General features: G+C 37.8%; 2 protein-coding genes across 2 annotated transcripts in view; one reads left to right on the top strand and one right to left on the bottom strand.

Annotated features, from left to right (window-relative positions):
* Positions 1–13,323: 13,323 nt before the first annotated feature.
* Positions 13,324–46,978, top strand: LOC124170232 (zinc finger protein 883-like). The gene is made up of 3 exons (XM_046548940.1): positions 13,324–14,250; positions 14,367–14,504; positions 43,731–46,978. The coding sequence occupies exon 3, from the start codon at positions 43,859–43,861 to the stop codon at positions 45,317–45,319; it is 1,461 nt and encodes a 486-aa protein (XP_046404896.1). The 5' UTR covers positions 13,324–14,250; positions 14,367–14,504; positions 43,731–43,858; the 3' UTR covers positions 45,320–46,978.
* A 20,165-nt stretch (positions 46,979–67,143) lies between these two features.
* LOC124170227 (zinc finger protein 2-like) overlaps positions 67,144–72,089 on the bottom strand; it is a 13,368-nt gene continuing 8,422 nt past the window's right edge. Inside the window, exons 3-4 of the mRNA XM_046548934.1 lie at positions 72,051–72,089; positions 67,144–69,553 (exon numbers count right to left, since the gene is read on the bottom strand). The exon at positions 72,051–72,089 is cut by the window's right edge and continues 34 nt beyond it. Coding sequence (XP_046404890.1) covers positions 67,758–69,553; positions 72,051–72,089 — 1,835 coding nt within the window. The 3' untranslated portion in view covers positions 67,144–67,757. The remainder of the gene's footprint in view (positions 69,554–72,050) is intronic.

Below are 72,089 nucleotides of genomic sequence, written 5' to 3'. Positions count from 1 at the left end.
ATCAAACATTTTGAAAGATGAATTAAACTTACTCAGACAAGATTTAACAGAAGGCCATTCTGAGTTAACAAAAAAGAGAAATCTGTAGATAAACTCCTTATAGAACAAAGCTTGCATAGGTTCAATGTGAAAATATGAAGGTTCATTTACTCTACATGGACAACTGATAAGTGGGGATGGGAAAATTTCGCCATCATGAATTTTGTGGATTTAGACACAAAGTGTCCTGGTAGAGGTAAGACATTACAAATTACCTCAAAGTAACTGAGGATAAGACTTTTGAACTCAGGAAATGTCACAAATTGTGTCCCAAAATACGAATTTTTATTTTTTTGGAGAAAATTTTGAAACTATAATTTCAAACATAGGAACAAGCATTACATTACACAGAATGATTTCAATTCGATTAAAATTAACACAAGTGCGAGTATTCCTTAGGTATGTGGACGAGTGCAGTTCCTAAGAGCATAACTAACGTTACGATACAATCCCGGGAGGATGGCATCGCGTGTTTTCGATTTGCTGCAATACGAGGCAGTGGCAAAATATATGGCTATCTCCCATCCCTACTCTAGAGGGAAAAACCGTATATTTGCTCTCTGAGTTGAACAATAGAAGAGCAATTTATGCAATTTTTTCTTATCAACATCACCAATGGAATATTATATTGGTAGAGGAATCTGAAGCATGCCCCTAGAACTGTTGTCACTCCGTGAGCATTAAAATCAGATTTCAGTGGTAAATCCAGAGTAGAACCATCCGCTAGACCGGCGCTAGCCTGATGAATGTAACCATGGACTGCACGTGCCTGAATATCTGCTGTTTGGATCTCTACCTTTTAGCTATGTCTGTCAAATAACTGATTTTTCAGCGGCAATTGTTAAATATTGCTGCTGGTGTCTCAGACATTCTAGTTATTTTGACGAGTTATTGTAATGCAGAATGAAAAATTAAGCAAAAGGGACAGGGCTTTTCAGTATCAAAAGGATGGATTATACTGTATCGATAAAAGTATGGTAATGTTCCAATTCTGCAATTGTCAGGTAGCTTGGGAATGGAAAGACTTGATTGAAAAACATTGGAAATCTTCGAAGCATCTAACTGCTGCAAAATTTGGTAAGTATGGATATTCTTTAAAGTTAAAAACATCAATCTCTATCTGCATCAACTGCTGCCATGAAAAACCAAACTGATCATCATTTTGGAAAGTGGGTAGTATGAAACCTTCTCAAAGCTGACATTCTTATCTACAGATTGGAAAATGAGCACATGAAGTCATTTTTTAATGACAGGAATAGAAGGATCAACAACTTTCCTATTTCCACATGGTTATTTATTGAGACCGACCATGGTTTTGTTGCAGCGTAAAATTATCAAGGTTGCTGAAACGAAACCATGGTTGGTCTCAAAGAATTACCATGTGAAAATAGCAAAATTCTTGATCCTTCTATTCCTGCGATTATGGATTTCCAGAAAGTTACACCCGCTACTGTTAATCATTTTTGAATGAATTCGTTGAGGGCAAGTATACGAGAACAGCAGCTTTTTGTAAATTAACCCATTTACGGCCAACGTTGCGAAAACGCAACATTATTGAGATATGCAAAAACAAATTTTTCAATTGAATTTTATCCATGTATAATTCGCTTTTTTCGATAAAAATAAGTTTAAACTGATTTTTAATGAGATTATAATGACATTTAATAAGTATTTCGATATTTATAAAAATACTCAAAATGTGTCAATTTTCGAGTCTCCTGTTAACCAAGATAAATAATTTTTCTTAACAGTAACTACTCCCTTTATTAAGTTTTTATTCGTCTATGTGGACGTAGAAATTTCAATTAATAGATATTAAATCATATATTTCGTCAGGGAGTCAACATTAAGCAAAAATCAGATCCGGAAAATAATGTTGTGTCTTCGCAACGTTGGCGGAATCCGGTATCTCTATGAAGCTATGCAACCCGCATTACCACATATTTCCGTCTCATAGGATATTGCCGGTTTTACTGTCAGATATAATCCTACGACTTTTTATGCCTCGTATTTGACAGATATCGTCATATTTGATACTTAAAATTCTTAGATATTATATTTCCATTTAGATGCTGCATTATTTTACCTAAATCCAGATGGGCTTGAAAGAAACGAGTCAAAGTGAATACTTTTACTGCAGATAACGTGTTTTCCAGTTTTTAATTGACATTTTTATCACAAAAGATTAAATAACAACAAATAACGACTATTTATGAATTACATGAAAGCATTTCGGGTGCAATGGAACACAAAACTTTGTACATTCAAGCCGAATTAGTCCTTCCTTACTTCACGATTCAGCGATATCACCGAATTCCACAACAAGATTTTGGGTGAAAGAAGACGATAAGGCGTAGATTTGGTTCGGAAATGACTGAAACAAAACATTTAGATTAATAAAAAGTAATCTACACTTTACAGACAATTCCTGTTTGGACAAAAATGACAGTTTTGTAAATTATGACCTCAATTTGACTACTTGAATTAAAAATTATTACAATTCGGAATATTTGCACATAAATTTTGAAATATTGAGCAAATGGTACCTTAATTTGGTCACTACTGTGCATAAATGTTCTTTTAAAACAAGCCTTTTAGATTTTGCTTTTAACTTTGGGGCTTATGTTATTAAGACGGTTTTAGGGTTCAACCAGGCGATAGAAAATTACTTCCATCGAAATTTAGGCTTGGAAGCAAGTGTTATTCTGGAATTTCTCAAGGTTATCCCTAATCCCTCGAATCATCGTATGTTTTTCGATAACTTCTTTTCATCTTGAAGACTATTTATAGTTTTGAAAGAAAAACGATTATTTGTCACTGGAGCCATCAATGAAAATACAACGTAGGAATGCCTGATAGAATATAATAAAACCATCGACGTGAAACCGAGAGGAACATGAAAACAGCATTTGATAAAGCCGAAGATCTTAGTATTGTTGGATGGAATGATAACTAGATTGTCCCTGTAGACAGCAATACAAGTTTTTCGCTTCCATTGGGCACAGGGAAAAGTTTCAGCAGAAAAAAGAAAATACTATTTCACATGCAATTATATGTGAATAAAAGAAAACTATTCGTGTTATTGGGGAGTATAGTAAATACATGGGAGGTGTGGACCGACTTGATAATGCAAATTACCGAACTAGAATTTAGGGGAAAAAAGATCCTAGCTTATCAATTTACTGGACAGCGTTTGCACTAACGCCAGGAGATTGTACAGGTTCTGCAACGGAAATAAATTTCACTGGTAGACTTCAAATCGTATCTAGCAGGGACGCATCTAAAAAGTGAAGTGAATCAGTCAGTAGATGACGTACCCCTATACAATTCGCGTCCTTAAACATAGAAAAAGTTAGGCCATGTAATTCATCGCGGATTCGTGAAGCATGAAAGGACGAATTTGGCCAAAGAGTTAAAAAAATCAGTAGTTGCCGAAACAGTGTAAAAGCCAAACCATGTATGAATGTAGGAAATTTTATGTTCCATTGAACCCAAAATGCTTGAGTATTTCATAACAAGCCATTAATAGTTGTGATTCAATCTGCAATGATAAAATTAAAGTCAATGAAAAAATTTGAAATACATGCTCTTCTGAGAAAATTTTTTCGCTGTGACTTATTTCTTTCAAAACGTAGAGCAATTCTATTTTATAGTGGATTTAGGCCAAATAACTATAACATCTCATTGGAAACATAATATCTAACGATTTTATTTATCCAATATGACGATATTTGTCATACACGTGTCATAAAAAGGTATTGGATTATATCCGACAGTAAAAACAGCACATACCTGTGAGACGGCAATGTATTGTAATGCGGGTTGCATAACTGCATTCATGTACCGGATTCCGCCAACGTTGCGAAAACCCAACATTTTTTTTACCATAAGCAAATTTTTTTGAAGGCCCATATTTTCAATTTACCTTATTTAGCATGTTATTAGGTAAAATGATAAGAAAAAATTATATATTTTCAAGTATTTCTTTACTCGGCCGGTAACGGGTTAAGTCAAAGCATTCTAATCTTTTCCATAGTCATAGGAAAACTAACATTTTATTTACCGCTGTGAATAATTTAACCTCGCTACTGGTGCTGGAGAAATTACCTACATTTGCCAACTTAGGGACAAATATATTCCTGATCTAAAATACAACACGAAGACTCAACTGAAGGACAAGTAGGTGATAGTTTTTTGTGATAAAACATTGGAAAAGAGAGAAGAAAATGTTTTTGTGATCTTGCAAAAAATTGTTGAACTTCTTGATAGTGCATTGGCCATTGTAGTTGGTAATGTGTGTACTTGGAAACTGCTAATTCAAAAACATGTTCAAGAGCAATTTTAGACACACTGAAGAAATATGAAATACCACTCGATAATGTAACAGCATTAGTGTCCGACTCTGCTCGCTACATGACAAAATGTTTTCATGCGATGGAGGATTTGTTGTCAGACAAATGTTCTGATAATTCAGTGCTGGGCCCATAAACTTAATTTAGTACTGCATACTCTTAGGAAACATCTGCATATTTTGCATCGAGCAGTATCCAAAGTGAAGATGGCATTCCTTAACACACGAAAAAGGAAGCACCTTTATAGAAAACATATTTGAATACAGCCTACCCATAACCAGCAAGTGCCACTATTTCCTCAGCCACTTTTAACCAGGTGGAGCTCCATGTATGAATCAGTGGCATATCTTGCAACACAAGCAAAGGATATTGTAGGGTTTATGTTCAGTGAGGACACAACAAGTGACAATGCTCGAGTTGATTTTCTCAGTAGTATTCCAGAAGAAGACTCGTAAGCTATCCGAATACAGGCTATGTCCATCACAGTATATGGCAAACACATAGTTGAAATGATCACATTTCTAGAAGGACACTCACAGCCAGCTGCAAATATTCTAGATGGGCAGCTTAGGGGAATTCAGCACGCACTTGAACTCGTTGCATGAGGGAGTTATGGGAGCAATGTTATTAAACTGCAAGAGGATTGTGGAAGGAGAGTCAGTAGGGGCAAAATGAGTGCAGTCCTGTCCAGTGCAGCTTGCCATGCTGTAACCAAGCTACTGGAGTTACAGGCTAATGATCCCACCTCACAGTTTTGTAAGTATATCAATGTATTTGACCCAGCTTATATAGTACAAATGATTATCACTGAAGAACTTGAGCAGAAAATTAAGAGAATAAGTTTGTGCTCCAAACTGGATGATATTGATGTAATGTGATGCTACAAAGAACTGAAATCTTTTGTGACGAATCCTGTAACTGGAAAGCTAAAGGTAGATGTTACAGCAGTATTTCTAGGGATGTCACTAACATTTCCAACATTTAGTGAAGCTAGAAGTAACTTAACTTAAGCTGTGTTGAAATCGATTTGGATTTCTTGAGTAAATGTCGACTGTGAACGGTTCTTTTCTACATACACAAGAGTGTTGGGTGATAGGCGTCATCATTTAGCTCAAGAGAAACCAGAACTTTTTATTGAAGTATACTTTGAATTTTGAAACAAACAAATTCTAGTAGATCATGTAGTGTAAGTATGCAAAATGTTGAGTGGCATTGACTCTCAGTTATCCTGGTGGCTTGATTTGACTCTACAATGTTACTTATGTTGTTCTAGATCCAGTGGAATTTGTAAAAGAAGTAATTTAGATTGAAATTTACATACTGGAAACAATTAATGCTTACTAACCACACTAAACAGCATGCAATTTTTATACATGTCACATTCCCCATTTCACTACCGACAGGTATTATAGCTTACTTTTCAACTTAGATCGACTTTCCCGGTTCCGCCACTGAGGTGATTGTCTGCAGTCATAACACAGCTATAAGGGAAGTGTCTCATAACCGAGATATATTTGGTTAAACTGTGGTACTGACCCTTTTCTAGGTTTGAAATAAAAACTTATATAAGTATACATTGGAACTTGTAATTTTTTGAGAAAACACCAAAATGTCTACTTGAAAGAACCGAATTTCCAATTTCAAAGTAGTGCTTTTCTCCCACTCAAACCAACAAAAAATTCCTATCCCTCCTTATAAGCGGTGTTTTCTTGAGGTATTTTTACATCCTTGAACTAAATAAAAATTTGCAATACAATTTAAGTAGAACATAATTAGTTTTCCCGGATATAACTGAACCATTTACAACTTATTTGCTCAAAAGGTATAAGACAGTGCTTTTAAACGTATGAAGTTGTTACAGGTGGAAAAGGAATATATTCATGATAAAATATAAAAAGCAAATGATAACGTCACCACTTTAAGGTATGAATCAACTACTTACCATGGCTTCAATAATATGCGATTTTCATGTTTCATAACCTTACAAACAGACTTATATGCTAAGCTACACAAAGCAGAGTAACCAGTTCATTGAAAAGCCACAGAAAGTCTAGCAACCAGTGATGGATGAAGCAAGAAAGAAATAGACCTTGGAATAGTAAAGGCACAGGGAGCATTCTACAAAACAGAATGATCTACTCACAGCTGAGAATACAAATACAGACGTAAGGAAACAATGCATCAGATGCTAAGTACGGAACATATTTATAAATGGTTGCTTCAAAATTTACAGCTGCAGAACAGTAAAGAGATAATCGTGAGTTTAAACTTCCACGCAATATTGCTTTGATGATCTCTATTTTCAAAGCAACGGACCTCTTTCATTTTCTCTTCAAGGTTAATGGTTTTTCTTGATAACTTATTGATTTTTCTACACCCATTCCTATTTTTGGCCATTGTTCTCTTGGTTTTCCCTCTGTATGGCTCTATCAAAACCACCTACTACTGCACTGTATTCCTGTGACACAAAGGGCCTACCACTGCTGGGAGGGAATGATGCCAATGTGTTTGAAACTAAAGCAGACCCTTTATGTGCTGATACTATTCATACACAACTCGGCCACTACTCCATTTCTCCCGCGTGAATACCGATGACCACGAAGGCTTTAGCATAGATCCTCTACCTGGAAGTTAATCGCCTGATAATCTATGATGGCAAAAATTACATCTCATACCGTATTGCTTAAAAACAACTCATTTACACTAGCTCCACGTATAATTAATGATCTAAATTAACTATTGTCATTCTGTTAAGGAGAGGAGATAAATTACTTCGGTAGGCCGACTATCTAGACCCAATGACAAGTAATGCTTTTGTCCATTGCACAGCAATGGATTTCAATTAATATTTAAACAAAGAAGATTTGAGGCAAGCAATAACATTAAAATGCGTAAAATGATAGCACTTTTATGTGTAATGAGCGCAAGTTCATGTGTTATCATGAGAGTGATAAAGTTTTTTGATTATGCTACACTGCATTTCGATGTTTCCCCAAGGAACGAACTTGCACTACATCAAAATTGTGCTATAGGAGGCATGGGTGTACATCCATCTGAACCACAAATTTTCTATGGCAGTGGCAAAATACCAATGGAAATACAATTACAACATTACAAATACATTTTCCTTGTACTTTTTGGACACATCGTGTGGAAAAAATGAAGAAAACCATGGCATGGGGAAAAAGCCGACCTTGTGCAACCTGCATCACATGTCTATCCTGCTGTGCAGTTGACAGGAGGGGGAAAAACATAAGCTGCACAGGGGGATGATTTTGAGTTTTACATGGTCAGCATTGAAAGTGTAAACATCACTAAAAATTGATATCTTTTGGCTATCAACCTCCATCGCCGATGTCCAACACTCAAATCAAAAATGATAAAGAAGGTCTAACATGTCCCTCGTCCCCACAGTGAATTACTCTTCACATTCATCATAAAATCCAAATATGCAACAATTTGATTCCCCTGAACATCAATCTCTCATAAGGAATGCGAGTTATGTAGTTGAATCTGGCTAGCAGCTATATCATGATGTCACGGTCAATCTGTTTCACTGTACCTAAGTCAATAGTTCTCAGTTTAACTCTCAATTCCTACTATCCCCCCTTACGCTCCATGGTAAACTGAAGTGAAACTGTGTTTGTATGATCACATAACAAATGACTGCTTAGTGCCGAGATGACAGAGAGCTTACTTGCTCAGTGAGCAAAGTTGAGCAGCCAGTTTGGAAAAATACACCAAATGAGTTCATTACATTTAATTAAAATGATTCAAACATGAAAGCATTTCTGTAGTTGTTCATGACTGAACAGGCAAGGCAACATGCAATACGTTTCTGCTGAGAGGCATAAATTAATGATGCATGAAGGAATGACACTGTGTCATAGAAAAGTTAAATTACACTTGGCAAAAGTACACTCACCAGGTCATCAGTGGCCAATGCATCTGAGGCATCACTTGAGATTCCAGCTGGATGTGACGTGTCGAGAACAGGAGAGTTCCCTTCACTCAGAGGGTCTTCACTCTCATCTTTCACATGAAACTAGAAGAGAATAATGGGCATCACTCAATAAAGGCCAAACAATAATAACCTCGTTTGATAATGAAAACTCCTCTTTTAATTGAGACCACTCCAGCTGGCCAAAATACTCATGAGATTCTTGCGACTCACAGAAAAAACTCTAGAACATTTATGTCCAAATAGGGAGGGGAGAGCTATGCCACCAACATCACATGGTTATAATGAGAGTATTGGCCACTTACAGTAAGGGCACAGCAGTGGGAACGATACATCGAGGTTCCACTGTATATTGAATTGTCTTCATCAATTCCTCACCTAGGTTTATAAAAAGGATCCACAATAGTTTATGATGGTTCCTCAGTTGAAATAATGGAGGATGATGGCTTGAACAAATTGAGGGCAATCAAGAGACAGCCTTGTTAGAGCCATCACTAATGGCTTGAACAGAGATTTGACAAGGGTATCTAAAATTACACTCCACGGGATAAGAGACATTTCTGTCAACAGATTATCTATGCTGTACAACTGCTATTGACTTGCATGAAAAAACATTTGCATGGTTCCACTTCCTGCCTCATGTGTCACTACTAGAAAGAACATCTGAAGATTGCATTATGCCACTGACTTCCCACAAAATACTTAAAGTTATAACAGACACACCCCCATTCCTCATACAACCGAGAAATTTGTAAAACTGAAGGTGATTAGACTTAGTTTTCACTTTGAGTGAGATTATAACTTACCAACTTATCGTCCCTGGGCAATAAGCAGTCTGGCACAGGAATGTACACTTCAGTCATTTGGGCTGAGCATGCGAACTCTGAAGTGTTTTCAATGACATCTTGAATGCAGTCCTCAGTCTCCACACAAGGCTCCGACTCATCATCTGACCCTCCACCTTCAAAACTCTGAGGAAAAAGTAACAGGGATAAACCTTTATCTCTTAAAAACAAAAACATGGGATACTCAAAGCATTACGGAGAAGAATGTTACACGTATTGCCTCTGCTATTATATAAAAATAGCTTGGTCTCCGCATGCCTGTTTATCAAATACGGAAAATCTACAGCGCAAACTGAAAAAAAAATTAAAAGGAAGATCCCTGACATTCCAAGTTCTCACAGGGTCCTTTATAAAAATCTTGGGGACAATTGAAGCTGCCCCTTCACAGCAAAATACACGACAGAGAATGGAGATTATTCAGATGTATCATTTTTCCATTTTTTCAAATCATGAGAAATCAAATGAGAGACTAAGATTAATTTTTTTTGCAGTTAATCAAGTTTCTTATTCTTGCACTCAATTTGCTTCTGCAACTATCATTTTTGTAGTAGTAGCTGTTAAAAGGCCAAAATAACTATTTATTCTTTTCTCAACAGTAGAACCATGGAAAAAACAAGTGGAGCATGTTTTCAATGTATTTGTTATGTTCTCTTACCTCTTGTTAATACTCAAAAATAAATTCTGGAAGAGAATACAGGGTGTGATATTTATGCAGAAAGAAAACAGACCTCAAAATCATCTTCTCTTCCAAAACTATTTCATGAAATGGTTTTTTAAATTACCCTGTTATTAATATTCTTAAAACATGTAAAACCAATCACACAGCAATTATGTTTTTATAAGTACAAATGCAAATAATTTTAAAAAGGGCACTAAGAGAAATGGTTCTAGCCAAATATGCTGTGATTTAAATAATCAAAGTTGATGCAAATATAAAAATTATATTCCAATATTGGAAAATAGTAAACTAAATAAAAATAAACTTAACAAATACAGAAAAGATATACCAAATCAAAATTCCTAATTTTCTTTCTAATTTTACATTTTTGATGAAAACGTTTTATGGGTTAATCTTTCCGCACTAAAATTAATTTCTAATGCTTTGCCAATATTGCCTTCATTGTAACCACCATCTTTTCATACAAGATGACTCGAAAATAAACAATCAATTTCCGAAACTTCGCAAAGATATTTTTAGTTATACATAACCATAGCCTCATGAGATCATGGTTAAAGGTAAGAAAGAGGCCCCGAGCTAAAGAAAGATAATATGTTTACGTGCACATGTGACTTTATTTGACAACGCATTGACAAACCAATTTATGGGTCTCTGACACTTCAATCTTTAGCAGCAATTCGTCAGGGATTTTTTGTTCACTTTAACATGCTCCGATTACCTAATCATATACTTAAAAAGGTAGCGTGGTATAGCACAGTGGGTAGATTGCCTTTTTGAGTTGATAAATATTGAATTTGAATGCTTTACTTTCCTAGTAGTTTAGCACACACTTAATTTTACCAGAAGACAAAATGTCTTCAATCGTCGCAACTGTAACACCAACTGCAACATTAATAGGACCTTGCCTAGGATTGACGGGTAGGGAAAAACCATTTACGAGAAATTGGACTTGTTACACTTTTCCGTAAACCGTTTCGCAAAATGCATCTTTGTTGATTCCTACTGCTGTCGACATAAACCAAAGATTTTCACCTCTAGCACTGTAATACTTTTACTACACCAGTCTTCAAATAAGAAATTACGATAAGTACTCACCTTGAAGCAACTTGTCGGCAAACTTTTTCTCAGAATGGCGTTTGATTCTAAACAAATCTTTTTGAAAACACTGAATTCCGTAAGTTTCTTCAAACACAGTGGACACATGGTAGTGGGCAGTCCATATCCCACAGCAACCTGAGATGTTAATAAACAAGTTACACATCAATAGAGTTTGGGATTAAAACATAAAATGGAGTAAGCACCATTGTAAAGAAAATCGATTAAATTTAATGTGCTACTTACTTGTAAACCAACTAAATCGTGTAAGGCATCCTTCACAGTTATTTTGCATGCTACATTCGAAGTGAATATGCTGTAATAACAATTATGCTTCTCCCTACAAAGTCTGCAAAGGTCTATTTCTGGATTCCCATCTGAAGATTCAGTGAAAATCCCGATGGTGCGACTCATGTTGTCGATTTAAAATCTCATTCACTCTTTCAATCAGGTTTATCGTCAAAGAAATCATCTACTCAGCATTGACATAGATCACATAATCTAACAAGGAAACTACATTCACTAAGATGATGAGTGAAAATGAAATACATTAGAAAGCTCAACGAAAGGAACACAAAAGCCAACACATGATGAATCGATGGAAAGATATATCACGACTCAAGAGCATGGATTGAGAAAATTTTAAACAATTTATCACACGACTGTAAATTCTTCGGACAAACATCCACGACAAGATTAATCCACAATGTTAACTTGTTATTATATGACTATACAATCAACCTCAGTATAGAACCGATGTTTTCTAGTTGCCATTTTATCCGCCAAGAGCGCACCTATAGAGCAGGCCAAACATCCGTGTTTGAAGAGTAATTTATTTCTATTTCAAAAAATAAAGGACCATTTCATTATAAATTCGTCAAATTTTCGATTGATTGTAGTGTAAAAATGTTAGGTTAAAAGTTAATCAATGACTTGGCAAGAAACGAAGTTTAAGCCCAACTTCGGCGTCCACAGGTCACAGTACATCTACAGCCTTTAAATATGAGAAAGAGTTCAAAATTCTTAAATGTAGAATTAAAAAGGTTTTAGAATATTTTTTTCAAATAATGTAATTAACTAGCATAAAATATCACTTATTGTTGGAAATATTTCATTTCTCGTTTTTAGGCCTGCTACTTACGCAATCCCCTAGCGGTGTAAAATGCAAATGAAGTCCGGTAGGTAAACTAAATCTTGCTACCATGGTCAGAGTTAGGAAGTCTACGAGCATGGTGTCCGTGTAAAATATTTGCTGTCTTTTCTGTCGAAAAGCGATTTATTTTTTAGGTCCAATGTAAATGTGAGCTTTTTGTGCACTTTTCCTTGATTATTCTGAAGTTTTTGCGCTGGCGTAAGTCATAGAAATGAACGTAATGTATTAGAAATTTGCAAATAACTGAGTGCTGTGTGGATGGTTTGTTTGAGGAGTGAACTGGTTTTACAGATAGAATGAGTTATTGCTGTGAAAACATGAGTATTATCACTGGGAATTTATCTGAGTCTTCAGAAAGGAATGCTGAGGGTACTCCGTGCAGACTTTGCATGAAGAAAAATGATTATTGTTTCAACATATTCTTTTCAATTGCAGGAAGCCAGATAACTGGAAAGGATGCCTAAGGCGATTTTGTTGACTTACAAGTAAGTGAGGGTTAAGATTTCACTGATCTCCGTAGTTATTGTTTTATTCCGTTTTATGGGCATGTTTTCCACAGAAAGTCTGATCTCTTGCATATGTTTCATTCCTTTCGTAGGTTGCTGTTGGAGATGACCTGCCTGCCAGCCCACTGTGCTTGAAAAGGCTCATCGAATTCAATGATTTCATAAATATTTGTCAGAAATCGGTCGGAATACTGAGAAACTTTTCGTGTAGAAAGTACCTCAGGGTGAGTGCATCTTATTTTTTTTCATTGGAAGCCTCGTATAACTTTCAAATAATGTGAACTCATTCACGTAACCAGATATTAACTTGTTCGTGTTAACTTAACGTTTAGCCCGGCCTTAATAGTTTAAAGTTCATATAGACTGGAATGAAATTTTTAATAAATGTTTGTACTTGTGGTTTCAACAGATTATAGCAATAACTTGAAAATGTAATTAATTGTGTATACGATAACGAAGTATACGACGGGCAATGTATTTGTTTGCACGGCACATTAACACGTACGGGTTAATGTTTAAATGTATGAACACGAGAATGAACGCCAAAATACACCGTGTAACCACCCAACTTGTGCGAATGCATGCACAGAAAAGAGAACTTGTTCTACTTTGGTTCATGCATTCGTAAATTTACCGTTCTGGTCCACAAAAATCATTCATGAAAACGTGCATTAACTCATACCTGTTAATGCATCGTGTAAACAGGCCTAAATGCTTAGTGACTTCATCAATTTATTACATGAAAAAATAACTGAAAAGCACTTCTTATTAAAGAACAAAACTTAATGTAGCATTAAATTTGTTAGTTAACAATATTGAATGTTATGACAGGACCTCGCCAATGATCGACGGAGCTGTGAAAAAAGTCCAATTTCCCTCATAGTGTTTCCGAATCCTGACGAGGCATTAATTAACTCGCAGTTGGTACCTGAATGGTGACGACCGAAGTCGCTTTTTATTTTGGTATAACTAAGTGTTTACAATTCATTCAGTCATAAAAGTGATACATTTGAATTTACCAATGACCAACTCATAACACACATAAATGAACGTGAAGAATTTTGAGGAATATGTTCTCGATGTATTTTTTTGCCTCTTACCTACTCTTTGATTTTAGAACAGAATAATTCAGCTGCAAAAAATATCGGCAATACACGAATTTTGGGCAAATGACGATCGGAGCGCACAAAGACAATCGTCCTTATGTAGGGTTCTAGTCAATAAGCTTGAAATTCTTTTAAAATATTTGCTGTTTATCCTGCTGCTATGTGATTTCTTTTTGAGGTCCTATTTAAATGTGAGCTTATTACACCCTTTTCTTTGATAAGTCTAATGTTTTTGCATTGGTGTACGTCATGGAAATGATCTTAATGTATTAGGAATTTTGAAATCACTGAGTGATACGTGGATGATTTGTTGGAGTGAACTGATTTAAAGAATGAATGAGTTATTGCAGTGAATGCACGAGTATGATTTCTCGGAGTCTTCAGGAAATCATTCCGAGAGTACCCCGTGCAGACTCTGCATGAAGAAATACGATTATTATTACCATGTATTTACCTCAATTGTTTCAAGCGAGATAACTGTCGAGGATGCCTTATATGATAAAGTCGAATTAAAGTAAGTGACGGGTTACATTTTATTTATGTCCTTAGTTCTTTTTTCATTGCGTTGTATGAACTTATTTTCTACGATAGGTCCAAAGTCTATGGCATATGTTTTCATTGATTCCTTAGGTTGCTGTGGGAGATGGCCTGCCTGGCTCTTTATGTCCACTGTGCTTGGAAAAGCTCATCGAATTCAATGACTTCAGAAATGTTTGTCATAAATCGGACGCAGAACTAAGAAAATGTTCGTGTATAAATTACTTAAGGGTGAGTGCATCTTATTTTTCATTGGAATTCTAGTGTAACTTACAAATAATGTGAAATCATTCAAGTAAGTAGATATTAACTTGTTCATGTTAGTTTACCGTGTAGGCAAGCCTTAATAGTTTCGCGTTCATATCGACGAGATTGAAAACTTTAGTAAGATGTTTGTATTTGTGGGTTCAACAGATTAAGATAATAACGTGAAAAAGTAACTTAATCATGTATTTGACGGAGCCTCAATGGGCAAGGTATTAAGATATATGTCTGCATCAAATTAGTACATGCAAAATTTATTAAAAAGCATAGGATGCAAAATTTGCTATCAGGATTTTTGTTTAGGAAAAAAAAAAGTTAATGGGGCATTGAATTAGTTCATTAGCAATATTAAATGATATTAAAGGACCTCGCCTATGATCGACGGAATAGTGAAATAAGTCCGATTTCCCATGTAGTGCTTCCGATTTTGGTTATTCAGTGGTGAGGACTGCAGACGTTTTAGTTGAAAGAACGAGGCAAACGTCGAGCGGAACACACACGTCTTTATTGCTCGGACGACAGACAAGAATAGAGAACAAGGCTTGATGTGCACAGCAGTACACGAGAGAATGATACATGATAAATGAACAACGAAATGCCACTGGAGTGTAAACTCAACACTCCCTCTCACTATAGGGACATTGGCAGTGAATTAAATAACAATTTATGCAAAACAAGAAATCAAGACAGTCCCAAACAGTTTTTAGTTTTGAATGTTTAACCTTGCATAGACTTTTAGTCATAATATCTGCCACCATTAGATCAGTTTGTAGGTACTCCACATTCACTATATTTTTCTCAATTAATTCCCTAGTGAAATAATATCGAACATCAATATGTTCTGTCCTTGCATGAAACACTGGGTTTTGGCACAATTTGATAGCACTTTGATTGTCACAATAAATTTTTACAGTTTCCACGACATCTTACTACTCCGACATTAGGTATCTAAGGTATACAGCTTCTCGAGATCCCTCGGAGAGCGCTACATACTCGGATTCAGTGCTTGAAAGAGCAACACATTTCTGCTTTTGGCTTCTCCAGGTGATGGCAGCTCCAGCAAATTTATATACAAAACCAGTGCATGACCTTCGATCATTATGATTACCAGCCCAATCAGCATCGACATAGCCAGCAATGCTTTTGCCTGTTGGCTTAAACACAAGTTTTTCATTTGAAGTTTGCTTTAAATATTTTTGTACTCTCAAAGCACTCCTCCAGTGCTCACTGGAAAAACAAATGTTAAATTGACTTAAATAATTTACAGAAAAAGATATATCAGGACGTGTACAAACAGATACATACATTAATGAGCCAATTAAACATTGATAAGGTACATCAGGTTTAGGTAACATTGGGTCATTCTTTTTCAAATTAACATTTACTTCAAGTGGAGTGTTTATTGGTTTAGCATCTTGCATCCCGAATCTGTTTAACAATTCCTAAATGTAATGGCTTTGATCCAAAGAGATGCTACCATCAAATTTATTCTGAGAAATTCTCATGCCAATGCATATTTTTGCTCTGCCCAAATCCTGCATTTTAAATTTCTTCATTAATTATTCTTTAATGACATCTGTTTCCTTTTTATCATTGTGAAACAATAACAAATCATCAACATATAATGCAACAATTAAAATACTAGTACCATCTTTCTTAAAATAAACACAAGCTTCGTGCCTAGACTGAACAAAACCTAGCTCAATCAGAACATTATGAATAGTTTCATTCCATACCCTGGAAGATTGCTTCCGACCATACAAAGCTTTGTGCAAGTGTGCCACACTATTTGTGGATTCATTGCATTTCACACCATCAGTCAATTCCATGTATACAGTTTCATTTAACTTCCCGTTGAAAAAAGCAGTTTTGACATCAAGATGATCTATCTGCAAAGATAATTCTACTGCTCTCCCAATTAATAGTCTCAATGTTTCAACACGAACTACAGGTGCATAAGTTTCCTCATAATTGATACCTTGCATAAACCCCTTCGCAACTAATCGAGCTTTATATCGATCAGGGTTCACATTTATTCCCTTCTTCAATTTGAAAACCCATTTACAAGGTACTACCTTTACTCCCTCTGATCTAGGAACAATAGACCATGCACCATTTTCAGCTAGGGACTTTAAATCATCTTGCATGGCCGCATGCCATTTGTCTCCATCTGGTCTAGAGAGGGCTTCTCTTGAGGACAGTGGATCAGTTAACAGATTCAAATCCTGAACATTGTAAGTAACAAAATCAGGGAAGACCTTTGATTTTCTCTCTCTCAAGGGATACCTCCTTTCAGAAAGTGTGTCTCCCTCTGAAGACATTTCAGCTCCCATTTCCCCTTTAGTATTATGGTGTAACAATTCCATTACGGGCACAAAATTAGAGTTATCAGACACATCATCACTTTGTTCATTATTTTCGTCAAAGATAACGTCTCTGGCAACAATAACGTCATTATTGCTATTCATCAGCCTGTAGCAGCCAGAGATATCAGCATAACCTACAAATCTATATTGCTCACTCTTTACATCCCATTTCTTTCTCTTAACATCTAGTATATGAACCATTGCCTTACACCCAAATACTAAAATTTTGAATGTTTGGCCTTCTACCAGACCATAGCTCTTCAGGAGTAATATTAGTGAGGGCAGCATGAGGGGACCTATTCTTTATGAAGACTGCAGTATTGCAAGCTTCTGCCCACAAATACTTGGGACATTCAGTATCATGTAGCATGGTTCTTGCAATTTCACAAATTGATCTATTAGCACGCTCAGCAACTCCATTAAGTTCAGGTGAATAGGGAACTGTGAGAACATGCATGATTCCATTTGAAGTCAAGAAATCTTTTAAATTCTTATTGACATATTCACCTCCATTGTCAGATGGCAATGTCTTTATTTTTCGACCAGTTTCTGTTTCAACTCTGGCCTTAAATTTTATAAAAACTTGAGTGACTTCATCTTTGCTTTTCAAAAAATAAGCAAATATTTTGCGTGAATAGTCATCAATGAACGTTAGCATAAATCGAGCACCATTAACTGATTTTACCTCCATTGGTCCGCAAACATCGCTATGAATCAATTCCAAAAGAGCACTTGATCTGCTACCTTGAGAATGAAAGGGTTTCCTTGCCTGTTTCCCTTTACAACAGCTTATACATGGAATCTGGATACCACTCGTAAAATCATAGCCATCCACTATCTTGGACAACTGCTTCATTCTTTCTGGACTCATGTGACCAAGTCTCCTGTGCCACAACTTAGCTGAAGCATTACCTTTAACAGATTCTACATGGTTAACATTAAAATTTTTCATAGGAAGCTTTTCATTTAATTTGTATAAACCCTCCACTAGTGAATCAGTTCCACTGACTCTGCCACATATAGATACATTGTTTTTATGATAGATATCACATCCCTTTTCAGAAAATACAAGAATTAAGACTTTCTTAGCCATTTGGGATATTGACAATAAATTAGCTGAGAGACCAGGCACCAGCAACACATTATTAACTGTAATAGCACCATCATCAATATGAGCATTTGACATACCAATTCCCTTACAATCTAAGGTATTATCATTTGCAACACTTACAGTTAATCCTTCTCTGGGAATAAATTTCTTCAGAAGATGTCGTTGGTTTGACATATGTTCAGTACAACCAGAGTCCAAATACCAACCGATTTTTCTTGATGATACGCCCATCGCTGTCTGGAAAGCTGAAACCTTCTCTTTATAGTCCCGGGAAGGCTGGCTCCTCACGATGGTACGGCATTCGGAACCCTTGTTCCCAAATCTTTGGCACTTGTTGCACTTGTATTTCCTGGAATTCGTTGTTCTCCTCTGCATCTGCGCGGGCTCGGATCGGCTGTACTGATGCTTCCCGTGGTTCTTAACTGCTAAGGCTGCTGCCTCCGCCTTATTTTCTCCTCGCCTAGCATCCTCTGCCAATAGCCTTGACTTGACGAATGCTGATAACAGGGTCTTCCCGCAGTTGTCAAGGGCCGTTGAAAGAGCATCATACGACTCACCAAGACCGTTAATGAGCACGTAGGCAATTAGCTCATCGTCAGTGTCGTAGTTCATATCTGACAACTTATGAACCACCGACATGACACCACCAACATACGCCTCCATATCTGGGTAGTCTTGGAGCTTTAACATGCATAATTTCTTCAGAAGAAGTCTCTTACCACTCGCGTCAGAAGGTGCAAAAGTATTTCGAAGCGAATCCCTTGCTTCTTTGGTGGTTTTTGCCTTCCTCGTGTACGAATACAGCTCTGGACATATCATAAGTACTATTTTTGACAGAGATTTCTTATCAAGTTTCGCGGAATAGTCTTTCTCTGGTATTTTAACCCCGGCAACATAATCCTACAATTCTTCATGCACAAGGTACATCTCCATTGAAGAGGCCCACGAGTTATAGTCATTCATGCCCGATAATTTTTCAATTGCTGGCGCAGTATTAGTAGCCATATTATGAAAAATGCGGATTAGAATGCAAGCTTCACTCAAAGAAACCAATGACTACGGAATAAACGCAAGTTTGGCCTATAACGATCACTAATGCAGTTTGAGGCTGTCTGGGCTCATAACCTGTTGAAAGAACGAGGCAAACGTCGAGCGGAACACACACGTCTTTATTGCTCGTACGACAGACAAGAACGGAGAAAAAGGCTTGAAGTGCACAGCAGTACACGAGAGAATGATACATGACAAATGAACAACGAAATGCCACTGGAGTGTAAACTCAACAGTTTTTTCTTTTCGTACAACTATGTGTTTAAAATATAATCCTAGCATAAAATTATTGGGTAATTGGAATTCAACTATGACCTACGAATTATGGAAATCAATAGATACGAATAATTTTTTGGGATTTGTTTTTGATATCTTTTTCTTGCTTTAAACCTCCTGCTTGGATTTAAATTTGAACTCTTGAAGTTTAGGTGATTTACAGAATCATATTTGCGGACGTTTTCAAAGTTCATTTGCCAGTTTAAAGTTGTATTAAATTTTAAGAGATGAGAGAAATGCATAAGTAGACAAGTACTAAAAGGTAAATTAGCTACTCAAAAAGCATCGAATAAAATACTTAAACAAAAAGATTAAAATTTCTAAAGCATACTAAGAAAAATGATTTAACACACCATGGCTATTTAGTGTACTTGTCCGTTGTTATGTTAAAATATTATATATTTGGTTTTTTTATATTTGTATGATATTTGAGTGATTTGATAACAATATTATATGCTAAAATTGTCAGAGGTTTATAAATTTTTTATGTGCTTGATTATAAAAACCTTTATTCAAATTATTTTATGGTAAATATTTTATTTTACATAATAGGGTAGTTTCATTCAATAAACACAACGAAAGGCATTGATTGCGATTCGTTACCCACCATTAGTGTATTCATAATACACAAATTATTTGATTTTTCAAATACCGGTTTAGACGAATGGCAAGGGTCAAATTTTATCCTCAATTGAAAAAGGCCAGATTGGCGCCCAGCCGATTCCAATCCAGGTGATATCACAGGGACCTAGTTTCTACACGAGAGGATAGGAGTTATTCATCGCCTGAGGTTACCAATGCATGCATCAGGCACAGAGCTCAGGGAAATATATCTTAATAATTACCTATTAAAACTGGCTAAGGTTGAAAAGTTTTCTTCTTTTGATAAGGTATTAATAAACCTTTTTTAAGCCAAGCGCTACCAGCCAGCAAGGTACTCAGCTACTCGCTAGCATCCTACATCCTATCAGCACTCAGAGCCTCGATCAGGGTCACCTCACAAGGCGAGAGAGGGAACCAGAAATGCGTCGCACGACTATTTCCCATCATTCCTACTTATGCGTCGTGTTTTTGCGCGCTTGAAATTTTTCACTTCTCATTTAATCGCGAAAAATAGATATCGTCATTTAAAAATCTAAAAGCGTGTAAAACGTACTCCAGGAGTAATAATCTTTCGATTTAGGCATTAAAAAAATAGGAAACCACCCTATTAAGGTGTGGTAAGTGCTGAGGTTACCAATGCATGCAAGAGGCACAGAGCTCAGGGAAACATGTCTTAACAATCACCTATTAAAACTGGCTGTGGTAGCCTGTTCACTGACCCTAGATAGCATACATCAACTTTAAACTACTTCAGGATATTTTTCTAGGCTTGTTAAAATTCTCAGAATTGTTGTAAAGTGTATGCATTAATAACCAAAAAGAGTTTTGGATTTACATTCCTCTCTCTGTAAAGTGGTAATTTTATAATTTATATCTTAAAGCCTTCTTAAGGGATCAAACTTTCCCCGTGCTTGGGGTAAGTGAGTTCCACGGCCGATGTGCAATATATTTCAACATTACATGGAACATGGGCTAAGTGCGATTTGCCCAGATATTCAGCTTTACATTGCTTTTGAAGGTACCAACTTATATTCAACCATTCTTGAAAAATTCAATTACCACTTCCAATACCTTATCCAGGGTATAGGAGTTTTTGTCTATTATTTGAAAGAACTTGATTGATTATTGCAATAATCATACCAACCATAATTACATTATATTTTTATCTACGAATAACTTATAGTGCATTTACTATAAACAATATATCTACAGTTTGAATAAATCAGAACAACAATAAATCAATTATATTCATATCAGGATTGATTTCAATAGCAGGAATTCCTCTAATTGTGGTAATTAATTTATATTAAGATCTTATCTTAAGTAAACAAGTAGCCTTCAAAGCCTCAATTAAAAGTAATAATCTGTTAGGTCTTAGTTTATATAAACAACTTTAGAATTGCAGTCTAATATCATTTCTCTCGACTATAAACCCAATGACTTCAAATAGCTTCCCCAAGGTATTGGAAGTGACTTTTTTGCATCTTCTGGTTAATTAGATGTTACACGAAGGAATTTTAGTGACATTGGTTTTACTAATGATGGTGGCAGTATTCGAATTGCATACATTAATTTACGTGTGTGTTACAAATAGCTTATGTGTAGAAGCTGAATAGTTAATGATAAAAATAGCATCAATTTTTTTTTAATGGAAGATATCTATGTATAAATTAGGACTCGCTGCGCTCCGCGCGCTCGTTAAGGGGCTCCGCCCCTTAAAAACCCCGGTTCCGGCTTCGCCGTCAACATTTGTGGTTGTTCGACGACTTTCGAAGTTCGAATAATCTCACCTCAGCTAGGGGCCGGCTTCGCCGGCCAGGGGGTGGGGAGTCGCCCCACTCATTCCTCGGAACGGCTTCGCCGTTCCTCGCTGAAGGGCGGCTTTGCCGCCCCGGGGTTGAGTGTGCCCCCCCGGGGCTCTCCCGCTTAATACTCGGAACGTCTTCGAAGTTTCTCGTCTGGGGTCGCCAAGGCCGCCCAGAGGGCGAGGGCATTTCGGAACTGTTTTACCGTTATTCGTTTGAGGGGCGGGTTCGCCGCCCAGAGAGGGGGGGAGTCCACAGCGGCTGCGCCACTTGAACATCGGGGCGGCTTCGCCGCCCGAGGGTTACTGAAGCTCCCCCTCGCATATGCCAGTTACTCCTCGGAACGGCTTCGCCGTTCCTCGTTGTGGGGCGGCTTCGCCGCCTTGGGGTTGAGGAGCCCCCCTGCAGCTGCTCCGCTTTGTGCTCATTAATGCTCTTCTCCACCGAGAGGGGGCCCAGGGGGATTCGGGGGTTTTAATGTGTTATGCATGCGGTCACCAATCGTCCACAGTGATCACGTAGCGATGATTGTAAAGGGTAGTGCAATGCGGAGTAATAGTGGCGGCAAGTACCCATAGAAGAAGACTTAATGGCAAGTTTTTCATTTTTTTGCGGGGGGTCCCAACGGAATACCGGGGGTTTTATATTTGAGTTAAGCCAGTGGTCACAAATCGTTCTCATAAATTCGGTGCCGGTAAGTCTTAGGGGTCCAAAACAGTGGTCTGACGATTCTTTTACATGGAGAGGCGATTTATTAGAAATATTTTGAGAGTTTCACGGGTTTATCGGGGGTTTTAATAGGTGGTAGGGGCAACGGTTAAATTGTGACGAAAACTACTCCGAAAGGCGACTTTGAAATATTTTTATTTTTTTCGGCTGTTCCAGGAGGTTCCAGGGGTTTTCTGGTCTTTTTTCCCGTATGGTTTACAGTGGCTCGCCCTCACCAAATATTCCGGATCTAGAGCTCAGAGGGGACGGGTAGTGCTGCGTAATGCTCGCGAGAAGTTCCCAAATAGGAGACTTAATGGCACATTTTACATTTGGGGGAATTTCAGGGGGATACCGGGGGTTTATATGTGTACTCCCTGCGGTCACCATCCGTTCACATAAATTCCGTTGGGGGCATAGGAATAGTCACGAAAAGATCCATAAAGGTAGACTTATGTGAAAAAATTTATTCTTTGGGGGTGTATGTGGGTTTACCGGGGGTTTATAGGTTGTTACTGCCAGGGGTCATCAATCGACCACATCAATTCCGTAGCGATGACTGGTAAAGCTTGGGAAAGCGGCGAAATTGTGACGAAAAATACCCGAAAAGGCTACTTATATGCAAATTTTAAATTTTTAGGGGGTTTTGGGGGGTTTAAAAATGACGATATTATATGGTCATATTCGTTTACTGTCATATCTAACGGAAGTGTGCCCTATGACATCCATATTTCGAAAGTAGTGCAATAAAAAGCAAACCAAACCCCGAAAAAAGTTGGTAGTGCCCGCCATTTTTATTTTTTCGCGGTTAAATTCATAACACCATTCATTAAATGCTTATGTTTTCTAAAAGATAATGAATAGTTGCATGTAACTACAAAGTTTGAAAGAAATCGGTCAGGTTAAAATTGAAAAAATCCTGTGTTAATCTTTCGGAAATCCTTATTTTCGGTGATTTTCGGATTATTTTAATTTTTTTCTGAGTAACCAAGGCCGACGAAAGAAAATTGTTACCTACATTTCGTAGACGATGTTATTAGCATATATAATAATCATTTTCGTTATCTTACACCTTAAATTAAGTCGAGGGGAGCGGAAGGTATGAAATATTTTTCGAAAAGCCAATTTTTGGACGCCATTTTGGCTGGCAATTTCTTAAAAATAAACTAATAACATTACATTATTACGTGACCACGTTTATAAGCTTTCAAGAAATGCATTAAACATCCAAGTGGCACGCACGGTTCGCGCGCAGTATAATTAAAACCGAAAGACGGTCCCCGGAAAAAGCGCGATTTCGGCCATTTTGTCGTCCTAGCGACGACACGTGGCGGAAACTTCCGGTTTTCGGATTTTTCCTCCGAATCATTTCGGGTTCCCCGCACGCGTGCCAAATTTCAGCTCTGCAGCACTTCTAGAAGTGGTCGGGAATTTGTATCCATGAGTGAGTCAGTCACCACAAGGGCTGTATATAGATAGGATAAAGAAGGAAAGAAAATCCTGGATACGGCCTTGCTTATGCCCCCCCCCAGAAAGAAATCCTTATCCAGTAAATTCATCCTATGGTGCTAAATTATAATGTCTGAAATAATGAATCTTTCACTTACCATGGCACTTTTTGGGACGATATCTGCAGTGTTCAGTGGGAATGTCTGTTACAGTTATGAATATTAGATTGAAAGAACTCGCTGCGCTCCGCGCGCTCGTTAAGGGGCTCCGCCCCTTAAAAACCCCGGTTCCGGCTTCGCCGTCAACATTTGTGGTTGTTCGACGACTTTCGAAGTTCGAATAATCTCACCTCAGCTAGGGGCCGGCTTCGCCGGCCAGGGGGTGGGGAGTCGCCCCACTCATTCCTCGGAACGGCTTCGCCGTTCCTCGCTGAAGGGCGGCTTTGCCGCCCCGGGGTTGAGTGTGCCCCCCCGGGGCTCTCCCGCTTAATACTCGGAACGTCTTCGAAGTTTCTCGTCTGGGGTCGCCAAGGCCGCCCAGAGGGCGAGGGCATTTCGGAACTGTTTTACCGTTATTCGTTTGAGGGGCGGGTTCGCCGCCCAGAGAGGGGGGGAGTCCACAGCGGCTGCGCCACTTGAACATCGGGGCGGCTTCGCCGCCCGAGGGTTACTGAAGCTCCCCCTCGCATATGCCAGTTACTCCTCGGAACGGCTTCGCCGTTCCTCGTTGTGGGGCGGCTTCGCCGCCTTGGGGTTGAGGAGCCCCCCTGCAGCTGCTCCGCTTTGTGCTCATTAATGCTCTTCTCCACCGAGAGGGGGCCCAGGGGGATTCGGGGGTTTTAATGTGTTATGCATGCGGTCACCAATCGTCCACAGTGATCACGTAGCGATGATTGTAAAGGGTAGTGCAATGCGGAGTAATAGTGGCGGCAAGTACCCATAGAAGAAGACTTAATGGCAAGTTTTTCATTTTTTTGCGGGGGGTCCCAACGGAATACCGGGGGTTTTATATTTGAGTTAAGCCAGTGGTCACAAATCGTTCTCATAAATTCGGTGCCGGTAAGTCTTAGGGGTCCAAAACAGTGGTCTGACGATTCTTTTACATGGAGAGGCGATTTATTAGAAATATTTTGAGAGTTTCACGGGTTTATCGGGGGTTTTAATAGGTGGTAGGGGCAACGGTTAAATTGTGACGAAAACTACTCCGAAAGGCGACTTTGAAATATTTTTATTTTTTTCGGCTGTTCCAGGAGGTTCCAGGGGTTTTCTGGTCTTTTTTCCCGTATGGTTTACAGTGGCTCGCCCTCACCAAATATTCCGGATCTAGAGCTCAGAGGGGACGGGTAGTGCTGCGTAATGCTCGCGAGAAGTTCCCAAATAGGAGACTTAATGGCACATTTTACATTTGGGGGAATTTCAGGGGGATACCGGGGGTTTATATGTGTACTCCCTGCGGTCACCATCCGTTCACATAAATTCCGTTGGGGGCATAGGAATAGTCACGAAAAGATCCATAAAGGTAGACTTATGTGAAAAAATTTATTCTTTGGGGGTGTATGTGGGTTTACCGGGGGTTTATAGGTTGTTACTGCCAGGGGTCATCAATCGACCACATCAATTCCGTAGCGATGACTGGTAAAGCTTGGGAAAGCGGCGAAATTGTGACGAAAAATACCCGAAAAGGCTACTTATATGCAAATTTTAAATTTTTAGGGGGTTTTGGGGGGTTTAAAAATGACGATATTATATGGTCATATTCGTTTACTGTCATATCTAACGGAAGTGTGCCCTATGACATCCATATTTCGAAAGTAGTGCAATAAAAAGCAAACCAAACCCCGAAAAAAGTTGGTAGTGCCCGCCATTTTTATTTTTTCGCGGTTAAATTCATAACACCATTCATTAAATGCTTATGTTTTCTAAAAGATAATGAATAGTTGCATGTAACTACAAAGTTTGAAAGAAATCGGTCAGGTTAAAATTGAAAAAATCCTGTGTTAATCTTTCGGAAATCCTTATTTTCGGTGATTTTCGGATTATTTTAATTTTTTTCTGAGTAACCAAGGCCGACGAAAGAAAATTGTTACCTACATTTCGTAGACGATGTTATTAGCATATATAATAATCATTTTCGTTATCTTACACCTTAAATTAAGTCGAGGGGAGCGGAAGGTATGAAATATTTTTCGAAAAGCCAATTTTTGGACGCCATTTTGGCTGGCAATTTCTTAAAAATAAACTAATAACATTACATTATTACGTGACCACGTTTATAAGCTTTCAAGAAATGCATTAAACATCCAAGTGGCACGCACGGTTCGCGCGCAGTATAATTAAAACCGAAAGACGGTCCCCGGAAAAAGCGCGATTTCGGCCATTTTGTCGTCCTAGCGACGACACGTGGCGGAAACTTCCGGTTTTCGGATTTTTCCTCCGAATCATTTCGGGTTCCCCGCACGCGTGCCAAATTTCAGCTCTGCAGCACTTCTAGAAGTGGTCGGGAATTTGTATCCATGAGTGAGTCAGTCACCACAAGGGCTGTATATAGATAGGATTATTAGTGGATGACACTGATTTCGTTTTTAAGAAGAAAAGGATTTCATGAGGCTCTCATCCGGCTGCGAGTTCATCAATGTCTCTCGCGTGTTGTCATCCTTGATAAACAATGGAGACCTAGCACCTTGTACCATGAGCTTTGGTAAAATTGTTCTAGGAATATGCATTGTGATCTGCACTGTCAGCCAGCAATGGTTTCATTTGCAGCAGTCAAGGTAATTTCTTCTCATTGAAACTCATGTGTATTTCATTTGTAAAAGGAACTAAAACTCAATGATGCTAATTTTTTCGTGAGCATGTCCTGATTTGTTGATAGGAAGGAAAATATAGCATTTGGGTAATTAAGTGTTCAAGTAGCATCAAGCTTCACTGTAGAATAGAATTTCATGTTAGATTTGTTTAAATTCTGTCCATCAACAACTCAAAATGTGTGCACAGGTAATTTGGAGTTTATTCTGTTACAAATATCATGAGTTAATGGAACACTCTGCAGTCATTTCCACGCTGCAGACGTTTCTGTGAACCGTTTACAATGCTCCTCAAATGACAACATCGGTCATGCTTGTATGCAATGGAATTGGGCCCTTTTATGTTGTCTCTTTGCTAATAGTACTGAAAATACTCTATCATCCATATCTCATTCTCAATCTCAGAGAGGAGGACCTTTATGAGATAATAGTAGAACAGGGGAAGCTGGCAACCACTTCCGTTGAAACATGTGCTAATCATATGCATCAAGAGAGTTAAGAATATTTATTCTCCAACAAGCTCCAGAAGGAAAATTGAATACCTCCTGTTATAAATAAAGTACGAGTATAAAACTCTATTTAGTTGTTACGTATAGTTATATAATCATTTTAATACAAATGTTTTCATTCATTGCCTAATTTCATTATTTTATGGCTTGAAGAAGTGTATAAAATGTAAAAACTGTGAATTGCATTGCAAATGGAGTATCATTACTTAAGATTGGTTAGGTCCCCTATTGGCAGAGCATTAAACACTTGTCAAATTTGAATGAAGGCATAATGTTTCTTTATGCTACGGGTTTTTCAAAAACAAATGCATCCATCCATTTCTGCTTAGAAAATAAAAAAAGTTTGATAGTAGTACAGTAAAAATTGGGTAATGGATAAAAATTATACACATTTTTTCTATATTATTTATAAAGACATGATAAATAATAAATAAAATGGATATAAGGGCTTACTGGAAATAGGGTGGTTTCCTATTATTTTTTTATTGCCTAAATCGAAAGATTATTGCTCCTGGAGTACGTATTTCACGCTTTTAGATTTTTAAATCACGATATCTATTTTTCGCGATTAAATGAAAAGTGAAAAATTTCAAGCGCGCGAAAACGCAACGCGTAATAAGTAATGAAGGGATTATTTCTGGTTCCCCCTCCCACCTTGTTAGGTGATCTTGATCGAGGCTCTTGAGTGCCTATAGGACGCAGGATGCTAGAGAGTAGCTGAGTACCTCGCTGGCTGGTAGCACTTGGCTTAAAAAAAGGTTTATTAATACCTTATCAAACGATGAAAACTTTCCGACTTTAGCCAGTTTTAATAGATGATTAGTAAGACATGTTTCTGTGAGCTCTGCGCCTCATTCATGCATTGGTAATCTCAGACAATGGATAACTCCTATCCTCTCGTGTAGAAACTAGGTCCCTGTGACGTCAGGTGGAGTGGAATCGCATGGGCCCCAATCCGGCCTTTTTTACATGAGGATAAAATTTTACCCTTGCCATTCGTCTGAACCGGTATTTCAAAAACCAAATAATTTGTGCATTATGAATACACTAATGGTGGGTAACGAAAGCTTGTCCGATATAAAATAGGGATACGTATACCATAAAAAGGGGCTATAAAAAGCACACTTTTAAATATCACCTAAAAATGACATTACAACAGATAGACATAAAATACATAAATGCTCATTGACACCCTAGCTTATAACAGCCCAATCAAGCAAAGATTAGTTTAGACTCAGGGCTTTAAGTGTGTATCTTACCATGAGAAGACTACGTATACAATGGGCCAATGGACTGCTGCAAAAAATTAAACCATTGCTGGCTGACAGTGCATATCACAATGCATATTCCTAGAACAATTTTACCATAGCTTGTGGTACTAGGTGTTAGGCCTCCATTGTTTATCAAGGATGGCAACACACGGTAGAAAAGACATTAATGAACCCGCAACCGGTTGAGAGCCTCATGAAATCCTTTTCTTCTTAAAAACGAAATCAATGTCACCCACAAATAATTCTTTCAACCTAATATTCGTAACTGTGACAGACATTCCCACTGAACACTGCAGATATCGTCCCAAAAAGTGCCATGGTAAGTGAGAGATGGATTATTTCAGACATAATAATTTAAATTCTGTGCACCATAGGATGAATTTACTGGATAAGGATTTCTTCCTGGGAGAGGGGGGCACAAGCAAGGCCGTATCCAGGATTTTCTTTCCTTCTTTATACTAATTTACTCGCTGCGCTCCGCGCGCTCGTTAAGGGGCTCCGCCCCTTAAAAACCCCGGTTCCGGCTTCGCCGTCAACATTTGTGGTTGTTCGACGACTTTCGAAGTTCGAATAATCTCACCTCAGCTAGGGGCCGGCTTCGCCGGCCAGGGGGTGGGGAGTCGCCCCACTCATTCCTCGGAACGGCTTCGCCGTTCCTCGCTGAAGGGCGGCTTTGCCGCCCCGGGGTTGAGTGTGCCCCCCCGGGGCTCTCCCGCTTAATACTCGGAACGTCTTCGAAGTTTCTCGTCTGGGGTCGCCAAGGCCGCCCAGAGGGCGAGGGCATTTCGGAACTGTTTTACCGTTATTCGTTTGAGGGGCGGGTTCGCCGCCCAGAGAGGGGGGGAGTCCACAGCGGCTGCGCCACTTGAACATCGGGGCGGCTTCGCCGCCCGAGGGTTACTGAAGCTCCCCCTCGCATATGCCAGTTACTCCTCGGAACGGCTTCGCCGTTCCTCGTTGTGGGGCGGCTTCGCCGCCTTGGGGTTGAGGAGCCCCCCTGCAGCTGCTCCGCTTTGTGCTCATTAATGCTCTTCTCCACCGAGAGGGGGCCCAGGGGGATTCGGGGGTTTTAATGTGTTATGCATGCGGTCACCAATCGTCCACAGTGATCACGTAGCGATGATTGTAAAGGGTAGTGCAATGCGGAGTAATAGTGGCGGCAAGTACCCATAGAAGAAGACTTAATGGCAAGTTTTTCATTTTTTTGCGGGGGGTCCCAACGGAATACCGGGGGTTTTATATTTGAGTTAAGCCAGTGGTCACAAATCGTTCTCATAAATTCGGTGCCGGTAAGTCTTAGGGGTCCAAAACAGTGGTCTGACGATTCTTTTACATGGAGAGGCGATTTATTAGAAATATTTTGAGAGTTTCACGGGTTTATCGGGGGTTTTAATAGGTGGTAGGGGCAACGGTTAAATTGTGACGAAAACTACTCCGAAAGGCGACTTTGAAATATTTTTATTTTTTTCGGCTGTTCCAGGAGGTTCCAGGGGTTTTCTGGTCTTTTTTCCCGTATGGTTTACAGTGGCTCGCCCTCACCAAATATTCCGGATCTAGAGCTCAGAGGGGACGGGTAGTGCTGCGTAATGCTCGCGAGAAGTTCCCAAATAGGAGACTTAATGGCACATTTTACATTTGGGGGAATTTCAGGGGGATACCGGGGGTTTATATGTGTACTCCCTGCGGTCACCATCCGTTCACATAAATTCCGTTGGGGGCATAGGAATAGTCACGAAAAGATCCATAAAGGTAGACTTATGTGAAAAAATTTATTCTTTGGGGGTGTATGTGGGTTTACCGGGGGTTTATAGGTTGTTACTGCCAGGGGTCATCAATCGACCACATCAATTCCGTAGCGATGACTGGTAAAGCTTGGGAAAGCGGCGAAATTGTGACGAAAAATACCCGAAAAGGCTACTTATATGCAAATTTTAAATTTTTAGGGGGTTTTGGGGGGTTTAAAAATGACGATATTATATGGTCATATTCGTTTACTGTCATATCTAACGGAAGTGTGCCCTATGACATCCATATTTCGAAAGTAGTGCAATAAAAAGCAAACCAAACCCCGAAAAAAGTTGGTAGTGCCCGCCATTTTTATTTTTTCGCGGTTAAATTCATAACACCATTCATTAAATGCTTATGTTTTCTAAAAGATAATGAATAGTTGCATGTAACTACAAAGTTTGAAAGAAATCGGTCAGGTTAAAATTGAAAAAATCCTGTGTTAATCTTTCGGAAATCCTTATTTTCGGTGATTTTCGGATTATTTTAATTTTTTTCTGAGTAACCAAGGCCGACGAAAGAAAATTGTTACCTACATTTCGTAGACGATGTTATTAGCATATATAATAATCATTTTCGTTATCTTACACCTTAAATTAAGTCGAGGGGAGCGGAAGGTATGAAATATTTTTCGAAAAGCCAATTTTTGGACGCCATTTTGGCTGGCAATTTCTTAAAAATAAACTAATAACATTACATTATTACGTGACCACGTTTATAAGCTTTCAAGAAATGCATTAAACATCCAAGTGGCACGCACGGTTCGCGCGCAGTATAATTAAAACCGAAAGACGGTCCCCGGAAAAAGCGCGATTTCGGCCATTTTGTCGTCCTAGCGACGACACGTGGCGGAAACTTCCGGTTTTCGGATTTTTCCTCCGAATCATTTCGGGTTCCCCGCACGCGTGCCAAATTTCAGCTCTGCAGCACTTCTAGAAGTGGTCGGGAATTTGTATCCATGAGTGAGTCAGTCACCACAAGGGCTGTATATAGATAGGATACTTAGATATCTTGCAAACTTGATGCTATTTTTATCATTAATTATTCAGCTTCTACACATAAGCTATTTATAAAACACATGTAAATAAATTTGTGCAATTCAAATACTGCCACCATCATTAGTAAAACCATTTACGCTAAAATTCATTTGTGTAACATCTAATTAACCTGAAGATGCAAAAAATCCACTTCCAATACCTTGGGGAAGCTATTGGAAGTCATTGGGCTTATAGTCAAAAGGAATGATATTAGACTGCAATTCTAAAGTTGTTAATATAAACTAAGACCTAAAAGATTACTACTTTTAATTGAGGCTTTGTAGGCTACTTGTTTACTTAACATAAGATCTTAGTATAAATTAATTACCACAATTAGAGGAATTCCTGCCATTGAAATCAATCCTGATATGAATATAATTGATTTATTGTTGTTCTGATTATTCAAATTGTAGATATATTGTTTAAAGTAAATTCACTATAAGTTATTCGTAGATAAAAATATAATGTAATTATGGTAGGTATGATTATTACAATAATCAATCAATTTCTTTCAAAAAATAGACAAAAACTCCAATACCTTGGATAGGGTATTGGAAATGGTAATTGAATTTTTCAAGAATGGTTGAATATAAGTTGGTAGCTTCAAAAGCAATGTAAAGCTGAATATCTGGGCAAATCGCACTTAGCCCATGTGCCATGTAATGTGGAAATATATTGCACATTGTCCATTGAACTCACTTACCCCAAGCACGGGGAAAGTGTGATCCCTTGAGAAGGCTTTAAGAAATAAATTATAAAATTACCACTTTACAGAGAGTTGGAAAACCATTAGAAGTGGTCTGCAGGCGGCAGCTGAGGAAGTTCTTGGTAAAAGAAGAGTCGTTTTGAAAAAACCATGGATCACGCAGGAAGTATTAGATCTCATTGAAAGAAGAAGAAAATACAAGGCTGCGAAAACAGAGGAAGGACAGAATCGTTACAAGAGGATAAGGAACGAAATATGTCGTAAAGCGCGGAAGGCTAGAGAAACGTGGATGAAAAGCATATGCGAAGACGTGCAAAACAATCTTAAACATGGAAAAGTAGAGGACGCTTATAGGATAGTGAGGAACCACTTTAAGGAAAGGGGCGTAAGATGTAATACCCTTAGGGACAAAAACGGAGAACTATTGATTGAAAACGAAGAAAAAGGGAAGAGATGGAAGGAATATCTTGAAGATTTGTACAAAGGAAGTTGCCTCAGAACGAATGCTATCGAAAACGAGAGGGAAGTGGATGACGATGACATGGGAGCCCCAATTTTAAGATCGGAATTTGATGCGGCTGTAAGAGACCTCAGGATAAATAAAGCGTCTGGCATTGATGACATTCCTGCAGAACTAATCAAAAATTCAGGAGAGAAGACGTTGAGCCAGCTATACAAAATCATTAGTGAAATGTATACGACAGGTGAGATACCAAAGGATTTCGAGAGGAACATTATAATCCCTATTCCTAAGAAGAAACGAGCGGAGAAGTGCGAAGATTTTAGGACCATAAGCCTTACTACACATGCATCAAAGATACTGACAAGGATCATCTATAGAAGAATAGAACGAAAAGCAGAAGAGTACTTGGATGAGGACCAATTTGGATTCAGGAAAAACAAAGGCACAAGGGAAGCAATATTGGCCCTAAGACTGCTCATAGAAAAGAGAATGGAAAAGAACAAGCCAACATTCGTTGCGTTTGTGGACTTAGAGAAAGCATTTGATAACGTGGATTGGAGCATAATGCTTGGAATCCTAAAGGAAATCGGGGTTCTTTATAATGACAGAAGAATCATCCACAGTTTATACAAAAACCAAATAGCCGTGATAAAATCAGGGCCCAGCTGTGAAGAAGCAAGAATTAAGAAAGGAGTGCGACAAGGCTGTACATTGTCGCCCGTAATTTTCAACGTTTACATTGAAAAAGCCATTAAGGAAATCAAAGAAAAGGGATTGGGAGTGAATATCCATGGAGAAAAAATAAGCATGCTAAGATTTGTCGATGACATAGCCGTTATAGCAGAAACAGAGAAGGATTTGAAAAATATTCTGGTTAATATGGGTAGGGTAATGAGTAGATATCAACTGAAAATAAGCACGAAGAAAACCAAGATCTTAGTATGCAGCAGAAGAGAAGAAGTCAAGACCAACATTAAAATAGGGAGGCAAAAACTGATAGAAGTGGATGAATTCTGTTATTTGGGAAGCAAGATAACTAGTGACGGGAGAAGCAAGAAAGAAATTATCAGCAGAATAGCCCAGGCGAAGAGAGCATTCCACCAAAAGAGAGACCTGCTTACAGCGGGAAACTTAAATATGGATGTGAAGAAACAATTTATAAGAACCTACATCTGGAGTATGCTCCTATACGGAAGTGAGGCATGGACAATGACCGCAGCGGAGAAAGCAAGGATAGAGGCCTTTGAAATGTGGTGCTACAGAAGAATGATGAAAATCAAATGGATCGACCGAGTTAGTAACGAGGAAGTCCTAAGAAGGGTAGGAGAGAAGAGAAGCCTCATGAAAACCTTAATAAGAAGACGGAACAACCTTATAGGCCACATCTTGAGACATGATGGCCTGATGAAGACAATCGTCGAAGGACAGGTGGAAGGCAAGAATGGAAAAGGAAGACCTCGAACAAAATATATGGAACAAGTAAAGAGAGATGTGAAAGAGAAGAAATACGTAGGAGTGAAAAGATTAGCTGATAGGAGAACTGAGTGGAGAGCTGCGTCAAACCAATCCTAGGATTGTTGACCAGTGATGATGATGACAGAGAGAGGAATGTAAATCCAAAACTCTTTTTCGGTTATTAATGCATTCATTTTACAATGAATCTGAGAATTTAAACAAGCCTAGAAAAATTTCCTGAAGTAGTTTAAAGTTGATGCATGCTATCTTAGGTCAGTCAACAGGCTACCTTAGCCAGTTTTAATAGGTGATTATTAAGACATGTTTCCCTGACCTCTGTGCATCATGCATGCATTTGTAACCTCAGCACTTACCACGCCTTAATAGTGGTTTCCTATTATTTTTTATTGCCTAAATCGAAAGATTATTACCCCTGGAGTACGTATTTCACGCTTCTAGATTTTTAAATGACGTTATCTATTTTTCGCGATTAAATTAAAAGTGAAACATTACAAGCGCGTGAAAACGCAACGCGTAAGTAGGAATGAAGGGAAAAAGTCTGTACGAAGTATTTCTGGTTCCCCATCCGGCCTTGTGAGGTGACCTTGATCGAGGCTCTGAGCGCTGATAGGACGCAGGATGCTAGCGGGTAGCTGACCTTGCTGGCTGGTAGCACTTGGCTTAAAAAAGGTTTATTAATACCTTATCAAACGAAGAAAACTTTCCTACCTTAGCCAGTTTTAATAGTTGATTATTAAGATATGTTTCCCCGAGCTCTGTGCCTCATTCATGCATTGTTCACCTCAGAAGATGTATAACTCCTACTCTCTCGCGTAGAAACTAGGTCCCTGTGACGTCACGTGGAATGGAATCGCATGGGTGCCAATCTGGCATTTATCAATTGAGGATAAAATTTGACCCTTGCCATTCGTCTAAACCGGTATTTGAAAAACCAAATAATTTGTGTATTATGAATACAGTAATGGTGGGTAACGAATCGCAATCAATGCCTTTCGTTTTCTTTGATGGAGGAAACTACCCTATTTGCAAATGATTATGGAAGGGGAATTTTTTTAGGTAAGGAGAGAGAACTCCATAGATTACAACCAGAGATAAGTAAAGGTTCGGAAAGGAATTGCGTATAAGCAATTGTCACTGATCAGCATTGACACAGATTTCCAATTCCCACAGGTAAACTGCATTCACTGCGATGATGCATGAAAATACTTTGCAATGCTCAACAAAAAGATTAAAAAAGCAAACAACTCATAAATCAACTTAAAAATAAGTTACATTGCAACAGCTTAAACACAATATACATAACAATTCTCATGCTCATTGACACGTAAACACCACTTTGTAATATGAGACATATGGAAAAACTAGTGTACTTATTTAGAAGGATTCGTAGTTGCGGTTTTTACCACTAGAGACACATCTACAAGAGTTCAAATATCCTCCTTTAAGTATTAGCCTCTTTCCCATACAATGCATGACAATTTCACTTAGTGATATGATGTTTGTGTCAAAGTGGAATTTAAGCACCATATCGGCAGCTTCATTGACAAACATAATTTCCAAATTTCTTTAGTATGCAGAAAGGGTTTTCTAAATAGGTATGTCGGAGTTCATGCAAATAAACTCTACTATATCAGTTACATTTAGAATGCAAGAATTCATCACTTTTCGATGGTCTACAAGGTTTGCTAGCGGGAAGAATTGCAGCTACAAACCTGGAATCTAAACCAGTCATTGATTAGCTTGTCCGATATAAAATAGGGACACGTACACCATAAAAAGGGGCTATAAAAAGCACACTTTTAAATATCACCTAAAAATCACGTTACAACAGACAGACATAAAATACATAAATGCTCATTGACACCCTAGCTGATAACAGCCCAATCAAGCAAAGATTAGTTTAGACTCAGGGCTTTAAGTGTGTATCTTACCATGAGAAGACTAAATATACAATGGGCCTTTCGTCGAAAAATTAAGAATTCTTCCATTTGCATTAATTTAAACTGATATATTATTGAGGTTTATTGCATGAGTCTTGACATGGCTATTTTGAAAAAAAAAATTTTGAACTCTAAAATAAAGAAATTCTGGAATCGTTTTGCCAACAAAAGGGAGTTAAGCAATATATGGGAGCTGAAATTGGGCTTAAATTCCTTTCTGGTCTTATATATACATAATCGTAACAAAAAATTTGATAATCTGCAGTAAATCAAAGGAATATTCGTGAATTTCAAATGAAGTGACCATTTGATGCAAGTAGGCTTCAAACTTTGGCCTCGGTATGCTCTCAGCGGAAGAAAAAGCAACTATAAAACCGCGATTCTAAACCAACCTTGTATACATGGTCTTACGTTAACATGGTTATTTCACGGATGATGTGACCGTGTCAAATGACCATGGAAATCGTAAATACTCTACACTTACATAGTAATGTAAACTCTATGGTGAAAATTGTTGATTATATTCTATATTCATGCTGTTGCATCGTGATATATATTTGAGGTGATTTATTAATAGCTGACTTTTATGGACCATGCCTTGAGTATTCCTCAGTGTTTTCACTTATCATCCAAATGAAAGTAGTTTCCTTCTGGGATATTGTGATCAAAGTCTCACTCAAATGAATAGTTCGTATTGCTTTCAGGTAGCTAAGCAGCTAAGGCCTTGTAATTCATGAAACGAGTAATTGTTGAAATAACCGCAGATTCAATAATAAGATTGGTAATAACAGATGTTAGCACCCAGGCTATCTTTAGTTTGTTTTGAGGCTGAAATGTATATCCATTCTGAAATGACCGCTGCGCGAAGTCTAATATCGATGCGTTGATGCGTTTTGAATTCGACTTTTGAGTCGATAACGTCGAGTCGAGTGTCCGATCGATTAGTTCGTGAGAGGGAGCATGTCGGGAAATTGTGTTTATGACGGAAATTAATAAACTCCCTATTTTGTTTGCTTTGAGAGGTGGTACTCTCATTATTAAGCATTCCTTTTGGATTTATTTTGATTCCGGGAATCTTTTTAGTCGAGGTTAGTAGTTCTTTGTTTGTAAAGATGGTAGTGGTTAAGCTATATAAGTACCTACTTGAATGTGTTGTTGTTGACCTTAAACTAAAACGTTATCTGCTTATTTGCAAAATAGGTTTTAAGTTGCTTCTGGATCCTTTGTTTCCTGTCAATTAAGTTGAGAAAATTATTGGATATTTTTTTACTGTGAGGCCCTCGCTCTGAATTCGTATTCGTGTATAATATCCATATTTTCAGCGGAGATTGATGTGCATTTGGTGGTGTGTTTTGTGTGATGATGGGTCCCTTAAAATGCACAATTTCATGTAAGAACCTCATAGTGAAGTTGATGATGCGGAGATTGATGTGCATTTGGTGGTGTGTTTTGTATGATGATGGGTCCCTTAAAATGCACAATTTCATGTAAGAACCTCATAGTGAAGTAATGTATACAATTATTCTCGTACAAAGATTATTTTCTTGGTTTGATTAGCTAGTATATGTAGCCTATATGTATGGGTATGATGTGAAGCGACGGTTCGATTACTTAATGAAAGGGAGTTTGAAGTAGCTTTGTGTATTCCGGAGAGAAACAAAATCTGTTTTTTGTGTGCGTTATAGAAGATAGTGTTCTCATAATTAGACATTCCCGTTTGAGCAGGACTTCCTTCAAGTCGATTTAAGTAGTTTTCGTGGGTAAACATGTTAACGTAATTATACACATGTGTTAATTTTGTCTTTAAACAAGAGGACTCAATATTTCCGACTTATTAGCAAAATAGATATTGAGGTGGTGCCGAATCCGTCGTTTTTGTGTTTATATGGAGATATTAGTACATAATCTTCTGTTTTCATGCCGGCGTCACGACTTCTTATTCGTGTATCATATCCAAGAACCCTATAAATAGGCTTCTTGATCATATCCATATTTATGGTGGAGAATACTGCGCGACTATCTACTGTGTTTTGTTGTTTATGGTTCTCATTAAAAATGAATAGTTACACATCATCACCTCATAGTAAAATCATGCAAGTGGTCTCTCATTAATCAGGATTACTCTCTTGGTGTGATAGCAAGTATACCATATTCTAGGTGATGTTATATACATTTCGGAGTTGTTTGGCCCTGTCGTAATGATATTATGTGTTCTAAATGTTTCCAAGTATATGTACTACATGGTGTTATCATACTTTTTTGTCTTATCTACTTTTGTGTCCTTAAATATCATTATTGGTAGGCATACCATGTGTATGAAAATCCTCTCACGGCATTTGAAGTATCACATTCTTCTTTGTCAACGTCGCAGAAATATTTAAACCGTCGCAATTTAAGCCTTAAAAGCTTACTTTTTTATATATTGGCTTTGTATGATCTTTGGGAAAAGTAGCGAAAATATGAAATTGTAAACCGGAAACCTCCAACTTCAGCAAATACAATTGATTAGAGGCGTGGTTCTCTATGAAAAGTTTCAAATGTGATTCTTTTTTTTAGAATATAGATGTTTGTAAGTACGTAGGATCTGTTTTGAGATGTGACATCCAAGAATATAAAATATAATTCGTGTTTGTTTTGAATGTTGATATCTGTTTCTCCGAACATTTGGCTTTAACCTCGACAGTTTTCTGAGTGACATGTTTTAGGACGACTAAGTACTTAAGTTTAGGTATCATTCATGGAGATGTGAGCTTTATATATTCAGTTTAATGTATCATGATGCTTTATATGGAGAGCATTGGGGTTCCGCATCCCGTTTAAAAGTATCTGCTGACTTGATTTCAAATAACAAGCAAACAGAGATGACGTAATTGGTGAGCGCATAAGTTCGTTTATTAAATACAATTTGTGGCTGACTTGATTTGACGTTTCATGGATTAGGATGCCTGTTTATTCGTGGCAAATTATAAGGGAGTATCTTTTCAATTTTCATCATGGAGTGCCTGTTTACAATTGTTAACATTGCTTATTTTAATGTTGATTTTTCTGGTATCACCATGACATTTGCTTTTAAGCTGCCCATTATTGCTTTGTGTATGTGACTTTGTTTTTTCGAGTGGTGGTAGATGCTCTTTCTAATTCCCATCATGAAGTATCTATACCCATTTGTTCATAATGCAGTAAACGTTTTGAGTATTGGGTATTCTAATGACATTTGCTTTTGGACTGCCTCATGATTGTGTTCTAGAGAACATGCTTTCGGACTGCTGATAGACGTTCCTTTTATTGCCATTATAGAGATACTATTTTCGTTCGACCTTTATATTTATTTTAGTGCTTATTTTTAGGGGATGCTCAAGTCATTGCTTTTAACCTGCATGATCATTTTGTAAAATTGAACATGCCTTATTAGTATTAATGGATACTCATTTTAATTGTCATCATAATATCAATGTAGTATTCGTTTGTATTGCTCTATTTAGTACGAAGCGTATGAAGTTTCCAATTACAATGGCTTTATAAACGAATTTTACAAAAGAGGATCTTCTAATTTAAACGAGCTTTCACCCACCATGCATTTAAATGGGTATACAAGTCTCCACTCACGTCGGTGACGAACTAATTGATACAAGTTTCATGGGGAAATAAGGCGTAATGAGGGGTGTGAACCTAAATATGCATTGAGGATGATGTTATTCATCAAATTCATATATCTTCAATACTGTTCCTTGCATTTGCTATTTCCATTGAGCAAAATATTGGGAAAAATCGGATTGCTATGCAATCATCACAGCGGACATTTTTGAAAGTCGATTAAAATGTGACGGAGTGGCAATAGAAAGGAATTCTATGGGATGGAATTGGGCACCCTCAGTGCATTCCTCTTTGCTTTTTAGCTGCTATAATATTTTGTATAATAGAACGTGCCTTTTTAGTGCTCATAGGGGCTCTTTTCAACTGTCACTCTGAAGTGCCCTCTTTTCAATTGTTTTTAAAAAGTTCTTTTAGTGCTGAGTTGCCAGGAATGCTCATGATATTTCCTTTGAAGAAGCCTGAATATTATGAATGGTGAATTTACTTTCCAAGTTTTTAAGGATGCTCTTTTTAATTGCTGACATGATGTACCTATTTCAAACTTTTCATATTGCTTCTTTTAATACTGAGGCTTGTGCGATGCTCGTGACATTTGCCTTGAAGCTGCCTGATTACTTTGTGCTTCCGATGATTGGCTTTCCAAGTTTTGTAATGCTTCTTTTCATTCCGAGTTTTGGCTGATGATCATGGCAACTGCTCTGAATAGGCTTGATCATTTTTTTCTCTTGATTATGCTTCTTTAAAGCTGATAGACTCTCTTTTTAATTTCTGTTCTGGAGATATCTGTTTCTATTTGTTCATAATGCTTGGTTATGTGTTCATTATTTTTTGGGGGTATTCATGGCAAATGCTTTGCTTGGGGTGATCATTTTCTGCTGTGAACTTGCTTTTTTATGCTGATAGAGGCTTATTATTTTCCATCCTTAACCCTTTTACTGCAATCGGACCGATATACTTGCCCTAGCTGGTTGCGCAAAAACTGCCAGGGGCCGATTAATTGACCCAAATTATTTCACTTTATTGTTGTGATTGTGGCGTTTTCCACGGCTGTAATTAATGTAAACCCCTATAATCTATCTATGGTTTTAAGATTTGAATGTATCTTAAGAATTGTTAAAAAAAATCTAGACGTATTAAATAAAATTAAGACAATTCTCCTGCAAGTGATCGATAGCCTCAATCACTATATTCTACTGCGGGTAAGAGTCATTACTTTAAATCCTATCTCCACTTTTCAACTCTGGACAAAAATATTTGACATTTTCAAATTTGACCATGACCAAGCATTCACCTGCTTTGCACTTTATTGTCGCATTATATTTCTCTGATTTTAATCTCAGACTTTGAAGCTTGCTTGGGATTATTTTATCGATAGCCTTAATCATTATATTCTACACTGGTATATAGTCAGTACATACCAGTGGCACAGCGAGGGGTGTTTATGGGGATAACACCCCCCAGAGCTCAGACAATTTTTGAAGTTTGATATATTTTATTTATTTGGATCAATATTACTTTTAGAGTAGTGCAAGGATTAATAAAAAAAATCCCTCAGAGGCCTTTTAACTCACAATTTTTTACCATTTATCTTAATTTTTCTGGCAGAGGGCCCTCGCTTCTGCCGATAACCCTATCAGGTATGCCATACACGCAGGCACCTCAGTAATAGTTGCGCCTGAAACCCCCCCAGCCATTATTCCTGGCTGTGCCCCTGGTGCACATTACAAATGGATGTCCATGTACCATGTTGAGAAACTTGTTAATGCAGTTCTCCACACTTAAAAATTCCTTATCCACATGTCTATACTCCTGTTCAGTCATAGTTAGGCCCTTGGATATAATTGACAAAAGTTTGTTGTCTGTTATCTTAGTAACCATAGTGATATAAGGAACAAGAGATCGTTTTGAATTGAATATTCTTGTATTGTAGATAAATATGAAATTAATAACAGATGAACTTGTGAAATGTGGCTGATTTTTCATTTGTTAGCCCTAACCCTAGGATTCTAGCCTCCATTTCTGAAAATGAGCGTTTGAATGCAAAAAACTCAAACAAATAAAAATGGCATTTTTGGAAAATAAAAGGACTGAGACTTATTAATTTGATAATCCAAATGAATATGTCACGAATATTGAAGTGTACGAAATTCACGTACGACTTATGTATCTCAATGTTTACACGGTGTTTTATAGAAGGAAGGTTTTAAACAAACAAAGTAATATAGTTACAACTAATACATAAATATGGTTAAGAAACATGAATTGGCGAAAAAGCCAAATATTTAGTTGAATATGTTATAATATGAGAAGTCTTAACTTTAAAATAATTGTTTATATTAATTTATTTTTAGTACTTTTAAAATTGATTTACCAACTGAAATAATTCATTTTGTATAATGTGAGCAAGTACTAAAATGATTAGAAGAAAATCGTATATAATAGTATTAGATTGCTCTTTCCAAGTTACTTTACATAGAAAGTATAAATTGTAATAAATTGATTACAAAGGTAAACACTGATGCATACAGGGTAATTACTATAAATACATTATCAACAGAAAAAATATTCTGAAAATTTTGACCTGACAGGCCATTGATTGATGCATTTCTGTGCATTACAATATTCTTTGATAGATATCATCACATTTTTACACATTACCTTTTCCATATTGTTATTACCCTGGAATTTAATCTAAACTCTGTCCACTTTAAAAAGCACCCTCATGGATTCAGCACAATCAGTGGTAAAGATGGCAGATAGCAATTGTCCTCTGTCTCCTTTTTCCCAAGAGCAGCCATCACTGCTCTGGACTTCTCCCAGCTTTCTTACTTTACATTGCTTTGTTTAATTGCATCTTCAAATTTGAGATAAGGGATGCGAATAAAATACTTCTGCAACTTACTATAAGCAATTCCCAACGCAATTTTCAATTCCCAGTTCAACCATCAAGCGATTACAATAGCATTATAATGATGCAGCCCTGTTTCTGGCTTTTGGGATTGGGATTCTGTTCCCTTTTTCATCTATTTAACAAGTTTTTCGACTTTGTAAAATAATTAATTGCATAGCTACCGTTCCCATATTTTTTTGCCTTTATCTCTGCTTTACTTCCTCAGTCTTATATCAGCACGCTTCCTGAATATGTATACCTTCCTATTTCCTCTTTCTTTTCCCCATTGATAAAACAGTCACATTTCCATCGTCATTTACGGTCACACTTTAGTTTTCACTACACATACTTTTATTCCTTCCTCTAAACTGTTCATCCTCATTTTTTGAAGTTCCCAATTGTCATTGGCGAGAATCTCCATGTCGACGAAAAACTTGATGATTTTTTATTGCATCCTCCATACCCTTCTCATTTTTCACTCTTCTTGGTTTTTCTGACCATCTCCTCCATGCATGTGTTAAGTATTGTGAGTGAAAGGCAGCAGCCCTTGCTTACTGCCCGGCACAGATTCATGCTTTAAACTTTCATAGCCACTGTCTGGTTTTGTACAATTCCCTGATCAGCCTACCATCCCTCCAGTCTACTTTCTTTATCTTATGAATACCCAATAGCCTATCCCATTTTTCCCTGTAAAATGCGTTTTCCAGGTCCATAAAGCCAAAGCTGACATCTTTCCCTCTTCCCCAGTACATTTCTCCAATTTTCTTACATGTGCAATATTTTGTATGGTACCCCGACCTCTTTTGAAGCCAAACTGCTCGTCACCAACATTCTTTTCTGCTATTCGTTCAAGTCTCAGATTCAGAATTCTCAGCAATGCCTTAGCCATAAATGAAATCAGACTGATGTTTCAGTGTTCCTCTCACTTTCTGTTGCTTCCTTTATTTGGAATCGGTATCATTATTGTCTTTACAGGTTCCCTTGGCCGTGTACGTTTATTGTATATTTTGTTACACAATTTTACTACTTCTTCTTGACCTTCCTTCAATGCAAAAAAATAATTCAATAGGAAGCTCAACTATGACCATTGTTCATGTACTTCATTGTTTGTGCTATCAATTTTATTGAGTACTGGCTCCAAATTTTAGTTTTATTGTAGTTGAAAGACACAAGACCTTATTGTTAGATCAAATGAAAAATGAACATAAAATAAAAAGGGCGGCCCGTCTAGATACTTTGAGGCCGGTACATTGCTTTCTATCGAATGGCCTTAGTTATCAACTAAAGGGCTTTTATAAATTAGACCAGTATAGCTTTCTTTTGTGATTAAAATATTAAAACTCTTTTCTAGGGATTCCAGCTGGTGAAAGGAAGTTTGGGGAAACATCTAAGTGGTGACTATTCCTTCCTCAGCCTCACTGACAGTCATTAATTCTGCGAATGGAGCATCTCATGCAGGGGAATGAAGGAATGTGATTAATGAAGACATGGAAAAATGTGGAGCTGTTCTTGCTGATAAGTCAACATCTTGCTGAATTCTATATGATGGACAAGCAGGCATCCAAAATCAGTGGAGGCAGAGTCGCAATGGGTGAGGTGAGGGGTGGAAGTGGTTGTGAAGCACCAATTATCCCTAATGCCCTCAGGATGATCAGAACTAGTAGGAAGAGGAGTTGTGCAGAGGCAGGCATGGGGAACAAAGATGAGTTTAGTAATTGTGCGGCGAAAAATGCTGCAAAGGGACAAATGTCAAACGAAACTTCATATAATTGCTACCACTGCACAGGTGGATTCAGCACCAAAAGTGAGCTTAAAAAACACCTTGAAACTCATTTTGGTGCCAGCAATTTAGTCGTGGATGATGAGTCATCCATGGTGCTAGATATAAAAGGGACAAACAGTGGAAAACAAGTGCTGAGGCATGAAGGAAATGGGCCTCTAAAGGAAGTATCCAGAGGGACCCTGGAGAAAGGAATGGATAGAAAAGGGAGAAGGTTTGCTGTAGGAGCTGACACATGTGTAGAAAGTGATTCCTTAAATTCCTCCTCTTGCACTAGAGACGTCAAAAAGGGAAAGTGTTCCAGTGCAAGAGGGAGGCCTTATTCCTGTAGTGTGTGCTATAAGTGTTTCGCTAAGTCTTCTACTCTCAGCAGACACATGCGTGTACACACAGGGGAGAAGAATTATTCCTGTAGCGTCTGCAATAAGTCATTCTCTCAGAGGAGCAGCCTCAACAACCACAAGCGTACACACACAGGAGAGAAACTTTATACATGCAGCATCTGCAATAAGTCTTTCTCTCTGAGTGGCCACCTCAACACCCATATCCGTACCCACACGGGGGAGAAGAATTATTCATGTAAAATATGCTGTAAATCATTCAGTCGCAGTTATTCCCTTACCGAGCACATCCGTATTCACACTGGGGATAAGCCTTATTCCTGTAGTGTATGCAATAAGTCTTTCTCTCACAGGAGCAGCCTCAACAACCACAGGCATACACACACAGGAGAGAAACCTTATACATGCAGCATCTGCAATAAGTCTTTCTCTATGACAGGCCACCTCAACACCCATATCCGTACCCACACAGGAGAGAGGTCTTATTCATGTAAAATATGCTGTAAATCATTCAGTCTTAGTTATGCCCTTACCGAGCACATCCGTATTCACACTGAGGATAAGCCTTATTCCTGTAGTGTCTGCAATAAGTCATTCTCTGTGAGGAGCAACCTCACCAAACACATGCGTACCCACACAGGAGAGAGGCGTTATTCATGTAAAATATGCTGTAAATCATTCAGTCGCAGTGATGTCCTTACCGAGCACATTCGTATTCACACTGGGGATAAGCCTTATTCCTGTAGTGTCTGCAATAGGTCTTTCTCTCAGAGGAGCAGCCTCAACAAGCATATGGGTACGCACAAGAGGGTGGCCTGATTCATGTAAAAATGCTGTAAATCATTCAGTCGTAGTGATCACCTTACCGAGCATATGCGTATATACCTAGGAGATAAACCTTATTCCTGCAGTGCCTGAAGGAAATCCTTCTTTCAGGGAAGCACCTTGTACAACCATGTTTACGCACACAGGAGAAAAACTTTTTCATGTAGAGTACACTGTAAATCATTCAGTCATAATTTTAACCTTACCAAGCACATGCGTATACCCACACACACACACACACATACACGGAATAAACACTATTTCTGCAGTGTCTGCAGGAAGTCCTTCACGTATACTAGTACCCTGAAAAGCCATATGCACATGCACACAGGAGTGACATTGTTCATGTAACATTTCCTGCAAATCTTTCTATCACTGTAGCCAGCTAACCACACGCAAACGTACGCACACAGGAGACAAACCTTATGCATGTAGCATTTACTTGAAATCCTTCTCTCTTAGAATCTCCATGCACCGTACATAAGCTCACGCTTACAGGAGTCAGACCTTGTTCATGCAATGCCTGCAGCAAGGCTTTTGCTCACAAGTCCACCCTCGACCATCACCCAGATAGGAGGGAGACCCTATTCTTGCAGAGAATGTGGGAAAACTTTCTCTGGGAAGAGGGACTTCATGAGGCATTTCCGTCCCCACATTTAAGAGGCATTATTGTTTAGTTGACGGTATGAAGGGCTTACTCAAATTGGTTACTGAAATGCACCTGGCATGTATTCTCGCTGGAATGATACACATTAAGATTGCATTTGTTGACATTTTTCCTTATGCAAAAAGTTCAGGAGACACGTAATTCATTATCGTTTACACAATAAGTGTTTAATAATGATGAGAAAATACCCAATAGGGATGGTGAGAGGTAGTAGTGAATGCATGGAGAAGTCATGGGTTTTTGTTTTATATTTTGTAGGAGCTGGGTACCAAAAAATTGCAAGGTCACCCACTTAGCTCACTCTGCATTAAGACAAAATGCCACTAACTTTCACTCGAATTTGTCTGCTCAAGGTCTATTATCTTTTGTTATGTTCCTCTAATTCCTTTGTATTTCTCACTGTGAATTAATAATGAAATCAATGATGTTTTCTGGGTTGAAATTGTACAAATTGTGCCAATAGCATAAAAATATTGTTACAGTTGTATCACGATTGTTCTCATTTTAACGTTTACTAATCTATATATAGGCGCATAATTCATTGTCGTTTACTCAAGTATTGTTAAAAATGATGAGGAAATACCCAGTTGGGAATGGTAATAATGGTAATTTTTCATTGGTAAAATATTGTCTTTTTATATTGTAAAATATTGTCATACAACTGTCATTATTCTTTCTAACTGAAAATTTTTCCTTTCGCAAATCGTAGTTATTTTAATGTAATGAATCCTTTGTTGGTCTATTATTTGATTTTTGTGGACTGTATCTTAAGAATAATTTTCCCTTTATAGATAAACTAGATGGTAAACTAGGATGGCCATGGAAAGTGTCTAACCTAAGGTATCTGACTTAGGGGTCTGTGTTATGGTTGCTGCTACCATGTGCTTCCCAATATCATTGTGATTGTTCTGTTTTAGGGTAACCTGTTTCTTACTGTAATTATGCACCTATATGTGTTAAACAAATGACAATAAAATGCATCTGTATACAAAACATTGCCGGCCAGTATTAGTACTTAACAGTGAATCCACAAAGAAATGTAGGGAATTTTATTTCCATTAGAATTACCAACAATTCCATTGTATATATGTCTCATTGGTCCCTGTGGTATTTAAAAACTCGTCACTGCATATTTTTGCTTGTGTATGGCTTGGACTATATCCAGAGATGATATTTTCTAGAGTATAATACTTTCAATATAATATGGCATCTATAAACACTCAATTGAAAATTATTAAAAGGCCCAGTTTCCATAAGTCATGATGGTATGGCTGCTGCGTAGGGTTTTTACAGATTTTTAGGAATGGACTTTAGAAAAGTCTTTTAATAACCACTGTAGGTACATGAAAAAAAAAGAATTTTAGGATATCCAATTTCACCCTTTTTAACCCAGAGCTTCTTCAGGGAATAATTAAATTTTAGACTTTTCAATTACAAAATTTTCTAATAATTTATAATTATTGTGGCAGCCATTTGTTTCACCCTTAAACTTAACAATACAAAATTAAGGGTAGTTGAAATTTTTCCTGAATTCAGCTGAAAATGTATGTTTTTGATGTGATTTTTGTAGTTGTAATTCTATATTTGTATCCCAATGTGAAGCAACATCGGGTTACAGTGGGTTAAGATTGGAACCATAGCTCATCTTTTGGCATATTCACTACAATTTTTATGTCATAGGACCTTAAAATCCCAAATACCAATGGCTGAAGTATATGATGCTAGTAAGTCAACTATTGAGATAAAGTTTTGATTCACCCATTATTCTTTCATAATGAAATGTTCACCTTCTTTACACTTATCGAATTAATACAAATCAAAGACACCATTGATTGGTAATCAGGACGAAAAACTAGGAAGGATAACACGGTCGACCAAACACCACTGTTTCAATTATATGATATTCTTTTTCCTTATTTTAGCTGTAAAAATAAAAATTGTTATCCATTATTATATATTTCCTATGTTTTTCCTCACATTGTCCCGGAAAAATTTGGCATTAGTTGTAAATTTCTGTATTTTACAGAAACAGTTTATGTGCCTAACCATTTTCTAGAAAAAGACATCGAAACTTTGATAATGCAACCAAAAAATATGGTGGTTTTCTTTTATTTTTTTATTGCCTAAATGGAAAGACTTCTGGAGCACGTATTTCACACATTTTTTAGTTTTTTAAATGACAATATCTATTTTTCGCCATTAATTGAAGGGTGAAAAATTTAAAGTGCGCAAAAATGCGACGGCTAAGTATGGATGCTGGGAAAACTCCGCGTGACGTCATTCTGGTCCCCGCTGTTGCCGTGTGAGGTGAAATTGGGGTGAGAATATGTGCGCCGCTAAGATGCAGGCTGCTAACATGTAGCGCTCGGCTTAAATAAGTACTATTAATACCCTATCAAACGAAGGAAACTTTCCGATCTTAGGCAGTTTAAATAGGTGATTATTAAGACATGGTTCCCTGAGCTCTGTTCCTCATGCATGCATTCGTAATCTTAGACGACGTAAAACTCCTATCTATTCGTATGGGTTGAGGTCCAATGAATGATACTTTCGCTACCAGACGCTACAGACGGAAGTGCTCTGAAGCACCGGTCCAGGTCCATAGGCGCTACGTTCGCTACGAGAATTTCTTCGGTCAGGAGCAAAGTCAAAATGGCGGAAATGAACGAGGGCGGGGAAACTGGGATTATAAAATCCAAGAGATGGTTTTTAATGCGAATTGAGGCGATTATGGTCAATGAATATTAATAAATAATTTCGAATATCATTTAAATGAATTTTATTTTCTACAAGCGAGGTTCCACAAAGTAAAGCAAGAAACTTCGGACCGTATTTCTCACACCTACCCTCGCCTACCCCTTCTAATTGAAATTCATTACCTTAGTAAAGGAAAAAATAGGTACCCTGCCGTTGTCTCAGTTGAAACATATTAACTTATTATGGCTAACGACTATTAAAAAAACATTAATCCATTTCAAGTACATCATATTTTTCTTCAGATTTTAATTTTTGGCATGAGTTGATTTGTCGATTTATGTTATTACAATCCTTTCTTATATTGCATGCGCCTTTTAATAATGTTTTGTTCGCTTTTGAATGTAAAGGCTGCTTCCAGAGATATTTGAGTTCATTTTGGGGGAGATACGAGAATGTTTGCGGATAGATAGTGTTTGCTTTATATTTATATAAATCACAATAAAATTTACATCTATTTACTATCTGCACCTGCTACGTTACTTCGTAGTCACATTTACAGAAAGAAGGCGTCCACAGTCAGCCTCCAACAACTGCAACGTTAGTAAGCTCTCCACTGCCTCAGTGAATTCCCTTCGAATTTCCGCCAACAAATGACTCGCTCCTCCGCGACCCAAGTTTACAGGGAGCGTCCGGAGCGAGGTGGGAAACGGGTGTGTGACGTTTTCCGTGACGTCACACCTTAACCTGTATTGCTCCGTAGAGAATAACGTACCGCCTGGGATCTCGTCGTGGCGCTAAGAAGCATTGGTTATCTACGGACCGCACCCTCTGACACACCCTGTTGGAGTGGCATCGCATGGGCGCCAATCTGGCGTTTTTCAAATGCGGTTAAAATTGACCATTGCCATCGTCTGAACTGGGATTTCTAAAATCAAATAATTTTTATATTGCGAATACAATAATGGTGGGCAACGAATCACAATCAATTCCTTTCGTTTTTCCTGTGAAGGAAACTACCCTATTGTGTAACCATAGTCTTTTTTTTCTACAATCAAAGCCCCAACACCTTCGAGTGTAACCTTATGTCATGTTCGGTCGAATGCATGAATAGGATAGTTCATCAAAGAAAACGAATGGCACAGATTGCGATTCAATACTCACCATTTTTGTATTCATAATATACAAATTATTTGGTTTTAGAAATCCCAGTTAGACGAATGGCAATGGTCCATTTTCATCCTCATTTGAAAAAGGCCAGATTGGTGCCCATACGATGCAACTCCACGTGACGTCACAGGGACTTAGTTTCTATACGAATAGATAGGAGTTTTACATCGTCTGAGATTACCAATGCATGCATGAGGCACAGAACTCAGGGAAACATGTCTTGATAATCACATAATGAAATTTCCTATGGTCAGAAAGTTTCCTTCGTTTGATAAAATATAATAATCCTTATTTAAGCCAAGCGCTACCTACTACCAGGGTACTCTGCTACCAGCTAGCAGCATGCATCTTAGCGGCGCACATAATCTCACCCCAAGGTCACCTCACTCGCCGACAGCGGGAACCAAAATGACGTCCCTTGGGCTTTTCCCATCATTCATACTTAACCGTCGCGTTTTCGCGAGCTTGAAATTTTTCACTTTTGATTTAATTGCGAAAAATAGGTATCGTCATTTAAAAATGTAAAAGCGTGAAATACGCACTCCAGGGGGTCTATTCTCTAACTCGAAGCGCGGTAGCTTTCTGGTGGAAAGATGCTTAATTAAGCTACTTGCTACCACTTGTATTCTCTAACGCTGAAGCTCCGGCGAAGGGAGCTTGCAGAAGCTACCGGTAGCTTATTAGGCTCCAACCCTTATTCTCTATGGGATTTGAAGCTACTTCCGTAGCTTCAAACTAGCTAACACGGTAGCTTCGCGAAGCGCGCCCTCGAACCCCGCGCTTCAGCTAGCTACCATCAAAATACATAGGGAATTCCCATAGGGCCATGGGAATTCCTATGAACCGCCGTGAACCAAGTGCCGCGTGTCGCTAATCTTTTGTTCTATCCCATCAGTCTTTCTTGACACGGCTAGCGATTGAGTGGTAAACAAGAAAAGTGTTGACTATTTTTGTTGTTTTGCGTAATTATTTTCTTTAATGAGGTCGGGAATGCTGCGTAAATTATTTGAAGCCTTCAATTATTGTATTCTTAACAAAGTAGTGGGCATGAGTGACAAATTTCGTGACTAAACATATATGTTTCGGAGTGAACTTTCGATCGCGTGAACTAGTTGATTTCATTATTTGGAGAAGAAAAATGTTGCTTTCAATCATTTTATATCACGTGAAATCTTATTTTGCATGAAGTCATTATTAGTGAGAAGAAAAAACCCGAAAACAGTGATTATTATTGATGTTGCGAGAGACTGTTGTAGTGACGGTACAAATTGATGCGTTGAAACCAATGCCAATGTATCCACTGCACAGAGATGGATGTCTTATTTTTGCAAGTGTTTATACATTTATGATTAACTTTACCGTGCATTATTAGCAACGATCTTTGTTGTGAAGTGATTGTGTGAAGAGAGTTTAGTGTTACATAGATGCAGACCGTAGAGAGGTGGATATATTATTGTGTTATAATGCAATGTAAGGTGTTTCATGATAGTTATTAATAAATTTTTTGCTCTTCCAATGAATAAATGTGTTCATGATATCATTCTGCTTTCATTTGTGTGTCTTTGGCCGTATATACGCATTTAATTTCAGTGCCGGTAGTCAAGTTGGTGTATTTGTTTTGAATTTTGAGAAAGTGTAGCCATGGATATTCCAGAAGCCCACGGAGGAAGTCATCACAAAAACAATAATGTAATATGACTTTAATATTGGGTGAAGGAACTACGTTTAATAGGTTGTTTTTTCATAATGATGGTCAAGTTCTAATGAATCGCCCTCGCTTGCAATAGTGCAAGCTTGGCGGTTGGCATATAATACTTATTCATAAAACCATTTAAATATTAATTTAGCCGTCGTGAGAACGGCACGACAGTAGAGATTTGTGTAAATATCGTTTGAAGCATATTGTGAGCCCAAAATGATTGCTTAGGCCAATTGAGTGAAATTACGTAACTTTCAAACATAATTTTCTCCACCTTCCCATTAACTTTGTTGAAGATATTCCCGAAATAATATACATTTATCGTATGCACATGTTATTGCGATATTCTCTCGCAGTGCAAGAAGGAACAATCTCTGCACAGAAACAGTTGGTCATCAAAATTTTTGCATCAAACAGGCAAAGGCATAAGGAGCGCTGAGTGTAAAGTTCTTGGGAATTAGAACGACAATGTGATAGCATTGGTTTAATGTGTTGGTAGTTTACTAACATTTTCTCTTCATTATATTTACATGGCCTACATGATTATCAATCGTGACATAAAGTGCTGCATCGATCGAAACTATTGAATTGATATAAAAGCCGCTTAGCCAAATATAATTATTTCTACGTATTTCTATTATTATTCGTATTTCTATTATTATGAAAGCTGAAGGCACTCAGCATTTCGTAATTTACAAAGCACATTAATTTCAACTAGAAGAAAAAGTCAGCCGAGAACGACTACATTATGATTTTCGCGCAGGTTACGAAATGAAACGAGCGATTTCATTGGTTCTAAGAGTAAAAACTGAGTTCGCACGAAATATTTCTCATACCCCATATCCGGTCTGAGAAAGGTACCAGAAATTCTCGGTCTGAGAAAGCTACTCCCTGTTAGAGAATAAGGTTGGTAGCCAATTCTGGTAGCTAGTTCGAAGCTACCACGACGGGAGCTTCGAGTTAGAGAATAGACCCCCAGGAGTGATAATCTTTCAGTGTAGGATATAAAAAAACAATATCCTCATGTTACTATTCGTCGCATCAATTCTCCTTCCTGTTCATTTTCTAACCCTTTCACTGATTGGAACGTGCCTGGTGCATTCGCACGGCAGGTTGCTGTGAACGAAGTTTTTCTTCGTCCCTGCCATGTGGTCAGCACTTTCGCCGAAGCGCTCCGAAGGGTCGCTAATCCGGGACCCTTTCCTCGTCCAGGGGGGTGTTTCAGAGTGTCGTAGGATTGGCGGCGTCGGAAACGGATTCATTCCGAGTCGATCGGGAACCTATCCTACGCTCGTCTTCCGTGCGTTTCACACATACTATCGGAAAGCGTTCCGCTTTTGGTATGACGTCAACAGTCATCCTCCTCCGGGAAACGAGAAAACGTCATTATTTTCAAGAGACAAGTGAGCAGCGAAAATAACCTCCCGCAAGATTTGATACTTCACAAGGGAGGCGAAAGGTATGTACGGGCAAAAATAAGTGCTAATTGATACAGTGTCACATAATTGACGCTGTTGCCGGGTAAAATTATTTTAGAATTGTTCGTATGTACTTTTTTTTAACGTAATACCCTGTCGTTTTGAGCGTATTACGGGAATGAAGGAAAATTTTGAACGAGTTTGTTCTGTCATTCTCGTGAGAGCATGGTTGATTGTTCTTAAGAACTAAACTACAGGCAGTCACGAAATCCATAATTTTTCCAACAATATATGGATTACTTTCTCAATTGTTTAACCAAAATGTCATATTTTCATTCAGTATCTCAATTAAATATGAATATTGATCATCATAAATGATGTTATGGCCTTCATGATATGCCGTAAACGTCTTACAAATTTTTTCCGTGAAAGTGGAGGTACGCTGGAAGAAAATACAGCGATTACATTAGGTTGAATAGTGTCCATTAATAGTAATGGTTCGAGTTATGTACGATAAAATAACGCAAAATAATTTTGTTATCTGTTTTGCACGTTCTCGGTCATTTCTATAACACCATTTTATTTGGTGCGAAAATGACAAATTGTTGCCATTGATGCACCTTGTAATACATATTCTAAATTATATTTCAGTGAGCGAAAATTCCACAAATAAAAAAAATAATTGCTGCAAAATGGAATCGAACCCATAATCTTAACCTCGCGGTATGCTGCCTTAACCCGCTGCGCCACCGTCAATTGTTGACAATCGACTGAAATTTGTAACCTATAAATAAAAGGATGGTATGAGGGAGCTTCGGTATAGTTGTTATCGTGGCTATTCCCGTTATGCTTGAACTAATATTTCATATTTAAATTAATATTTAGAATGTACATGGAATGTACTGAAACCATGTACCATGGAATCAACTGAATTAGGTACATATCCACGTCTAAATTCGATGTGACTACGATGCCAAGTCACACACGATCATTACAACCCAGACGGCACAGGAAGTTTTCGTACCTGAATACGAGGGTGGACCATCAAGATACAAAAATCGCGCTTAGGAAGTTACTAAAAAGGTTTTGTTTCTTTATTTCCTATAATGACGAAAAAAGATGCAAGAGGACTGGCAAATTCATATGCATCGATAAAATTGTATCTCATCGATAAAACTGTATTCGGTCTGGGACTATTTTCTTTCGCGGGTGGTGCCATCGTGCCATATCCTCCTAGAAAGATCACATGTCTTCACAAGCTAGCACAAGCCGTTGGAGATCGCGTCGTTTACGTAACGTCTTACCACATTTCAGGGATTTTTGTGGTTAAGTTTGTGAAAAATAGTGTGTCTGGTAATAGTGAAGTTTCCCTTATTCTTTAATTTCATTCACTGGGCTTCAGAAACGTGTTTGTGAGATATTTTTGTTAAAAATGCCTTTCGTGTGTTTATTGTCGGGATGACGTAATGGAAACTCCGGGACATGGTTCAAGGTTTTAGCTTTCCAAAAGATCCTGAGTTGAAGAAGAAGTGCATTTGGGCGATAAGAAGAAAACATTTCACCCCTACGAAAAGCTGTGAGGTATGTACTCTTTCTCGCTGTAATTATTTGGATGTAATTTTAAGTTAGAAGTGGCTTCGGGATGTTGATGCATCAACATCCCGAACTATTCATTACTGAAGTACTAAAGTACTATTCAGTACTAAAAATGGTGATTCAAAATATTGTAGCAGCAATTCTTTTGAAAATTCTTGTATTTTAGTTGTCTTTTTTGTATTAATTCATTCGGTAAACGTATGGTTAAAGGAGAAACTAGGAATAAGCTGCCAAGTTTATAGGATCGAATATTGCTTCTTAGCTTGCCCTGTGGTGTATTACACGTCGGCTTTCATCATTTCAAATTATCTTATGCTATAGTATAAAACAATAAAAATATCAGGCATACAAATATTTACTATATTTACGAGCCTAGTAATTTGATTTCTCATGCAGAAATACCAAAAATTGGAAATGATTTGACCTAATAAGTTACATGGTATTTTATTATTTATTAATTTTAGGTGTGTGAGCTTCACATCGCACCATTGTGATATCAGAAAGTAATCTGTGGCCTTGGACGAGAAGACGAGGAGAAAATTCTTGCTGAATTGAAGGTGCCCAGATTGGAGGAAGGTACCATTGCTTCATTGTTACCTGTCGCCAAGAAGACAGACATTGTGGCAGAAGTGACATATTTGTGGATGTGGGTTTGATTTGTGCAAGTTGATGCTGTGATAGTGGACGTTCATCGGAGAAAGTATTGAAGATAGTTTTTATGTATCGACCAGTCCTCTTTTAAATAATTTTTTATTCGAAAGAGAATAAGAGTAATTGTTTCGCTAAATTAGATGTGGGATGGAAGAGAAAATTGGAAATATTATTGTGGTTGACAATAGAAAATACATAATATACAGACATTGTGGCAGAAGTGACATATTTGTGAATGTGGATTTGATTTGTGCAAGTTGATGCTGTGATAGTGGACGTTCAGCGGAGAAAGTATTGAAGATAGTTTTTATGTATCGACCAGTCCTCTTTTAAATAATTTTCTATTCGAAAGAGAATAAGAGTAATTGTTTCGCTAAATTAGATGTGGGATAGAATAGAGAAAATTGGAAATATTATTGTGGTTGACAATAGAAAATACATGATATATGTATTGTATTTCTGTGGGTTTTTTCTTTCCTGCCTCTTTAAAATTTCTTGTGGTGGTGACTTCATGCAAAGTAAGTATAAAATCGGAGGTGTGATCTAAGAGATACCATGTTTTATTTTACAAGTGTTTATGCTGGTGATTTGGCAGGACTTTCATATTTTTAATAGGTTGATACATTTACTGCAGTGACCTAGAGACTTTTACTCATCCCAAATAATTTTTCAAATACTTTAGCGCCTGATATGGGTAAATTTTAGTAGCTGAGACTGAACTATACGTTAATTTTTGCTTGCATTTTGATGAATTCGATCATACTAATAGCAGATGTGTCAGCAATCCTGTTTCATCGGCAATTTTTATTTAAAAATTTTATTTCGTCAGGCTTAAGGGTAAGCTTTTCAATGCTCGTGGGCTATGTGATGTCTTATTTAGTGTCAAAATTAATAAGAATTTACTCTCATTAACATCTCAAGGTTTCCAAGTAAGTACGAGCCACTTAACAATGCTGGATGCTGGGGGTGCGTGAATTAGCCGTGAGAATCTCATTTTTCGCAGAGTTATTTAAGTGGCCGAGTAAGTTTTGTAAGTTCTCAATGGGTAAATAATACTATATCATGAATTCTAATTACCATGAAAAACTCACAACCGACAAAAACTTTGTCGGTCGTGAGTCTTTCATGGTAATTAGAATTCATGATATGGTGTTATTTACCTATTGAGAACTTACAATTCATAATGATTCGTATCAAGGTTCTCGCTACGGTCGGTAGCTATCGATTGTGTTGCGTTCGATACATTTTTCGATCGTGCGAGTTACGATATATCTAATTTCGACCTAATCGATTGAGATTAGCCTGAGTGCCGTGTTCCTGCGCGCTTCGTATCCAATCGTACGTGCTTAGTAGCGGACATTCACATGCTGCGTACGCGCTTCGTCGACAGGCCGCGAACGGAAAATATCCATTGACGAAAAGCGACGAAGCGGCACAGTATCTCCTTAGTCAATGGGTACTATGTACATACGAATTAGATACGGAGGGTTCTGTGCCGTCTGGGAAACTATACAAATTGTTATATTTCCTAACCCACGGACACGTATTCAATGCATTATGCTACCTGCATATTTGTAAGTCATTATGCCATGCATTCCAACTTGTTTCACGTTCTTTTTTCCAAATTACTCGTCCAAATAACAACGCAAACGAACTCGTATCGTCAGTGATACAGTCTGCCTATTTATCGCCTAATTTACACGAGAATTAAAGTCACTTGCACTTATATTACTCGATCAGAATATCCACATATATCAGCACTCATGAAATAAAGTGGTATGATTTTATTATAGCCAAATACTTAATAAAAAACAGCAATATAACATATCTCCACTCGCCACCGGAATGAGTTTCCGGCACCTCTAGCCCACTCGACTTCTATCCGATAGGAAAGCCGGCCTTGAGTCGATAGGAAGCCGGTCTGAAACGCACGGATTGCCTGGCCGATAGTAAGTGACGCAGAATCCGCGTCAAGTCTCCCGATCCGCTCGGAAAGGGAGACTCTGAAACACCCCCCAGCTCACCCTCGCTGGCTTCTCTCGTCGACCATCCGAGCGGGGGAGCCTCCCTCCCGGAAAGTGACCGCTCCGACTGCAATTTGAAAATCTCTTCATCAATCACTGCGTTCGTCAAAAAATAATTGTTTGCGTCGCACTTCCGCTAAACAAGTACGTCTTTGAACCGTGTATCCGCGATAAAAGGTGACGATTTCGTTTACTTTGCTAAAATGGCCAAGTTAATATAATTGTCATTTTTCATCGCAGAGACACGGTTCAAAGATGTACTTCATTTCGTCCACTAAAATCGCAAATTGCTGGAAATCGGCTGGATTCCCTTTGATAGCACATCATGAGGATGTTCTTGAGGTTGGCAATTGATACTACTAGCCTCCTAGTAATCCTACTGCTATAATATCACGGCTATGGTTGATCTGTTACGTTATACCTTCGGCAAGCTGCAGCGGATAAAATCGTGGAGGAGATTAGAGGCTTAAAATATGATTTTGAAAAATTCTTGGAAAAAGCAGGAAAGGCAAAGCGCGCAACATCAAACACTTATATTGCCCTTTTGCATTTTCCGGTGGTCCGCAGGCTTGTTTTTGTCATGGAATCGTTAATTTTCATCGCAGAAACACGGTTCAACGGCGTATTTGATTGCTTGATTGGCAGGAGTTCGATGCTAACAATCATTTTTTGATGATCGGATTGATTGATTAATAAAGATGTTCAAAATGCAGTCAAGGCGGTCACTTTTAGGGAGGGAGGCCCCTCGCTTGGAGGGTCGAGGAGAGGGACCAGTGAGGGTGAGCTCGGAGAATGAGCATGTTACACCCTTCCGAGGGTGTACCATGCCCATCCTGGTAATACCCTCTCCGTGGCTCTACGAAACGCATTTTAACCTCTTCACCACATGAGAGGAGAAAGTTTTTGGAGATCGAACAGCAGTGAAAGGGTAAACCAGCACTGTGAATATGTCTCGTTACACATTCATACTGCTCCAATGCAAAAATTATGGTATGTTTTTAACTTCAGCCGACTCCCGATTTTCCGGCTGCACCGTATCCGTGTTTCGGATAATCCGTGCATGATATTCACTCTCGCTCAACATTTTCTGCGCCATTTAAAAAAAATGAAATCGTACGCAAATTCATCGGAATTACTTCATTAATGCTAGGACACATCGTGCTTATTATTTCAGTTAGAATCCATTTCGTAAAACAGAAAGGATTGCACCGAGTTCCTGCGTTCACGGAAGATCCGTGATCCTGTTTTTTAAGCCTCGCAGTGCGCGACCATGCTCTTTGATCACTGATACACGTCCCGCAGCAGTTGCAACCCATAGCACGATGCCTGACTGTGTAGTTTCCGACGTCGAGCAGTGATTTTGAAGCATTCGTGCAAACCAATTTTCTGAATCCGCGAACACAGCCGCGGATGTGTGGTTTTCGAAACCAGGCCTTACATGGAGCATTGATAATACGAGTACAAGTATGTTGTCGTCGCTTATAAGATCGCAAACTGGCGAAGAAAACTGTCAATGAGTCCGGGAAGCACTCTGAAATAAAAATAACGGCATAAATGGTAACAGCATATTTTCTGTTTTTTTTTGGTAAATTATGAGCATTAAAAGACATTAAAGCGAAACTTTGGGTTGTCCGTGTTTTCTCTCCACCCTCATTTTCCCAGATAATTGAGAGTGTACTGTAGTTCCATTTCTGTTCCTTCTTGGCCATCTCTTCACTACAAACTAATATAAATACAATGAATATACATATAGTCATAACACTTTTTACACACAACAGTTATTCACCCTCTCTTTACTCTTCATAATATTTGTTTTTGCATTTTGTTTTGCTATCTACCCTAAACCGCTTACGTCAGCGATCACCTGTCTCATCTGATGACATTTTTGCGTATGTTCCTCTATTTTCCGATGAAAGAGAGTGTCCAGTAGGGGCTTTCTTTAACTCGATAGCAAGTCTTATCGACGTTGCTGCGTCGTTAGCTTATCGAAAATCTTAACTAACGACAATTGGTTTTCTCTACGCTCGCTTAAAGATATTTCCTCGATAGCACTAACGAAAAATGCCGATAGCTTATCCGGGAACTTGGGAGCCCGTCTTTACCCTTAAACAGCGGAGTTTTTTTCGGAGTTTTATTTTGTTTTTCCGTTAAAAACTGCTTAATTACCTCCTAAGGATTCAGATAAACACTTAGTTTTAAAATTCTGTTGATTCGTTCTTGCTAGAGGGGGTGTGCCCATATGGGCACGCTAGCCGTTCCGGCCACCGGTCTGCATTCTGCAGAAGAATCGCTCGAACCATCATAATTCTTATTTTTACTGCGTGATACGCCATATATTTTCGCATTTACCTATAATACTTCTTTTATTTGGCAATTTGAAGTAATTTCAAGTCATTTTACATTATTTTTTCGGTTAAAACATTTTTTTTGGCTGTCCTAAGATCACAGTATAAAACTCAGATTTGAAAACAGTTATTGAATAAAAAAACACGTTATCGATGAGTTTATTAACAAAATTAGTCCTGTATTGCTGGTAGAGTCTTTGAGTACTATATATTGGGTTTTCAATTGCCGAGTATGATAGTTAGAATTTCATTGAAGGCAAAGACCTGGGCACTTAGCACAGTCTTAGCGCGCGCGGGAAGAATATTCATCATAAAAACATCGGCGTCTATCAAACGGGACAAATTGGTTATCCCTGCCATCATACCTTATGTCATCAGACTTTCTATGATTAGTTACACTTGATAGGGAATATTTAATACGACCACCAGGTCTGGGAAAGGTACATTTTCGTTACAAAAACACTTGTGCAATATCTCGCCTAAAGGTTTACTGCGGTATATTTGAACCAGAAAATTCCATATAGATCCAGGCATTTACAATGACAGCATCAAGGAAATAGCTTCATGTGGACCATCACCATTTTTTCCTCTGATAACATTCCTGTACCTGTTGATATTTTGATCCGTGAAATCAGCTTCGCCCATCTATATATTGTAGCTAGAGACCACTGCTGGCTGCCTAAATTGTACCATTTTTGAGGTAACACGCGGGAATCTCGTGACTTTTGTGAGTGGGTGAACACATTGGCAAGGTGACTTGACAGTCACTACCGAAAAGTCATTCTATCTAACAACAATATTCCTTTTTTTCTCTCGTGCGAAAGCATGGGAGCAGCTTAGCATGCTTAACTAGCTGTTTTTTTCGACCTTTGAGTATCCTTTTTCTCAGAACTGTTCCAGTACCCTCACATTCTTGAGATTTTAACTGACTTATGAGAGGGAAGCTAGTAAACTTATTGTCAAAATAAATGGAAAAGATTTATCGCTTGCTTTAGTAAATTTGTCAACTTGATAAGCAAATACGAAGAGCATTTACCTACGAATTTATGGTAGTTACTTTTTTCTTTAGCACTCACTCCCTGCTATATGCTGAAGTCCACCAAGTAATCTTGAGGAGCATTCAAGCACTATAATTTAAAGCCAAAACTTATAGGTTCACCCCGTATGAACTGTTTGCAGCCATGATTGCCAAAATATTTTATCATGGATTCGTCATGTTTTAGCTTTCTCATCCTTAACCCTTCCACCATGCCCTTGATTGTTGGGTATGTATACCAGTGGTAGAAAATAGCCCTATCATTCTTCATACTAGATAGTTGAGCAAAGTATAATGCAAGCACCATGAATAAAAGTGTTGAATAGTATTAAATGTATTTTTTGTACTAAAAATTAATGGAAATATTACAAAAAAATACAGCAAAAAATATTTAAGTCGTTAAAACCGAGTGACATAAGAAAAAATGAAAGATTGACAAAAACTTAGCGTTTTACATCGAAATTATATGATAACAGACCCAATAATGACGTTTGTAGCGATGGACACCAGCCAAAAAAGACCCCCTGCTACCGGCTAGCGTGCCCATATGGGGTCACCAAAAAATAAATTAAAATTCCTTGTTTCATACGAAATATATCACAATGCTGGCAGAAGAAACCGAAGTTGACAACATTCATTATGAGGATAAGATTAAATACTTAGCCGAGTGTAAAAAATAAAAAGGAAAAAAATCGCATTTACTGAAGACACTTCGCCATTTTTTCTCTTTTGCCTCCTCGAACAGAGTGAGTTAGAATACCTATCCTGCCACAGTCAACTACTGCTATAAATGCTGGTCGTAAGCACACGAACCGAATAAAGTGATACATTGTAATCATTTTTGGCGAAGACAGCATGCTCTATAATGTTTGGGTCGGAATTTATACGAAATTCTTTAGACCACTGCAGCTGTGCCCATATGGGCACGCTAGCCGTTCAAGGGTTAAGCTTATCGACGCCCGCTATAAAGTTTTTAGGTATCGGTTGCTCAGTGCGTGGTAAAGTTATAATTCTGCTACCACAAAGGGATAAAGGTATTTTTACTTGAAAAATTATAGATACACTTTTGCAAAGGAGATGGGAAGCATTGAAACGTTTTGCAGCAATCAATGATTATAAAAAGTGGCAACAGAAACATAAGTTTTTGCGGGAGAGTAAACATGTTGTTTGAAGTAGATTTAAGACAGTTATTTACCTTGTGAAAATAACATTTACACATTCCAATTATAGTGCTCCGATTATTTTCAGTCGATAGTTTATTTAGGCTCGATTGATCGGTCTTAACTTTTTAGGTAGGGATCTAATCACATCTTGAGGAGAGAGCAAATGTAATTAAGCATCTAGTGCAGAGAAGACGACTAGGGAATGTTCAGAATCCTAATTTTCGCCGAATTTTTAATTAAAAACTACCTTTTGAATAACCCCCGATGTGGCCGTAACACTGAAGGGTTTTTTGACGCCTTGTTTTGGCTGGCTAAAGCCACCGTTCACGAAAATAATTACGGTTTCCCTCATTTACTCAGAACTCATTAGTCGTCACTTTTAACTTTTGCAATGCTGTTAAACTAAGTCCCAACGAAAAATATGCCTGTGTTTTGATGGGTACGTGCATACACTTATTTTAGTATCATTTTCAGCTGCTGATTGCAGTGATTTCCTATGCCTAATTGTAGCTACCAACGATAAACCTATGCTACGCTTTGCTTTTGTGTGAATTTAATCAGTGATTTGATGCCTCAACATGGTGGGCGACTATGAAAATATTTATATTACTTCCTTAATTGCACATTTTTTCTATGTTTACTATATTGTGCTTATCTTCGCTTTGCGTAGAATATAATTATAAGTAATAACAACACCAACAACATTAACACTTCCGTAATCTTTACTCAAGAAATTGACACTAAAAAGCGTTAAGTATGTGACACGAGCTCACAATCACAACACTCACGATGATTCCTTCCATGACATCCGCGTAATCTCGGTATTTTTTTTATCAACGAATTGATTTAAAGCATCTCAAAATATGATGAAAGCGTCAATAAGTTTTTCTAATTGAATAACTACCGCTGTGGAAGTTGTGGACTTAAAGCGGAAATAAGGCAAACGATGTAAACAAGCCGTGGCTGAAGATGCACTCCGAAATTTACATTGTTACAATACTAATAAAAATAATTTTGTTACTACAATAATAACAAGTGTAAAATTATTATAGGCGTAGGTGAACGAGTAAGTAGCAGAAAAAGTCCTCTTCAAGATAATTATACTTGAACATTACGATACATAGTGCACCAAAAGTAGCCAATATTCTTCTATCGACGACTGTTGAATCCTTGAATATACACGCTTATTTACACTTGTTTCCCCCTTATTTTATTTTGTTCTTCATGGAAATATATAACGACACATCATAAAAACAGTAAATGAATCCACTACTAAAATAATACTCATCAGTTTTCTCCATCATTTATAATTCTTTTCCAAATCGACCGGTGCGTTCTTTAGCAGCTTCTTGTTTTTTTATGGTCTATGTTTATGTTTATATGTTTATGGTGACTATTTATCGTTTATTAGTTACCGTAGTTAGGCACTGCTTCTTGATGATACCGAACGAATAAATCTAGGCATTGTGATTGGTTGAAAATTCACTAGCCTCACTCGCAGGCGCCGACGGTGTATTATTTGCTATCGACGAGCCATGGCCTTGTTTTGCAACGACGAGCTGTCATTAAGGTCAGATACAGAAACACACTTTTGATAAGAGGGTGTCGTTGCAAGAGAGGACTTTCGTTAACAGCCCGTTAACAACAATTCGTTAACGAGTTAGAGAAAACCCCTACAGGATGTAACTAGGGAGGGGGCAAGCCATGGTTGTTCAAGTAGTAAAGTTTAAGCATGAAACCAACATTTTAACAAAATAAAACAGTGCCTAAATAGTTTCAAAAAAGGAGGGGGCAGCTGTCGCCTCCTGCTCCTTGCTGGGTACGCCCATGTTTGTCGGATCTCCCACTATACGTCTTCTAGTTAATTCCCAGGCCATCTTGTATATCCTTTAAACTCTCTTATATCTCCCCTACTGTCCCATCCCTCTGTGCTTGTTCTTCTCTCAGCTGCCTATCTCACCTCTCATGTTCTTCTGTGAATGTTTTAGTAGTACCTGTACTTCAATTTCTCTTCTCTGTTCAGTCTCAATCATAAATTCATCCATTTTTATATCGAGGCCTTCTTTCACCAGTTTCAATTAATTTGAAATTTTCCCCCTGAATCACTGATCCCCGTTCTCTTAGCATGTTTTTCAAATCTGATCATTTTTTTTTCTCGGAAAATCTCTAGTCACGCCTGCTATTATGAAAGTTGCACAATCTACGCAACTATAATTCAGCTTTCCAATGGCATTTGTCTGAAGGAGTAGTCGTACCCTATATGTTGTGGTGCCAATAGTAAACGTTTTAATTAATCAAACAAATCCAATAAACAGAATGGATAAATTTTCACGACGAATTATCTGGAGCGACAATGCATACAGTTGAAGGAAGGCGTTTACTTTTCAGACCAAATTCGCCAACTCACCAGTGTGAAACCGAAAGTCATGGAAAACTACAAAATAAAATTTTTATAAATGAAATCACAATGAAAATTTATTGGGAAGAAAAAAACGTTCGTTCAAAAAGCACAGTAATATTTTTAAATTCAAAATAAAAAATCACAGTGTTGAGGGGTCAAATATGCCGTATGTGTAACATTTTATTAAAAATAAAATAAATGAACACAGGTCCAGCCACGAGTTGTCATCCTTATGATATGCAAGACTCCTGTATTAGTAGGAAAGGCTTCATTGCATAAGATTCAGGATATCCTTGATGCTTCATCAATGGTTTTTTGTTATGGGTAGCACATCAGCAGTTTATTTTTATAGACATAACGATAAAAATGAAAAAATGCTACATAAAAATACAAAATACCGCTCCTATGACTTCGGGGTCAGAAAATCAAACTACGAATTACTATGTAAATACCTTTTAAAATATGAAAAACATTTCTATGGAAACTAAAGAATCTTAAAAAAATATAACCTCCGTGGCAAGTTATGTATAGTTGGAAACATGAAGAAAACTATTATTACAAAAAAGAAGTATTCTTTGAATCATAATGTTACGGAAGTGTTATCAGAGCTACTCCAAAAGTATTTTAAGGATGTATTTTTTTATTTTCGAATGGGTAAATACCGAAACTCTGTACATATTTGAAATACAAAATAAAATATACACTATAAGCGCTAAGCTAAATAGGAAGGGCCAGGTTCGTAGAAGGCAGAATGAGAAGACAAGTCAGACGTCTGGTTCCACATGTTTAATTCACAGAGCAAAGGTACAATCTCCCCTTCTGACATACGGCCACTAGTTGTCACCCTTGTAATATGCAACACTCCTACATTCGTAGGATAGGCTTGAGTGCATAAGATTCAGGATATGCTTCATGTTTTATCAAGGGTTTTTGTAATGTGTAGAACATGGGCGGTTTATTTTTTACAGGCATAACGAGAAAAATGCCACAAAAAATACAAAATGCTACTCCAAATGTATTTTAAATGGAAAATACGCAGTAGTTTTGACTTGGGGGTCAGCAAAACAAATTACGAATTACTATTTAAATACCTTCAAAAAAACACAGATTTTGTTTAAATTCAAAATAAAAAATATCTCAATGAGAAAAATGTTTGCATGAAGAAGATCAGTAAGCGTACTGGGTACACATCACAGCGTTGAGGGGTCAAATATGCCGTATGTGTAGCATTTTAATTGAAAAAAAAATAAATGAACAAACAGGTCTGCATTCTCCAGCCACTAGTTGTCATCCTTATAATATGCAACACTCCTATATTCGCAGGAAAGGCTTGAGTGCATAAGATTCAGGATATGCTTGATGTTTTATCAATGGTTTTTTGTTATTAGTAGCACATCAGTGGTTTATTTTTACAGACATAACGAGAAAAATGCTACAAAAAATACAAAATACCGCTCTAAATGTATTATGAATGGAAAAAACCAAATAATTTTGCCATGGGGGTCAGAAAAACAAAGTACACATTACTATTTCAATTCCTTAAAAAAAATACTGGATGTTTTTAATTCAAAATAAAATATCTCAATGAGAAATTTATTCCTTGAAGAAGATCAGTCAGTGTACTGGGTACGCATCACAGCATTGAGGAATCAAATAGGTGCATATAACATTTAATTGAAAAAAAATATACATGTACAAACGGGCCCGCAATTTCCAGCCACGAGTGATCATCCTTATGAAACCTAACACTTAAATTTGTAGGCCAGACTGGACTGCATAGCATTCAGGATATGCTCGGTATTTTATCATGGGTATTTGTAATGTGCAGAAAATCAGTGGTTTATTTTTTACAGTCGCAATGAGAAAAATGTATGTACAGTCGAAAACCTTGATAAATAGGAGGTCAAAAGATCGGCCTCATTTTCTCGCTTCTGGGGGTTTCTTTCTTACACCGATTTTCTAAAATAAATGAAATAATAATAGGTATCTAATAATAAATAATATATATATAATATAATAATAAATTTAATAGATATCATGACTTTCTTGGACAGATATAACTTCCTCCATGACTGTCAGTATGGATTCCGAAAAGGTAGATATTGAGAAACACAGCTCACGCTCTTTCTTCAAGACATCATAAAATCTGATGAATCAAAAAGACAAGCTGACGCACTATTTCTAGATTTTAAGAAAGCTTTCGACACTGTACCACGCAACAAACTATTATGCAAATGACAGTTATGCGGATTTAACAAGACAGTTGTAAACTGGAAACGCGACTTTCTCAGAGATTATAAACAAAAAGTAGTTCATGACAGAATTAGCACTGATATTGTCAAACTTTCATCAGGTGTTCCACAAGGAAGCGTAATCGACCCCCTGTTGTTTATTATATACATTAATGATCTCTGCTCCTGCATTAGCAGTAAAATATGTTTATTTGCTGACAACGCTGTCATCTATCGCCAAATTAGTGATCACTCTGACTATGAAATTCCATCATCGACTTAAAAAAATGTTCATTTGTAGAGCCAAGAGTGGGAACTCGAAATTAATCTGAGCAAATGCATGGCAGTACATTTCTTGTTGAATTCGTCCAACTCTAACCATGTTTATGCAGTGGATGGTATTAACATAAAGGCAACAGGTGAAGTGAGAAGTCTCCATCGTATTTGGCATTTATTTCCTTACATTAAATGCTTAAATAAAGTCAGAAATATGTCGTGTTTGGTCTTATTCTTCTTTTACATTATGCGCACATTACTAATATTTCAATCTAATAAAGGTGTAATATCAATTGCCTAAAGTCATTGTGTGACAGCTTTTGGGCTAGCAGATAACTCATGCAGAAGTTGACCTCCAGAAATGGGGAACTTCGAATCAGGTAAGCAGAAAAAGGTCAGTGTGGAGAAAGAGGGAAGAGCGAAACATGATTCTATTATTCTCCTGTAACCAGATATTTTCTTTTGAAGCTTTAGATTTATGATCTTCGTAATACGAACCCTGCGCAAGCTGGGGCCGTTTTGATTCTGGAGAGGAGGAAAGCGTCGGGCCGATGACTGATGGATGGAGGGGGTAGCTGATTTTGGGAATTGTGCCACACAGTTACTATCTCATGGCACTGAGGTTCTCCTGGTGGGGGAAACTGGGGATTTTCCGATTTTTTCCGATGTATTTCGTCAACTTGCCTAAAACAGCACTGCATGCACTAATTGACTAGAGTTCTCTACATTGTCTGAGTATACTACCAACGATGTACGTGCGACAGTGTATGGTGCAAAATTCAAAGCATTCAAGATTTTAGCTGTAGCATAATTAATCGAGATCTCGTATATGGAATACTTTCTAGCATTTGAGTATTCGCGGATGCTGTTCGCACATCTCTACAAAAAGGTTTCTCTCCTGAGTGTTTTTGCATGTGATTGGTGAGAGAAGAACTCGAAGTGAAAGACTTACTGCAAATATTGCATGTAAACGGTCTTTTGTCTGTGTGTGTGCATGCAAGTACTCGATGAGACTTTCTTTCCTAATTAAAGATTTAGTGATAACATGAAAAAGATTTCTATCATGTGTGCGTATGCATGTGTTGGATGAGTTTGTCCTTTCTGGGGAAAGTCTTTGCACAATAATTGCAAGAAAAAGGCTTCTCTCCTGTGTGTACACGCGAGTGTTCAACGAGTGTGTCCTTTCTAATGAAAGTCTTTGCGCAATAATTGCACGAAAAAGGCTTCTCCCCTGTGTGGGTATGCATGTGTTGGACGAGGTTCTTTTTTCTATTGTAAGCCTTTGAGCAATAATTGCACGAAAAGGGCTTCTCCCCTGTGTGTGCACGCAAGTGTGGGATGAGATTCTCCTTTCTACTGAAAGCCTTTGCACAATAATTGCAAGAAAAAGGCTTCTCTCCTGAGTGTACACGCGAGTGTTGGATGAGTTTCGCCTTACTAGCGAAAGCCTTCGCGCAATAATTGCACGAAAAGGGCTTCTCCCCCGTGTGGGTGCGCAAATGCATCTTGAGGTTGCATTTAAGAGAGAAAGACTTCATGCAATCACTACATGAAAAAGGCTTCTCTGCCGTGTGCCTGCGCATCTGTTGAGTAATGTTAGACTTCGAGGCAAAAGACTCGCTGCAAATCTCGCATGTAAACGGTCTCTTGCCTGTGTGAACAAGCGAGTGTTTAATGAGATTGTACTTTCCAGTGAAAGTCTTTGCGCAATAATTGCAAGAAAAAGGCTTCTCCCCTGTGTGGGTGCGCAAATGCCTCATGAGGTTGCCTTTAAAAGAGAAAGACTTCATGCAATCACTACACGAAAAAGGCTTCTCATCCGTATGTGTGCGCAAGTGTTTAGTTATGCGAGACTTCGAAGCGAAAGACTTGCTGCAGATCGTACACGGATAACGTTTTCTTTCTTTGTGCGAACGCATGTGATTGCTAAGACCGCTCCTCAGCGGGAACGACTTGTTGCAGACGCTGCAATTGAAAGGCCCTCCTTTTGCGCCTCCTACCGCGTGATTTTGGAGGATTCTCGCACAAGGGGTGGTGGACTCTGAGGACATATTCTGCGTGTATGGTTTCCCATCCCCATCAGAACTTCCCACTCGTTCCGCAGTTTTCCTCTCTCCAATTCCACCACAGATTTCTAACACGGGCGCATTTACTTTTTGCATCGCCCCTCGTCTTTTCCTTTTCAATCCCGTCGATGTCTCAGAGGTGGACGACTCACGAGAATCATTACTTTCTTCTCTTGATGCGGGGACTGTGAAAGACTCATCTTTTCCCATGGATGATTCATCATTAGGATCCAAATTGCTGGTACCAGAATGAATTCCCATGTGTTTGATCAGATCGTCATTGGTGTTGAACCCATATCTGCAGTGGGAGCAATAATATAACTTTTCGTTTGAATTTTTACCATTTCTAGGATTTTTGATGAAGCAATAACTCATCTCTTTCTTGTTTTCCATTTCTGCCTCAATGCCACTTCTTCTGTTTTCACCGACTCTGATCAACCTAAGGCTACCTGTGATATTTGGTGCATCCCTTCTATCCCCAACAACAGTCATTGTGGCTCCATTTCCACTGTTTCTAGATGCTGGAATGTGTTTCATATAACTGTGTCCATCATCAGGAATTGAGTTAGGCAGTACCTTGTCAGCATGATGAGCAATGTCTTCTTTCAAATCTTTATCCATCACATTCGTTCCATCCCCACATGGGGATGCCACAGTCTTGGATTGAATGTGTGTCACTGAGGCTGATGAACCAATACAATCATCGTTAAGGTCAATCCATACATTTCTTTCTGCCAGCAGGTGTGAAGTTGGTGTTGTTTCTACCAGCACTTGGTCAGGAGTTGACAGCCCTAGAAAAGAAAATCATATTACAATCTAGGACTCAAAGATCTAATTTTTAAAAACCATTTGATAGATTGAAACCTATTCCCTTTAATTAATATTTTCGCTGGTTGCTAAACACAAATAAGGTATCATTCTCTTTTGGCAATTTCAATATTGGTTCAATTATGTCTGAAAAGGGAAGGCAGGCATCCATAATAATCACTATATTGAAATTGTTGATGAAAAATTAAATCATCCCCTATAAAAATTTGTTCATTCAAAAGACAAATGTGTGCTCAGTAATTTTGTATTATGTAAATAGTAATGTTGTTGAAGCTGATATTTTAAATGAAAAATAATTTTTCATTTAGGAATACTTAAGGAGAGAATAATGTTTTCCTTTCATTCCTTTGCAAGTAGATCAGAAGTCAGTCTTTTTTGGTAATTTCAATAAACTACAATTTTGTCCAAAAAGAGAAGTCAGGCATCAAGAATTATCTCATATCAAGCTTGAAATTGCTGAAGAAAAATTAAATCATGCCCTTTTAAAAAATATCCATTTAAAAGACAAAAACATGTGTTCAGTGGTTATGGATTATACACATCGTAATGTTCCTTAAGTTAATATTTAAAATGGCATAGATTTTTCTTTTGAGAATACTTGAGGAGAAAATAATGCTGTCCTAATCCTTCTACGTGAGAGAACAACAATTATCAAAATATTTTAGGAATATAATTCCTTTAATGTTAAATTGCTCCAGATTTTAAATATGAGTTTACTTTTAGCAGCTACATATTACTTTTCACACCAATAAGTAAACATTTTTCATAAAGTACTTAGCAATGGAAATCACGTGTGCCATGGAAGAGGCCACAGTTCATGCATTTCTATTTAAAAATTCACACCACTTTTTTGTCAAAAAGGAAGCATCAACCATGAATCAAGCGTTGTTAACAATCAGAGGTAAATTTGATTAAAAAAATAAAATTTCTTAAAAATTAAATAATTTCCCCCTTTTGTCCGCTTAAGGATAACAGTTAAAAAGTCATAAAGGGAGCAATTACATTTTTACAGGTTAAATATGATATCCATCTAAATCATTTCCTGATCAACCTCCTGATGAGATCCACATAAGTATATTGAAATATTAGGGATTATCATTTTTTTAATCAATAGCAGCAAACTGTAACACACAAGTTATTAAAATTGAGTTGTGCTGCAACTTAGCAGTATTGATTTGTCTTCTGGTATTTATTTCTGAAATCCGTAATATATCTACTTACTTTCTGTTACAAAGTATTTTCTGACATGATTCACTGTTACATCTAACCAAGCAGTTTTCATGCCTACAAAAATAATTGAATAAGACTGTGCATTACAAACTTCAAGCTAATTTTATAAATTCAACATGCTAATACCACTTCGGGACTTACACTCTCAGTGCCTTGTGTTCACTAATTTGGCTGTAATTAATGCTAGACATCCATTTTAACTTAAAAAATTCCTATATAATGTTAGTATTTCTTTTGGAAGAATAAATTTTTGAAAATCAATTGCAATATTTTGTAAAAAAAATGCACTAGCAATGCAATGAGTTGGATGTGGATTCGTGCTAAGAAAGGGTTCTACGGTCCACTCCAGTGGTTGGAGTAAGGGACCGGCTGGGTCCCAAATAACAAGGAAAAGGATACCAGGGTAACTCAACCCCAAAAAAAAGAACTCCATGCGAAGAGGTTTCAAATATTATCATGCTACCCATAGCACAGAAAACGTTTTCCTTCCATAGACACAGGCCAGAAAGAATTCAGAATGACATTTGAGTGTCAAAACTAGGCAAAAAGTAGGCGGTGGAGTAGTGCATAAATGGGTGGAAAGTACTACCGGTGTTATGTATTTCAACATGGATGTATCGCATTTCTGCCAAAAGAAGTCGGAAACAATTTCATTCAGTCATTTCACTGAATTCCACCCACATGTTTTTATGCAAATAACACCCTTATTTGTACGGGCACTGGTTTATCATGCTAAGCACTCGTAATGGATCATTAATAATTAGAAATTTTTGTCTATAACACCAGTCATAAAGAACTCATTTGTTGAAGCTCATTGACTGGACTAGAGTGCAGATCTCATACGAATCTTTCACTGCCATAAATGCAATATGTCACTAAAATATGAAATTTTACTAGCCAATGGTCGCACAAGTTAAATATCGATAGACTTCAGCAGAATAAAATATTTTACATTAAAAGGACTTCTACTGTACATAAATGTTAAAGGAAATTGTGATAATTCATTACATTAAATACATTACATTTACAAATATAATACATTACATTTCATATTATTAGAAATCCAGACCACACAAATGTAACGATAAACATTCTCTCATATTTAAGTGACATGTAAACTAAATAAAACAAAAGTTACACATGGATGACTAACTTAGGGTCTTCATGCTTCAAAAAAGTTACAACACCCTCTCCACGCACATATATTTGCAAGACCTAGAGTTTACTCACCTACAGCCTCAGTCATAGAGTCATTGGTCATTTCAGAAT

This window comes from Ischnura elegans, chromosome 13 (genome assembly GCF_921293095.1).
Source record: "Ischnura elegans chromosome 13, ioIscEleg1.1, whole genome shotgun sequence".
Lineage (NCBI taxonomy): Eukaryota > Metazoa > Arthropoda > Insecta > Odonata > Coenagrionidae > Ischnura > Ischnura elegans.
The sequence above is the reverse complement of the archived record's forward strand: the minus strand, read 5'-3'. Positions and strand labels throughout refer to the sequence as shown.

What these genes read in the sequence shown, in the direction of transcription:
- LOC124170232 (XM_046548940.1), top strand. Translation starts at nt 43,859, where the DNA reads ATGAAGACATGGAAAAATGTGGAGCTGTTCTTGCTGATAAGTCAACAT.